At 34.5% G+C, this 72,089-nt stretch overlaps 2 protein-coding genes across 2 annotated transcripts; one reads left to right on the top strand and one right to left on the bottom strand.

Annotated features, from left to right (window-relative positions):
* Positions 1–50,831: 50,831 nt before the first annotated feature.
* On the bottom strand, positions 50,832–53,448 carry LOC129220787 (axonemal dynein light intermediate polypeptide 1-like). The gene is made up of 2 exons (XM_054855218.1): positions 53,347–53,448; positions 50,832–51,077 (listed from the first exon to the last, which is right to left on the bottom strand). Exons 1-2 carry the CDS (start codon positions 53,446–53,448, stop codon positions 50,832–50,834), a joined length of 348 nt encoding a protein of 115 aa, XP_054711193.1.
* Positions 53,449–70,223: 16,775 nt separating this feature from the next.
* On the top strand, positions 70,224–71,665 carry LOC129221248 (DNA oxidative demethylase ALKBH2-like). The gene has a single exon (XM_054855702.1). The coding sequence runs from the start codon at positions 70,304–70,306 to the stop codon at positions 71,120–71,122; it is 819 nt and encodes a 272-aa protein (XP_054711677.1). The 5' UTR covers positions 70,224–70,303; the 3' UTR covers positions 71,123–71,665.
* Positions 71,666–72,089: the final 424 nt, after the last annotated feature.

Below are 72,089 nucleotides of genomic sequence, written 5' to 3'. Positions count from 1 at the left end.
CCTAAAGCAAAAGGGGAAAAACTCCCCCCCCCCCCATTAGCATTAACAGAACGATCTACTCGTCATGATTTGTGTCCACATTTCAAGTATATTTATGCATAATATTTATGTTCTTAGTAGATTAATTGGCCTTTTGAGAAATTCTAAAAAACAAAAAGCATAGTTTTTTTCCCTTCTCTCTCTCTCTCTTTAAGAGAGAGAGAGAAAATAAATACTACCGCAAACTGAATAAATTTCAGTTATCTGAGTGTTCTGATTAAATGGATCTTTTTACCTAGAGGGAGAGTACAATTTTACTTACTTTATAAATACTGTTTAAAAAGTAAGGTAAGTCATAATCATCCAAATCTAATTGAGTCAGACCTTGTCATTATTGAAATCTAAATAATTGAGCCATCAAAAGTTTTGGAAAAATTTGCTGAAATTTTATAAAAGTCTATAAAAACCTAACAAAGATTGGTAAAATCGTAAAATCCTTTAACCGTAAAAACTGGCCAATTTTCGTAAAAATTACAAACAAATCAAGCAAAAATTTTCAGGTAAGAGTGAATTACAAACAGGGCCGAATTTGCCTATGAGGTAAACAAGCTATTGCTTAGGGCCCCTGCTTTGAAGTGGGTCCCTAACTTCCCCCAAAAAAATTCATGATTCGTTCCTTTAAAAAATGGAAATTGCTTGAAAAACTAATTTCATTTTTAAGTGCTTGAAAACCTTGAATATTTGGAAAAGTGTGGCTACAAATCTTAAATTTTAAAATTTCGAACAAATGGTAGAGGGGGAGGAATGCCAAAATATGTCAAATTCAGCTCTTTGCCACTTCCTGTATCAAAAATGTAAAAATCATGGTTCTCACGTTTGTAACATATTATCTGAAATAAATTTTTGTGACTCACATGTTTCATATTTTGATATTTATTCAATCAAAAATGCAAAATTTTGGAAATTCTTTTGGTGTTGCTTGCTTTTATCTTACTTCTGCATATTGTCAGTCTGTTTAGCCCAAAAATAAAATTACACTCTACTTCTATTCCTCTTTGTTTTCTGTCCCACTTGCAACTGAATAGAAGTTGTTGTAATGAGAAATCTATAGTTTTTTTTTCTTTTAGATTTAAAATAGCTATTTCTCACAAAATTAGAACAGGACTGTAAAACTTTACACTCAAGTATTAAAATATCAGACTGGAAAGTACAAATGAAGTGCGTTAAATAATTTTATTTATTCTAGAGTCCTTGAAAATAATTAGATAAGTCTTTGAAAATCCTAAGCAAAGTGGGCTTCAATTACTTCTACTGCATATTGTTAATATGTTCAGCCAGGAAAAAAAATATACACTACCTCTATTCCTTTTCGTTTTCTGCACTACTTATAATTTAAAACGAGCTGATGTGTGAATCACATGACTTCCTTTTACTCCAATTTAATGTCATTTCCCCATTACTGGCAATTTTAATGTGATTCAATAGTTTACCCTCTCTTTCACCAACAGTGGCCAAATAGAAAAATTAAAAAAAAAATCGCCAAGTTTTTTGGCGAAGAAGACAGGCGATATATCGCCAAATGTCCACCAAATTATAACACCGCATGAGTTTACACCGAAATTAGCAATGATTCCCCCCCCCCCAAAAGGGTCAAAAGATCCCTTTAGAAACACCCGAATGCTACCAAAAAGGGAGGTGCACAACTAGACTCCACTAGGAGTCTCCGTACCAAATTTCAACTTTCTAGGACATACCGTTCTTGAGTTATGCGACATAAATACGCACATACATACTAACGTACATACAGACGTCACGAGAAAACTCGTTTTAACTAAAATCTCAATATTCATTCAAGAGTGAGTAAAATGGAAATTAAGGTCGATTTTTGAGTAAAAATTTTGTCGCGAATACAATACTTCCTTTTTTGTAAAAGGAAGTAAAAAAAACGAAGTCATATTTTGGTATAATTCTCTACATAGTCTAATATTTTCGAGGGCCCCCGAAACTAGAGGGCCCTAAGGAGGGTTTTATAGGCCAAATAGCTAATCAGATCCGGATGTTCGCTCTTAGAAGAAAAAAAAATCGTCGCCAAGTTGGCGAAAAAACTTGGCGACCAAAAGCTTGGCGATACGTCACCAAGTGTTTACCAAATTATAACACCACTTAAGTTTGCATTGATATTAACAATGATTTCCCCCCAAAAAGGTGCAAAAGACTTCCTTAGGAACATCCGAAAGCAACCAAAAGGGGAGGTGCACAACTAGACCCCACTACGAGTCTATGTACCAAATTTCAACTTTCTAGGACATACCATTTTTGAGTTATGCGAGATACATACGCACATACACACATACATACAGACGTCACGAGAAAAGTCGTTGTAATTACCTCGGTGATGGTCAAAATGGATATTTCACGTGTCTATACATTCTTAGGCACTTTTCCGCATGTGGTCGAATCGAAAAAAAAACTCAACATTCATTTGGGGGTGAGCAAAATGGAAATTAAGGGCGATTTTTGAGTGAAAATTTTTTCGCGAATACAATACTTCCTTTTTTGTAAAAGGAAGTAAAAAAGTTGCTGTAATGAGAAATCTATAGTTTATTTTTTCTTTCAAACTAAAAATGGATGTTTCTTACAAAATTTGAACAATACTGTATAACTGTATAATCTGGTTATCAATTTCTATGTCTATACAATGAACCTTTATAAGGCTTCAAAATGCAGAATTATCTATCCATTTTACAAAATTTCCTCCGGGGGAGAACCCCCCCCCCCCCCCGCCCCCTAAAATTGGAGCCCTGCGTCACTCTCTTGATACCAGCTCCCTCTCTTTAGGTCAATTCAAAAAGGACAGCATGAAAACACGCATTAATGAAAACGACACACAAAAAAGTAAAGCATGGACTTATGCATCACAGGAAACAAACAAAAACATAAGAGTGGGGGGCAATAAAAATGTTGCTAAAAAAAAAAAATCCTGCCCCCCCAGGAACTCAGTCCTAAATCCGCCTATGTATTTCATGAGTAGAAAAACGACTGATGCCGAAAAGAAATATTCTAGTTATGAACTTGAGGCCCTAGCCGTCATCGAAGGGATAAAGAAGTTCCGTGTTTACCTTTTGGGTATTCATTTCAAAATTGTAACCGATTGCGCCGCGTTTGAGAAAACGTTGTCAAAACGAGACTTATGTACCCGTGTAGCTCGTTGGGCTTTGTTACTACAGGAATTTAATTATGACATTGAACATCGTCCTGGAAGCAAGATGCCACATGTTGACGCTCTCAGCCGCTCCCCTATTGACGTGTTTTGCATTTCAGTCGATAATTTGTTGCCACAGCTGAAATCAGCTCAAGATAAAGATACTGAAATTAAAACTATTAAGGAATTACTTAAAATTTCAGATTATGAAGATTATTGTGATAGAAATGGAATATTATATAAATTCGTTGAAGGTAAAGAATTAGTGGTTGTGCCAGAGAATATGCAAACAGAAATAATAAGAAATGCGCACGAGAAAAGTCACTCAGGTATCAAGTATACTGAAAAGGAAATAGAAGAATATTATTTTATCCCAAAACTAAGACAGAAAATAGAAAAAATAATAGGAAACTGTGTCCATTGTATACTTCTGAACCATAAAAAGGGAAAAAAAGAAGGTCTTTTGCATCCATTGCATAAAGAAGACGTCCCACTGAAAACGTATCATGTTGACCACATTGGACCCTTAGAGAGTACTAACAAAAATTACAAACACATTTTTGTTGTAGTTGACGCCTTTACTAAGTTTGTATGGATCTACCCAACAAAAACAACGACGTCTGCTGAAACCATAGCCAAATTAGAGCTTCAAAAGACTGTATTTGGAAACCCTTCTCAAATAATCTCGGATAAAGGACCAGCATTTACTTCTAGCGAATTTGCTGATTACTGCGCAAAAGAGGGCATTAATCATCATTTTATAACGACAGGATTACCAAGAGCAAATGGCCAAGTCGAACGAATTAATCAAACAATTATTGCAATTCTTTCTAAATTGTCCTTGGAAAACCCTACTCAGTGGTACAAGCACACGAATAAACTGCAACAAGCCATTAACTCAACATATCAAAGAAGCATTGATAAAACTCCATTTGAATTACTTTTTGGAACGAAGATGAAGATTGCAGGACTTGAAAAGCTGAAAGAAATGATTGAAGTTGAATTTCAAGCCAGTTTTGAAGCCCAAAGAGAAGATATGAGAAAACATGCGAAGGAACAAATTTTTAAAATTCAGGAAGAAAACAAGAAGACATACAATTTACGAAGGAAAAAACCGAAGCCTTACGAAGTTAACGATTTGGTCGCCATCAAAAGAACGCAATTTGGACCTCACCTAAAATTTAAACCGAAGTACCTAGGCCCGTACAGAATAACGAAGGTGAAAGGAGGAAATACGTTTGATGTCATCAAAGAAGGAACTCACGAAGGACCAAACTGCACATCAACATGCGCAGAATTCCTTAAACCATGGAACAACTTTTCGGAATGTTAATTAAAAAAAAAAAAAAGATTAAAAGAAGCAAAGAAGTGTAAAAAATAGAAGAAAAGAACACCGACTTTTTGTAACCAACTGTCCATACTTTCAATTTAAAGACGAAAAACGAATACCAAAAGAAGATGAAAAAGATGAGAGAAAACACAAATGACGAAAGAAAGACGAAGCAAATGATAAAAGACGAAACGCACGACGACGAAGATTTTTTTTAAAGACGAAGACGACATTTTTTTAAAGACGAAGACGACATTTTTTTAAAGACGAAGACGATATTTTCTTAAAGACGAAGACGATATTTTGGAAGACGAAGACGATATTTTTTAAGATGAAGACGAATTTTTTTCAAAGACGAGGACGAAGAAAAATTTTAAAGACGAAATATTTTTAAAGACGGACAGTTTTCATTTGCAGACGAACATTTTTGTGAAGACGAGAAATTTTAAGACGGGCAAATCAAAGACTGAACTTTTGAAGACGAAAAACTTTTGCAACCAATTTAATTTTAGTTTAATTGTTGTTTTGTTTTTGTTTTTTTGCTTACTATATTTTCAGGTTCGCCTGGAGGTCCAGTCGAGTGCAGGACGGCCGAACTTGTGGTGCCGACTCTGGTACACCCTGGTACACTTGCACAGCCCTTCATACATTTTAGCTTTCTTGTATGTAAAACTCGCCAAGAGATGACGACGTAGAGTCCGGCGACAAAACGAACAGCGCCAAGGGCGTTAAAACTTTTTGATTAGTGAATAACTTGGAGGAGACGAAAGACGTAAGACGTGGTTTAAGACGAGCAGCCAGACGGCTGCACTTCTGCATTGTAATCATTTTTGTAAATATTAGTTATGTGCAGTTTAGTTATCATTAAATGTTTAGTAGCTAAAATTATGTCATCAATGAGTGCTTTTATAAGTGAATACCAGCATTTTCATAGTTATTACCAGTAGCTCGGCCTCCCACATATATATCCTAACTTTTGAGATCGACAACGGGTAGAAAAGTTGCTTCATACAATTAAAAATTCATACCCGCCACAGAAAGCAATTAATCACGTGATTCGCTATTTACCAATCGCGTTTTCATTAAAGTAAGATAGATTAAGCCACAAAAAAGTTATATTAAAAAACAATCGTTTTTGTTCAATTAAAAGAACATAAAAAAGGGAAAAGCTTTGATGGAACAAAATCTTCAAAAACAAAGATTAAGTACAGTCTTTAATATTCATGTTCCTATTCCTGCCTGTAGTTCTAAAGTTAGAGTATAAATTACCATTCACCACTTTTTCTTTTGGAATAATCGATCAAAAAGTAAATTGCTGAAAATATTAGTAACTATATTTAGAACATGAACAAATTAATTCACATCAAGCAAGAAGAAACGGCTAAATAACGTATGTGGAAATCTTGGCTTAAAGTGTATGAACAAAAGCGTTTGAGAACAAAGTTATTTTTGCAACGAAAATGATATACCTTTTGTATTGTATTTGTATTGTACATAAGTCATGTCCTGACTTACGCGAGGGATGCGTTCCAAGACTTCTCGTGTAAGTCGAAATTTCGCGTTGTGGAAAAACATATGCTTTGAATTTTTTTTTTTAGAAGCACACCAAATTCTTTTAGACCCTTATAAACACCCCCAAACTGTTTTAAAGCATTTCTTAACTATACACTACAGTTTCCTACAAAAGAAATGAACTTTTACTGTATTTAAAAATAAAAACTGTTCAACATGAAAAACAAGGTGCATAAAATGAATGATCAATGGGAGAAAAAGACATAAAATAAAACAACACGGCACGCATAATATGAAGGGGAAAAAATTGCTGCACTATAATAGTGCTGTACAGTAAATACAGTAACAATATTTATGAGTTAAAAAATGAAGATAATGATGATTTGTGCTCCATGATAAGATCGTTATTCTTATCAAATACATTTTTAAATACGGTTGCTTTTATAACGTTTCAATTTGTGGCAACAGCCCCTCCTCCTGATCTATTTAATCCACAATACAAGAGCAGTTTCCATTTTAATATTTACTTTGTTAGACTGCTGTGCAAGCTTCAGTACTAAAACTAAGTTCTGAAATTTTAAGGATATCTTTTTGTTTTGACTTTTAATTGTACTTATGGAAGATTCACTCATACTTATTGCCGCGCTACCCCAACTGTCGGCTGTGTTTAATTTGTAGTTGTAGCATATCGAGAATCTTAGCCCTTTTTTTTGGTTTATCAGAAACTTTTTTTTTCTGCCCATATTCACTAACTTTAGATGAAGGTACCACTAATTGTGCCATTACATTTCAACCTTTAGACTGATTTGGTGTGGGAACTTTCGCTGTCACGCTGTCAGTGATGCTCAAAAGGATATGTAATAACATTCATGAAATCAATATTTAGTAGCCAATAACGAAGCCGATACTTCCTTCCAAAAAAAGTCGTGTTATGAACTAAAAATTCGCGTTGACTCTAAAATTCGTTACTTGTGAAAAATTCGCGTTATAGCCATTTCGCGTAAGTCGAAACGCGTTGTAGCGGGAGTCGACTGTACGTACTTTAAAATATGAAGAATGAGTTAAGGGGAAAGATTTTACTCAAACATTGGCAAATGGGCACTCTTGAAGATATTTTTTAATATTTTATTAAAATACTCAAGAGCTCCAAGCACAGTTCAAATGATCCATATGCCACAGGTTTCCAAACCCAGCTCTAGGGTAATTCGAAGCTTAATCTCGTGGATTTCCAACGGTTGAAAATCATTTATGCTTTTGAAATTGTCTGGGTAACGTCTCATTACACCATCACATGCCTGGCGTTAATGTTTTTACGAATGCGAGAATGTCAGAATATCGAACATTTGGCTCATTTTCTCGAAAATTATTTGGCTAGTAATCTTTAAGTCTAAGATTGAAAATCTCAAATTTTAGTAAACAGCACATGGTCATTTTCACGTAAACTGAGATGTTGTATAACTTTTTAGCTACAAGTGAGCTTTGAAATTCTATTAATCGATTGAGATACTAAAAAGAGAATTTGGAAAAGTAATCGATCCTGTCATACGAAGGAACAGTTTCTTCGCACAGCAGGAAAATATTTCACTCTCAATGTTTTGAGATGAAAGAAACCACTTACTGCAGCTGGCAGCTGGCCCTAAGAAGAATGGAAGCAAGGAAACTAACAAAATCCTTACAGTCTGCGAGGAAATTTGTTTTTCCGGCCCTCAACTTTGATGCAATGACTACACAAACCTTGACAACTTGCAAGAAATTGAAAAATATGAGCCACCTATTATGAAAAATAATGCAGATTCTGAAATTTTAAATGCAATATCGGAGCAGGAATGCAGACTTAATATTTCCAATCCTAACCTTCCATGTCATACGCAAGCAACACAGCGATGTGTTAAAATAGTAACAGAATCAGCAAGTAAAGTTTGTAGAGAGGAATAACGACATGGCTTCATTTTAGCCACGATTCAGTCACGAGAAAGTATGAATACTTTCTATATAAACTCAGAGTGCTCTATTTAATTTACCCAAAGATGTTCTGCTTCAGTCTGTATAAATCTCTCTCTTCCCTTTTTTTAATTCTTTTTACAAAAAAGGAAGTATTGTATTCGCAAAAACATTTTCACTCAAAAATCAGCCTTAATTTCCATTTTTCTCACCCCCGAATGAATGTTTATTTTTTTTTTTTTTTCTTTTTTTTTTCGACCCGACCAGACCTGGATAAGTACCTAAGAACCTACAGACACCCGAAATATCCATTTTGACGACCCCAGAGTAAATTACAACGAATTTTCTCGTGACGTCTGTATGTACGTATGTGTGTATGTATCTCGCATAACTCAAAAACGGTATGTCCTAGAAAAGTGAAATTTGCTACGTAGACTCCTAGTGGCGCCTAGTTGTGCACCTTCCCTTTTGGTTGCATTCGGATGTTCCTAAGGGGGTCTTTTGCCCCTTTTGGGGGGAAATCATCGTTAATTTCGATGTAAACTCAAGTGGTGTTATAATTTGTCGGACACTTGGCGATATATCGCCAGTCTTTTGGTCGCCAAGTTTTGTCACCAACTTGGCGACAAATTTGACGATTTTTTTTTTTAAATTTGGTTTCAATTTGGCCACTGTTGGTGATATTTAAAGAGTAAACTATTGAATCACATTAAACTGCCAATAATGAGAAAATGACATTAAATTGGAAGTAAAAGGAAGTCATGTGATGCACACATCAGCTCGTTTCGTTCAATACGTGAATTTCGACTGCCAAGTGATGCATAAAGATTTCATCGGACTGTGATGTTATTTTACATCATAGTATTTCACCCCATTTGGTACCTGTTTTCATCCTGACTAACTTGAAAAACTATGAAAAATAAACGTTTTCGTAAAGAAGAAAAAATGCACTTTTAGGCTCAATTTACGATCTTTGATCGCCTTGCGGTGCATGAAGATATTATCTGACCAACTTCAAATTTCAATCCTGACCAACTTGAGTCCTTGTAAACAACTTTTCTCTCCCTGACCGATTTGAAATCCCGAAAACAATTTTTTTTTATTCACCCTATTGGGCATCCGCAGTTCCAAGGTTCAGCCGGGGGATTTTCGAGACACAGAAAACCGTGAAGGTCCTTGTCAAATGATTGCAGCACATTACAGATCCCTTTGAGTGCCTGTTTAGCACAGGCACTCTGAGACTAAAAGCACGATTTAATTCCCCCCCCCCCCCCCCACACACACACAAAAAAAATTATTGGTTTTCAAGAACGTGTACTAAAAAACCATTGGAAATGTACACTATAAATTTAGTTAACTTTCACTTTTATTCGGAACACATTTATTCTGCTGTTTCCAAGATACCACAAAAATAGACTTCCCCCTTCCCACCTTTAATTCCCCCTCCCTCTAGGGTCAGGAACTTTCATTATGTATAACTTGATACTTCTAACATTTCTTACTGAGGAAGTGCTAACTTTCTGCACTTCCTCGGTCCACTTTCGTAACCTTCTGCCGATGGTCGATGTTTCTCTAGTATTCAATATGTCTCGTTCAAAACGCAGAGCGTCATACGAACGGGCGAGTTCGAATAGGGCCGTATGATCGGCATCAGTGAATGTGGACTTACGCATAGAGAAATCAGTGCCCGCACTGAGCGTAATGCCTCAACTGTGATGCGTATTTGTAAAAGATGGACAGAGGGCGACGAATTAGCCGAAGGAATCACACCAGCCCACGCAACTGATCAACGACACAGGATTATCAACACCCCACCCGCTTTGCTGTGATAAATCGTATAGCCTCCTCAAGTACGCTAGCACACCCAGGTCAAAATTCATGCTATTACTAGCAACAGAAATATGCTAGCTTTTGCTATTTTTTGCTTTGTCTGCTAGTTATTCATGCTATGATATGCTTTTTTATGCTAGCAAGCATCACATGCTATTCAGCTAGCATACTCAGTAATAGCATGGCAAGCTATCTACAAGCATCATATGCTTATTTGCTGTTCAAGCTTGTTCAAAAGCATGTAGTGCTACGTAGCTTAATAAGCTATTTTAAGCTTTTTTATGCTAGCAAGTATCACATGCTATTCAGCTAGCATACGCAGTAATAGCATAGCAAGCTATCTACAAGCATCATATGCTTATTTGCTGTTCAAGCTTGTTCAAAAGCATGTAGTGCTACGCAGCTTAATAAGCTATTTTAAGCTTTTTTATGCTAGCAAGCATCACATGCTATTCAGCTAGCATACACAGTAATAGCATGGCAAGCTATCTACAAGCATCATATGCTTATTTGCTGTTCAAGCTTGTTCAAAAGCATGTAGTGCTATGTAGCTTAATAAGCTATTTTAAGCTTTTTTATGCTAGCAAGCATCACATACTATTCAGCTAGCATACACAGAAATAGCATAGCAAGCTGTCTACAGGCATCATATGCTTATTTGTTGTTCGAGCTTGTTCAAAAGCATTTAGTGCTACGTAGCTTAATAAGCTTTTATGCTACACATACACACACTTATGCCTGCACACAGACACAAACACATATGCCTACATACACACACGCGCGCGTACACACACAGCACTGCATACGCAACACGCACACATTTGCATACACACACACACGCACCCACACACATGCGCCTACACAAACGCACACGCGCATTCATACACACACACGCTGGTGATTGCGAAAAACATAATTTGAATTCAAGATGCCAAAAATTCAATTTTTTTTCCCCCCCCCTTCCTGAGGGATTTTTTTTTTTTTTTTTTTTTTTTTTTTTGCGCTCTATTATATGCCTTCATGTATGCGCCTTCATTTTTTTATGCGCCCTCAAACCTGTGTGCCTTCTGTATTAAGGTTGGCGGGGGACCCAAATAGTGTTACTTTTAAATAAATTCATAAGGCCTCGCTGATTGCCTGCTCAAACAGTAGACTTGTCATTCAGGGGTCAACTGCCCCACACTCCTTGACTACGGGAAATTAATGTATCTACATATAATTTAGCGTATTTTTTGCTATTTCTGGTGTAATTTCCATCAAGTACCATACTTTTTGCACCCACCACCCTGAAAAATTCGAAATGACCTCCTATAAGGCAGATGCTTATCCCCAGTTTCTTTCTCGACCCCGATGTAATACTATTGCATAGTTTATGAAGGCAATGGACAGTTCCCAGTCCTCTGATATTTGTTAAGCATTAAAACTTTAATAATGAACATAATTGCATAGAAAAACAAAAATGCATTTAAATGAGCGTCCCAATTGTAGGGACTCTAGTGCTAATAATTTTGACGAGAAAAATTTAAAAAAAATGAATATAACTCATGGAAAGTGAACTGTCAAAGTGTTTTTTTTCATTGGTTTGTTATTTTCACACATTTATAGAACAGCGTTTCAACGTATACAAGCAGAGATTTTTTTAATGAAATTACGCAAGCGCAAAGTGCAAAAAATGTGTACCTTTCATGGCGGGAAATTTGGAAAAGCAAACTGTGATTGGCAACGGCAACATTCCGAGCCGCACCACACCAACCAGCATGTTTATTTTGTGCACAGGAGGAAATTTGCGCTGAGATAAGTATTCTTTTAAACCTGTTTTTGAAATTTAACTTAATATTGTAATACTTGTTTGTGCTTGTAATTGTTTTTTATGCAAACTCAAGTATCTTATCAAACTATTTTACGTTGTAAGCAAAGCATTGTAGCAAAAATGTTTGTTTCCTTGAGTTCGGACAATCTAACGAGTTGTTTTGTTTCATCTTGTAGTACGGCGCTATTTACTGAAAAGTGTCACTATTTTACTGAAAAGTGTCGATGCTATTTTTTTTTAAATCATATTTTGGATCAGAAAGTTATTGTAATCCATAACGTAGTTATGTAAGCTGCCTTTACTTAATATAGGCATTAGAGTCCAAATTGGATATTCAATCACGTTGCTAGAAATTTCTTCTTTAGTTTTCCGTTTTTAAATTCATTAAAAATCTTGATTTTATTTTATGATTAAAACAAATTAAAGCAAGATTAAGATGCATCAGTTCATCAGCAGCATCAGTACAACTTTATAACAAGTATAAGGTTAGACTCTTAAAAGTTTTAGATTAGCTTTAGTTAGAAACTTCTATATATGTTTACTTCATGTATAATAATTTACCAGTAATTTTGAAATTTAACTTCTGAACATATTTTTGCTTCGTCGTAGACCAAAAATCAACAGCTTAAAATTGAAATTTATCCAGGACAGAATTAACTTTTGTCAAGACGCTTCTTAGTTAGGATTCACTGAATAGTTGGTTAATCTTTCAATATACTGCATATTTGGCAGACAAACCGAATATTTGGTTTGATTGAATACTTTAATAATTCAGTGACGCAATGCGTAGAAAATTTATTTTCAACACTTAGTAAACATATTTTTTCATATAATGAATGAAAGTTTTAACGTAGTTAAAAATTAGTTTGAGTTGTTGCCGTCTAATACTGTCAAACCTGGTTTATAAGAAAGCACTTAAAATTAATTTCTGCTTGGACAAACTGCATTTGAGATCCCTAATCCCGGTCCTACTGTTGATGATTTTCCAAATAAGATGATCTGCTTTAAACAATATGGTTTTAAAGGTCCCTCTGATATTGTTTTAACGAGTTTCAAATGTGCTATCATATTCAAAACAATTTTAACGTAAGAGAAAACACTCAGGTGGTAATTTCAAATTTTATTATTTTCAATTTTTCGTAATTTTTATGACATGTCTATATCTGAGAGTCAGAACAAGGTAACTCACAATATCGTGAGGAGACAGCTAAAATGGTTGTCAAAGATGGAATGCACCTGGTAAGTAATTACAAAGTTTTTTTTAGAATTATATTCACATGACTCGATACAGAATAAGATTCTACATGACAACACTAATAAACTGAAAATCACAGTTTTTGGACTTATGTCAGTATTATAGCTCTGAGCTACAGATATTTTAATTAATCTTACTTTTTCAAATTCAATTAACTATGAAACAGTAAGCAGAAAAGAAAAAAAAACTTGGATAATATGGAATATACATAATTATGTACAGTCGGCTAGCAACTTTGTTTTGTATTTGTATGTAAGGTAATTGCAAGATCCTTTATTTATAATGTAACATACTACCATGATTATATTAGCTACATCAAATATTATTCGAAAAGAAATAAACCATTAGTCCTTTACTAGAACAGTTTTTTTTTTAAATTTATAATTGCACTAAATATAGATGCATTTAGGATGTTAAATGAAAATTAATTTTTATTTCATAAAAAAGGAAAAATAGATTAACCTTCCTTACATTAAATTGGTATAAAATACAAATGTTGAAATCACAAAATAAATAATATTAGATATTGGGTAAAATATGTTATTCGGTGCACCTATGCTTTTTAGTACGGACAAACTGAGATTTGGCACTTGCACATTATAGTGAATCATAAGGAAAGGGGTAAGGAAAATAAAAATTTGTATTGTTGATATTTAGATATGCAGTAACCATTTAAAATATGTAAGTACTGTACACAAGTAAAATACTGTATTAAAATTGAAAATTTAGTTCTTTCAGTCAACCAGTTTTCTGCCAAAATGGAATGTTTCAATGACTTAATGGTTTGAGTTTTATAATTTACGAAACATGTTAAGATTTTTTTTCTTAGTAACTACTTAATTTAAAGATTAATCATTTTGACTTTTAAAGGGTAGCTATTTCCTAAATTTTCCTTAGCAATTCTTGACAGTTTTCGTGCGTAATTTTTTAAAAAGACTAGCAAGGCTTTGTGTTGAATTTTTAAATATAATGAATATACTAAAATAACACACAAGTTATTAAAAAATATATTTAGTAAGATCTTTTAATTTAGGAAATAAAACTTTCAAACAAATATAATTACACGGAATTAGTATTAATGCTCTACTCAAGCTATACATTGTATTATTTATCTTTTAAATAGTAATGAACAAAGTTTTAATGAACAAAATCATCGGGTTACTGCATACACGTGTTTTGGAGTTACAGGAACTCTTTTTCAATGTAAAGTGGTGAGCTTTTGTATGTAAAGACCCAAAACACGGGTATGCAGTTGTCTGCTATTTTTGTGCATTAAAACGTTGTTCATTACTATTTACTTCCCTGCACAAAGGTATTTATTTCTTATTTATCTTTTAGTTTAAAGCAACTTTTTTTTGCAGCCTTTAAGAACAAAATAAGATGCCTTCTTTGCACTAAGATTTTCAAGTAGGAGAGTGGAATTGCAAGTCCTTTCTCATCACAGGTAAGTGATATTAGTTTTGAAAATATCAGTAGGGGAATGTGGGGCAAAGTAAAATTGTGAAATATTTACCCTGTTTTTAGTACAATATATCTAGTAATATTTTAAAATACATTTAGGCTTCTCGAGTCAGAAAAAGTTATCTCTGAAGGTCAAAGCGTAAGCTAATAAATACAAGCAGTTTTGAGAAATTGGTACTCATTTGGTAATATTTTGTTGTACAGTCAACCTTCGTTTATCGTGGTCAATTCGCTCCAGACTTTACTGCAATAACTGAATTTCCGCGAAGTAGGATTTATTTATAAACCAAATGTTTTTTTTTCCTAATTAGAGTGCATAAAACCAACTTACGACAATTTAAATAGGTTTTAACATAGTTAGAGCCCCCTAAATATTAAACAGCTCTCTTAATCCCCATCACATTTTCATTACTTTGTTAAAACTAAGCTACACGCAGAATATGCAGTTCTTAAACATTACTACTAATCTGTGAAAACAGCTCAACTTGTTCGATGATGAATATGTGCCCCCGTTCTTCCTCTTTACTTATCCTCATTAAAGGTATTATATATACAACTTAAAAAGCTTGTACATTGTGAACACTATATAGAAATGTATGTATTTAACCCCTAACAATACAATGATTTATACTTTCCAGTTAGTGTTGAACGGTTAAAATGAGATAGCGATTCCCTACACTTTCTTCGCCAATTTTGTACCTTCACTCCCTTAACTAGTCCAACTATAGCCCCTCAGAAGAGCTTATGTTACTAAAAGGACATACTTTGTTATTCTTTAGTGGGAAAAAATTTACAGGGCATAAAAAAGGATTATTACTATATTTGAAAAAAAAAAAAACCCAGAAAAAATCGCAATGTAGTGAAGCCCCGAAAGTCGAAGCGCAAAGTAGCAAGGGATGACTGTAACTCAAAAATTATTTTTGTAATTTTAAAATGAAATAGTTTTTATTATTAACATTTTTAGTACTACTTGAGGCCTATCAGTGCAGTTTTTACTCAATTATTACTAAGCTTAGTTTTATTTTACATGTTTTTTCCAATTAATCATGTGCATGCGAGGTAAAGTAGAATAGCTTATTCCATGTACTTATTCATTTCTTTTATCACTTGTATATTAATTTACAAATAAATTCATATGCATTCCTTTGCATAAAAATTCACTACTTTAATCATTCATTTACATATTGACTTATTAAAGCATTATTTTATTTGCTCGTTTATTGTTTCGCATGTATTAATCAATCAACTTATTTATACAACTTATACTTTAACCCCGCCTCCCTCTGCCGCACCACCGTCGACCAGCCGCCTCACGGTGCTGCTCCTCTAGCGAAAACCGTCTCCAGGTTGCGTCCATATCTTACACAAACACGCCTACACACACTCATGCCTGCACACTGACACAAACACATATGCCTATATACACACACACACACACACACACGAACGCCTACACACACACATGCGGGTACACACACAACACGCGCACACACATGCATGCATACATACACACCCACCCACACACATGAGTCCACACAAACACACGCATACACTCTCGTGATTGCAAAAAAACATAATTTGAATTCAAGATGCCAAAAATTCAAATTACTATAATTTTTTTGTTTATTCTTTCACTATCTCTTTATTAATTTATTAATTATTTTAGTTAATCATTTATTTAACCCAAAATGGTGTTGATAATCAGGTAGAAAATATTTCAGACAAAAAATATTTTATTTTTCACTTTGCCCCTTGATAAAAAAAAAGGGGGGGGGGATTCTTTATGTGCTGTAATTTTTGAAACAAATTTCCAATTTGCAACAAGTAAGTTATTTTAACTCTTACACTTTGCCCCACATTCCTGTACTTCAAACTTAAGACACCACTTATTGTATGATGGTTTGCTAAAAAAATTTGTCAAGTGTGACTAGATAGCCTTAATATTCCAAAGCAAACAAATGAAATTGTTTGCTTACCGAACATACATACTACAAAATTAATTGCTTCCAGTTCATCAACCACATCTCTGTTGTCAAGCTTAAGCTGCAGTGAATTAGTTATTGTTTTATGGCATTTGTATTGTAACAAGTTGGTGTTGTTCGAATTCTCGTAAATTCCCCTTTTTTCTAAAAAGAAAAAGCTATGTTTTGATACAATTTTCTAGGGATTTACCAAACACCTCAGTGTGCTGAATACTGATAATAATATAATACAGCCGGACCTCCATATATCCAAGTATGAACTTACGAAGAAAAGATTCCATTTATAGAAATTTAGAAGCTTAATTTTATTAGAATTACTACTAAAACATTAAAGTTCAATCTAATTTTTCTGGAAAAACTACATTACTCATTTATTTGTGAATTATATTACATAAAAGTTAATGATTTAAAAAAGAAAAACAATAAGAAACTTTCTTTTTTTATTGTTTTTAAATAAACAGTATTCCAGACATTGGATAAAATCATCATAGCTGTATTCCTTAAAAAGAAAAGAAAAAATTTATGAATAGCCAATTTTACCAACAGTTCACCAAAGAAATGTTTGCATTTATTGAATCCTCTACTTCATTAGAAATATTTTTCGAAAAATTGAAGTCCAGAACCTGTAGTCAGAGACACCTCCAACATTTCATTTTTGATTAAATTCAAAAAATTGCATTTTTATCCCTCCCCCTTCTGTTTTGCAAGGAGTTACGGCTTTTTCAAATACTTAACTATTTCTGTGTCCATTAAGAGGTTTTTTTCTGCAAAATTTTAATATCTCTTAAGCAAATTTGAATCTTTCCAGTGTGTTCAAGTTAAACTTGAGATTTCCTACTGTAAAATTAAATAGTTTTTTCATTTGAATCAATGCATCAAGTTGTAAAGTAAAATGCAGTTGTACTTTACTAATCAAAATCATATATTTTTTTAAAGTTAAAATTTTTAAAATGTTTTTTTGGTTTAAGTGGGTTTTTTTTTTCATTCCCTTTCAAAAATTGCATTCATATTTTTTTTTTAAATTAGAGGGAAGGAGAGAATCCCATCCAATCAAATCAACTCTAACTAAACCCCCCCCCCCTCTCTGTTCCCTTTATATACATGCGTGCGTGTGTGTGTGTGGAAAAACTAACCCAACTGTCATGAGTATTTCCTGTTTCATTCATTGACAAAAAATGTTTCATTCAAATGTTTAGAGTGGTATTAGTTTTGCAAAATGTATTTTAAAAACTAGCAAATTTGCCACTAAATATAAGTTTTTTTTTTCTTTCCAGGAATCAGGACTTCTAATCAGAAAAATAGCTCTTTTAGTCCTTTTTTTAATTTTAACTTTCTCCTTTTATTTCGAACTAGCAGTACCCGCACCGCGATGCCCGTGCTAAAAATTTAATGGAAATCCAATGAATAAAAAAAAATTTACGCCTGCTCTCCCTCTGATGTAAAATGATAATTTTTCTTTGTATAAAATGCGTACACACCATTTCAAAGAAAAAAAAACCTATTAAAGTTTCTTTGGAACTTAAAACTTTTTGTCAATCAAATCATTAAATTATATTTACAGATACTTTAAAACTCTATTTAGCAAGTGAAGCGGTTTTTTTGCAATTTAAAATATTTCGCAAAATAAACAAAATAAGACATCAAATAATATCTTTCAAATGTAAAAACTACCAAAATATCACGAAACAGGCAATGACTTCGTTCAAATGTTGACGAGTAGAAGCAATCTTCACCTCTATCATACCTTAACGGGCAACTTTCTAGCTTAGATATAAAAATTGATACAATTAAAGCTAAAAAAAAATGCAGAAGTTGGCGCCTGCAACTTTCTGATATTTAGTCAGAGCCTGAACTCATTCTTTGGGCTTCTTACCCTTGGAAAGGATAAGATTTGAAAACTTTCTGTTGGTTGGTGTCAACATGTGCACGGTGTACACGTGATGTGTGAAGGGTTAAACCCCACGTAGATATTTTGCGAAACTGATTGATCGTCACTGCATTTTATTTAAGTATTAACAAGTGCTGTGATACTTAGTAGTATTGTATTTTCTTTAAAATTTTTTCAATTATACTTCAAGAATATAATATTTGCCATTATACTTTTTTAAAATTTACTTCAAGATATCATGTTAGGTATTCAACTTCTCTTAATAGCCAACTTAATGTAATAATATATTTTAATACTAGTTGAAATTTGTATGTTTCCCACCAGTACAGTTTTAGTTCAATAACTTTTGTGGCATTTTTCTTCATTTGTATAATATTTTTCCAACTTGCATGTCTGTCTGGAGGGGCACATTTAAATGGTAGTTTATGTACAGGTAAGGACTTATGACCAAACCCAATCCTCCACGTTAATTCTGCCTCCTTTGGTGCATACTAGGTGAGTCAACTCTCTTGGGCAAAACTTTAAGGCAGGTCAGATGGGAGGGTAAAGAGTAAGAATCTTATTCAACATATGGTCACAAGTGCAATGCTGACGCGCTACATGCACACAGAGCTAGAAACTGATGGATGCAAAAGGAGTCTCAAGTTTATTACACAAAGAAAATTTTACGTAAGAGTTTTGATTTTAAAAAAAGGTTTAGAGCCAGGCCGTGATCTATAAATTTTGAGGCCCCCTGCAAAAAATCAGCAGGACCCCTAACCGCCTACTGGTTTTCTGTGCCATTAGGGGCTGCTGGCACTTTTAGTGCCCCTCCACCCTTGTGGGATCTGTAAGTAGTTAGAAGTTATGACCTGTAGTATCTAATATGTGCTGTCCCAACAAAAGAGCAGCAATAATAAAAGTTTATTAAAAATGGCTTGTTAGTGCGATATTAAGTGCTTTGTTATTGCCACACATGTATTACAGCTATAGGCTATAAATTTCAGCCAACTACTTTAAACCTTTCTTGAAAGCTAAAGTGTTGTGTAAAATCTTCTTTATGTAATGTGTGTGTGTGTGAATTTTACCGGTTTTGCTTCCATCAGTTTTTCCAGCTTTGTGTGGATACAGCTCATCAGCCTTGTGCGACCATAGCTTCCTACGTGATTCATGCTTTTTATCCTCCCCTCTGTACCCCTTAAAGTTTTGCTCGAGAGTTTCGACTCACCCTGCATGTATAAATTTTTGGGTGTATTTGGAAGTTTAAACTCAAATAAGGTGTGGGTTTATTTAATAACCTTGCAGTCAGTGTGATAACCATATTATGATAATGTCCTCATGAAATTTGTTCATTTTATAGCATCTCTGTAATATTATATTGGGTTTAGTATTTACTTTGTGTGAAATTTCAAAGATATTTTACATCCACATTCAAAGCATATTAATACATATATTTTTGTACCTAAAAGTAGATAAAAGGCTTAAGTGATCCTAAAAGAAACCTTTAAATTCAAGTCATGAAATTTTTGGTGTGAAACATTGTATGCAGGGTCTATACACTATTCAATTTTCGGGCCCCTTCCAAAATTTAATTCTGTATCTGCCCCCTAATGACATATCCAGGGCATGTAAAATTTTCGGTGTGGCATGAATCTTTGTAGTTTTTGATCAAAAATTTCTTCTAAAACTTGATTATTTCATATTTTATTGAAAAGTTACTGTAGCTCAAAATCGATTGCAAATGGTACCGCTAAAATCATATTTGGACAAATAAAAATCATTAGTCATCATATAAAGCTGTTAAATTATTTTTTTTGTCTGATTAATGCTATACGACACATTCAAATGTTTTTATTCATATACAAAAGAAAAAACTGGGTATGTACAAATTTCATTCCAGCATGTATAAACATGCCTGGCTGGGCATGTAAAATTGTAAATGCTTTTCTAGCCCTGCATTTCAAGTTCTTGGTGTTCTGAGAAAATACGCCAGTTGTCTTAGAGTGATTTTTTACCATTTTAGGCTATTTTGTGTGTACACTTTTGTTCAAAGGTAGTGAAAAGCACTTATTTTTGCAGGTTGTAGATTTCACAAAAGGAAGATATTGTGATTTTGCCAATTTCATTTGAACAGAACCAAAAGTTGATCATATACAAACAGTTGAAATACGTCCAAAACTTAAATCTTTGGATTATGACTGGCTAGCAAAAATTAATGCCTTGCAGAAAATTCTAAGTTCTCGATAAGATGTGAAGTTAATGCTCATTTTGTTTATGGGCTATAAATATTGTAACTTCTTTTAAGTTGCACTATATATGATGTGGGTTCAAAATATGTCTCACTGCAGTGTAATGTTCTGCATTAGTTTGAGGCGTTTCAAAGTGCTACGTTAGAAATCCTTTATTGCTTTATTTTATTTGTTTTGTTATTTGTTCATTCTTTTTTTTTTTTTTTTTTTAGAGCAAAATGAGAAAATATCTACTGAAAAGAGGGAAGGACTCCTCTGGAATTGAGACCGAGATGAAGAGAAGGAACAAATATTTATCCGATAAAATTCAGAATCTGCGTTACAATAAAGTTTAATTGAATAAATTTGATTTAAAGTGTTCTTTGTACTTTTATTTTCCTATTTATTGCATGCCATTTTTATTTAGCACTGGAGAGGTTAGTAATTTATTATATAAGTCTGAAATGAATTTTATAATAACCTCGGTGAAAGACACTTGTTTAATGCTATAAAAGTGAAAAATTAAACCAACAGTGGGTGGTAAGAAGGTAGCTGGAGTAGCAGAAATTAAAGCAAGACAAAAGGTAGAAATCAAGCTAGAAAAGCAACAGATGGTAGAAACAATGGTAGACTAGCAACAAATAAAAGCAGTGTGTGCTAGAAATCTTGCTATAAAAGCAAAAAATAAAAGCAGCATGTGCTAGAAATCTTGCTTTGCAAGCAGGAGAAAAAAGCAACGTATGCTAGAAATCTTGCTACAAAAGTCAAAAAATAAAAGCAACGTATGCTAGAAATCTTGCTAGAAAAGCAAAAATAAAAAGCAACAGATGCTAGAAATCTTGCTAGTCTAGCTTAAAAATAAAGCAACAGATGCTAGAAACCTTGCTATAAAAGCAAAAAATAAAAAGCAACAGATGCTAGAAATCTTGCTATAAAAGCAAAAAATAAAAAGCAACAGATGCTAGAAATCTTGCTACAAAAGCAAAAATAAAAAGCAACAGATGCTAGAAATCTTGCTATAAAAGCAAAAAATAAAAAGCAACAGATGCTAGAAATCTTGCTAGACTAGCTTATAAATAAAGCACCCTGTGGTAGAAATCTTGCTAGAAAAGCAAACAATAAAAGCAACACAAGCTAGAATTGGTATGCTTTAAAGCATGAAAAGTGTTCCAAAACACTGCATGGCATGCTAGTAAGTTTGCTAGAAAAAGCAAAGATTTTTGCTAGTTTATGCTAGTTTTTCTTGCTAGAAATTAGCATGTGATGCTATAAAGCAAACAATTTCTAGCATGAATTTTGACCTGGGCATCGTTGGAGTATGGCTATAGTTGTCACATTTGCTGCGGCCACAGTTCGTCGACGTCTGCTGTGCCAGGGAGTGTATGCAAGCATTCCCCTATAGAGGATTTCCTTCACTCTCAACCATCGTTGCTTCCGGCTTCAATGGGCCCACCAACAAGCCCAATGGCGTGCGGACTAGCAACAGACCGTCTTCTCGGATGAATCTAGATTCAATCTGCACTATAACGATAGACGTGTACACGTCAGACGTTGCACATGAAAACGTCACCTCCCAGAATGTGTAAACCGACGTTATACCGGCATAACACAAGACTTTATAGTCTGGAACGCTATTGAATATCAATGACAATCCCATCTACTCCGCATTACGGGTAGCCTCAATAGCGAGCGTTACTTTCGGGACGCTGTGACGGCGGAGGTACTACCCTATCTTCAGAGCATTCCTGGTGCAGTGTTTCAGCAGGACAATGCACGTCCATATGTCGCACGTAACGTACAAGTGTTCTTCCGTGCACGACAGGTTACGCTACTTCCTTCGCCTGCCCGTTCTGCGGATATGACGCCCATTTAGCATGACTCGGATTGCATTAGTTGGAGACTCGCCCATGTGTCTCGTCCGGCAGTTGGTACGAATGAACTTTGGCTTCAGAGTGAAACCATGTGGGATGCTATTTCCAATCGTGACATTCAGCACATCTATGATTCGATACCAAAACGTGTACAGGCTCTCACACCTGAGCGGGGTAGCTACATTCGACTCATTGATCTGTAATTTTGATCGTTTTTTTTTGTAGCACTATGAGTAATATTTGTATTACATTTTATACCTTTCCTATGAGTCCTTCATGTTGTTGCAATTTTCAAACATGAGTGTACGTAATTCTGCAAATATTCGTCCGATTTCTTATTAAGGACAAGGGGCTGTCCATAAATGATGTTACACTTTTTTTCAACATTTTTGACCTCTTCCCCCTTTGTCTCAAAGCACTTTTTATAAGCTACTTTCCACAAACGTATTCGTGTTAAAAAATGCTTGATGTCCCTTGTCCCACTTCCTTACTCTTTCCTTCCCCCTTGTCACAATTTCGCAAACCCCCCTCCCCCTCAAAGCGTCATATCATTTGTGCTGTAGTAATCCACAAATACTTTTTCATTGTCAATCAGGATTGTCGAATTCATTAGGGAAAGAGGAAATGCGCGATCTTTTCGAGTCAGTTTGATGTTTGTGAATGGCAAGTGTTCCATTTTTGCCATGACTGTGCGTGTCTGAAATTCTATAACTTTTGATTGGTTGAATGAAATATAAAAAAGTAGCATAACAAATTGAAGGAAATTTAAAGCTCTACAACTTTGTAATTGACAATTTTTATGAATATCGACCCTGGTAGGCACTAGAAGCAAATGTTTGACAAAAAAAAAAAGAGAATTTTCCCGATAATTATCGATTTTTCATAACATATACCCAGAAAATTTTAGGAAATTCGACAAATATGTGCAGAAACAGTTTTATAGGAACTTGATTTAGCTTGAACTTTTATTTTGAACGCGTTTTTTACTCCACTTCCGACATGCATTAAAAAACCCCAAAACTTGTTTCCACCCTCCCTCTGAACTTTAGCTCATCCCCAGGAGCGGCGGAGCGGGGAATTTTAGTATGTTTACTTTACTACTAACTACCCCTAACAATATTCTAAAGTCCTTAATTATCGCCTCGAATTAGAGTTCTTTGAATTATTGCCTATTCCATGCACGTTACACCCCTCTTTTGAGCTCTCTTGGACTGGACTATATTCAGAAAACGCCGAAATCCAAAGGACCGAACCACGTGGTACACGGCGGTGAAATTACTTGATCTTCTCTACGAATAATAAAATTTGTCGCCTTCATTCCTGCTTCATCGCCTGCAATAGCGACTGACTCTTAATAGTCTATGTGTATCATAAAGTGTCACACTTCCCCTTATCCTCTCCCCTTCCCTTGCCACAAAGTCATGCTGTTTTTGTTTTTCATAAGCATATTTTTATTTAAGAAAAAGTGTGATGTCACACTCCTTGTTACCCCTCCATCCCCTTTCTCACAAATTGTCACAATTTTCTGAACCCGCTTCCCCTCTCAAAGCGTGACATCATTTGTAGACGGCCCATTAATTACGCAGAATGAACTTTTTTCTCCATTTTGGTGATGCATTGTGCCGTTAAGTAAAAAGTAACTTACTTCAAAATTGTTTCAAAGGTATACTAACTTTAAAAATGTTCTTCGACTTAACTATTTGGAAGAGAATATAGAGCAAAGATCTTTAGTATAAACCTCCTGCCCAGGATACTCCCTCTAGCTCCTGCCCCACTGGTAAAATTATAGCTACCATATTAGTGAGAAAAATTCGGCACTATTATCCAGACGACATTATTACCCTACGGTAGCGACTATTATCCAGAAAATTGGGGACACTGTTATTCATTAGGTTTTAAAAATAAATAAATAAATAAAAACTTCGTTTGTTTATCCTGAATGATTCAAAATTCCTTTCTTTCCTTCTATCTCCTGAAATCTGCGAGTTTTTTTTTTTTTTTCTTTAAATTCGACTGACACCTATTTTGTTTGCCAAATAAGCAATAACACTGCAAATTAAATCCTCAAGTTCTAAAGCCGTTTTCCCCCCATCATCCCTATTTCAACCATTTCAAAACAAATATGGAATCGTTTAATCGGTCGGGCAGCGGAGCTAAACTTGCCAGGTGGACAGTACTTCTAGCGCCCTTAGGAAAACTACATCCTACTTTCTACCTCCTCAACTGGCTTCATAGAAGTTCACTAGCAGCAGGAATACAAAATACAATAATATCTAAAATTTAATAGTATTAATAGGCAGACAATTAACATTTTTTTTTTAATGTTAAGTACAATAATAACTTACAGCTTCGAAAAGATAAACCAGGGGTGCCCCGCTAAGAGCAAAAGGCACACCCTTCCTAAATTTCGCGAAGACCCCCCCCCCCTCCCCAAAAGCAAGACCCTCCCCCTAAAAAGAAGGAAAATACCCCTCACCCCCCCCCCTGGAAATTTCAATGACGCAGTCTGCACCATGATCCCCCCTCCCTCTCCCCTCAGGTGGGCACCCCTGGACAAACTAACTGGTCTGCTAGAAACAGTTCATTTGTACGTTGAATTGACGTAACGTATGCTTCTTGAAAAATTTGCTACCTATTTTTTAGCCTACTTTCCCAGTAAAAGTCAGAAAAAGAAGAAAAAAGCATGAAAGAAGGCTTAATGCATCTTAAAAATGTCGCGAAAAACAAAAAAAATCAAAAATAAATAAAATAATTAAATAAATATCGAAAAATTAAAAATTGGAAAGTAGGGTATTGAGATGGGGGAAAATGTCTGTCGGTCTGTCTGTCTGCCCCCCCCCCCCTAATAACTTTTGAATGAATAGTCCGACAAACTTTTTTTTGTTCGAAAGATCTCGGCGAGGACACCTCATTCCCATATTTCACTTTTTGATTGGAACTATTTTTAACCGACTTCAAAAAGGAGTCGGTTATCAATTCATACCGTATGTATGTTTTTTTTTTTTTTTTTTTGTCCACTCATAGCGTCTCACCTAGTGAACCGATTTTGATGATTCTTTTTTTAATGGATAGGGGATGGCTCAACTTAGGTCCCATTATTTTGTTTGACCATATTAATTCTTTAGAAAAAAAGTTATGGGCAAAAAACAATAAATTTTATGCACTTTCCCTATTAAATGATTAAAATGATATTGTAGCGAAGTTCGCACTTTTCATCCGTGGATAACGGTGGCTCAGTGGTAGAATTCTCGCCTCCCACACGAGCGACCCGGGTTCAAATCCCGATTAGAACAAAGTGAATTTTACTAAAATTTCGTTTCTACTGTTTCCCGTATTTTCTCGAATCTTCTATTAATTTCTGTATCTTTCCAAGTCTGGAAAGTTCCAGCACTTTCTCAAGTTGTACATAAGGAGATGTAACGTTCATTCGTGGCTCTGAATAAAGATCTCGAGTTGAGACTAACGAGTATTCGCTTCATTTGGCTTTCACATTGTATTCGCTATCTTCATCTATGCGACAATGTGAAACTCATTGTTATAAAAGTTTGGTGCCATATAACGGTAACATTAATAGTAATTGTAATGATAATTTTGAATGAAGGCTTCTCTGAAGCAAGCATCAAATTTCTTCAAGGGATATTTCGATAATGGGGAATCTGGCGCTGTCGTCTCATTTTTGACGTAAATAATTTATTTTAGTAACCCTGCTGATTTATAGTAACCTTATGTGAATTATCAAAATCTTCCTTTCTTCAGTGCTATTGCTCCATAGTAGGGGTAAACCTAACCTGGAAGCGAGGTGATGCAGTGATTAGGATCTGCTTAGCCTTCACAATGCTACCATTAGGTTTGACTCAACTACTCTGTAGTATTTTTATCGTTATCATCTAATCCGATAACAGATGATCGGGGCTAAATAAGAAAATACAGGATTGCATCATGATCAACTTAGATGCTGTGCAATGTAAATTAGTTAGGAAAAACGTAATACTTAAATGGTTATAATTAAATTAAGTACGCATGATTTCCAGAGAGGAACAAAGATAAGTTTTTAGTGCCAATCGCTTAAAGTTTGACGCGTGTCAATAGTTTTTTTTTTAGTATGGAGCATTTTTAAGAAAAAAATGTGAAGTTTCGTCATGGTGACTTCTTATTATTTCTGAAATACCTACATTTACACTAAAAAGAATGAAATAAAACAATTTTGAAAAAAAAAAAAATAGAACCGACTTCAAAATTGCTCTAAAAAGTGAAAAATAATTTTATTCTTTAAACACCATCGATAATGCTTTTAAACATAATTTTTGAAGTTGGCGCAAAAACAAAACGTAAAATCCAGTGTACCATGTTTCGTTCATATTTTTTTCAGAAAAGCATCCAAAATTACGAACGAAACATTTATCACGTTATTCAAATATGCTGTCATCAATGCATAATGTATGTGATAGTGAAGAAACTGGTCCTGGTTAAATTTATAGTTGTATTTGAATTATGGCTGTGAATGATTTTATCTATCGTTTTTGCGCCAACTTCAAAAATTATGTTTAAAAGCATTATCGATGGTGTTTAAAGAATAAAATTATTTTTCACTTTTTAGAGCAATTTTGAAGTCGGTTCTATTTTTTTTTTTTTTCAAAATTGTTTTTTTGTTCAATTTTGAACATTTAAAAAAAACTTAACATTAGGCGCCTACGGGGAAACTGAAAGTCAATGTAGATTCCGTACTTGAAGGCGGATTTATTTCAAGCAAATTTTGTTGGAAATAGCTCTTGACGCCTAACCCCAGACTCCGACTCCGAGAATTTAGAGGCACCTGACTCCGACTCCCGTGCCCGACAATTAATCGGACTCCGACTCCCCGACTTCGACTCTGACTTCGTAGCTTTGGCAAAAATGTATACACGGAGGACAAATGACTGACTCCGATTCCTTGATATTCGTTTCCGACTCCTTTATCCCAAAATGAGATTGACTCCGACTCCGCAGCAATGGTTTTTACTGTGAAATAATTATTGTTGATATGATTTGTTTTTATTTTAACGCTAAAGTTTTAATTTAGGTATTCAGTTTTCGGCGAATAAACTCGAAGTCATTTATGTTCCTGCATAACGATATGCGCTGACGATTTTTTTCTTTTCTTTTTTTTTTTTTTTGACAATGAAAAGTATTTCTTTAAATTGACATTTTATTGTTTTTATTTATTTTGGTAAGTGCATTAATTCATTTAAAAAAATATTTTTGGCAAGAGGGGAAAAAGAAACGATTTTCTTTTTTTGATACGATGTATTTATTTTAATAAGCTTATTAATATTAATTATTATTTTTTTCGTTTTGAAAGCTGTTAAAGAATTTTTTTTAAGGGAAAAAAATGTATTAGCTGCTTTGTTTTAAAGGTGATGCCTTTTTTTTACGCATCTAATTTTTTTAGATGTGTGACGTGTGAGGAATACTTTATTCCTAGAAATTAGCAAAAATATGTTTCAAACGATTCGCGATTTTAGCTATTTTTGAGAATATTTCTCAGGTACTAGAAAGTAGTATGGGTATACGGGAAAGTAGGCTCGTATTGTTCTAGACGGAACTTCTTGTTACTCTTTACGAATTAGCTTTACGTTACGTAGTGTAACTTCTTCAATGAAATATAGATGGCAGCATTAGCGCATCTCTCTGGGGAAAGAGAAAACATACAGCGGTCAATTTATGACCGCATGGTTGTTGTTTACTTTCTGCATAACCTTTTTCGAACATGCATTAAGCATGTTAAAAGGGCGAAAGTTCCATCCAATGCGAGTGAAACTGTTCACAGTTGTGTTCTCAATTCCGTAATCATGTTAGAAGCCAAAATGCAGTCCATTTTTCACGCCGACGAAGCTTGCATTAACCCCTTTGACATCTGCGTTCTGTTGTTTACCTTTTTACTGACAGAACTGAATAAATTGCTATTTAAAATTCTCACTCGCCTTCGCGAATATGTTCTGGAATTATTTGTAAAAGGTTTGCTATTAGTGTCGTATACAATGCTAAGTTTGTTCGTTCTGCTTATTTCGTCAACGAAATTTACAATCGGCAAATGGCTACTGAAATTAGGCATTGTTTCTTTTGAGATACAGCAAAAGAAGGATGAAGAGACAGACTCAAGTGTGGCAGAGATGCACGCCTTGTTACGAGGTGAGGACTGTTTCCCACATCATTTGGATCAGCGGCAAGAGTTACCAATGGTGATGAATTTTAATCCATACAACGAAGTATGTTTGGTTTCATATTTTTTCCATGCTCGGCAAGAAATCTTTGTCCTGTACGAAGCAATGCAAAACAGGGGAGGAGTGTCTTTCTACATATTGGACAAAATTATTCGTAATATTGACCCTGTGTTCTTTCTAGATATGAAATCTTATTCAGTCACCAACGTTCGAAGTTGAAAACGTCATTTTCCAGCATATACATTTTCCATTAGTAGAGACATGAATGTTTCGGTCACCTTCACTCAAACTCGATTTCATTGAGTACTTCTAAGGTTTTGAACGTTCAGTAAACATTATTTGAAAAAGTTTTTACAAAATTTTATTAGTAGGTTCTTAGTACAGTAGAGCTTCAACTATCTTAATCAATTGGGACCAGACCCCATTCGGATATAATCAACAATTTAAATCTGAATTTTCTCTTAAGAAGTATTTTATTTAATTACTGAATGTATGTTTAAAGTGGAATAATACTTAAATAAATTTTAATAAGTGTTGCATATTTAAAACCGCTGCCATATGAGGCAGTGACTAATCATCATGATAATGTTCTGTGCTATAAAATGCTTTAAGGGACAATAGCGTGTGTTGACAGAGTCATTATTTTGCAAATCACAGTAAAAAATTCTTAGTTTATTCCCAAACTGAGATTCTAAAAGTAGTTAGGATAATCAGCAATTCGGATAGTGGGAGTTTGGATAATTAGCTGTTATTTTAGCATTTTGCAATTTACTGAATGATATTGCACTTAAATATTATTTAATTACTAGCATTTCACTGCTACAAATCTTCACTGTTTTTTTTTTTATGAAATCAGACTTTACTTACACATAATATCTTTCATTATATATGTTTAAAATGCTAATTAGTTTAACATGCTTCAGATCAGGCACAAGACCTGACTAACTAAAAGTGAGGCTCTAGGCCCACAGTAATTTGGGGGCCCCCTGAAGGCTCCATAGCGGAATGCAGAGGTTGATTTACAGGTTTGGCGGCATGTGGGAATGCACTTTTGGAAAACCCTTTGCCTATCACAGAGTTATGTAATCGTTTATCATGTGCATTTATGAATCTCCTTTGAGGCCGCTCTTAGTTATGGCATGGTAAATTTGCTGCTGGCAGAGTGTTAAAAAATTCTCACTGACGAAAGTTTTATTCCAATTAACAAGTCATTATTTTGAAAATTTCTTGTATAGTTGTAAAGCTATGCATCATTTGTTAAGTAACCTGGGGCCCCTTAGGAAGAGAGGGCCCCTGGCCCAAGCCTAGTTGGCCTGTATGGTAATCAGGCAAGGATTCATAGGCACCCACAGGGCCGATCCTAGGGTGTCGGCCGCCCGTGTGCAAAGACCTAATGTGCCGCCCCTCAAGAGCAATTCGCATATTTTCACTAATCTTTAACGTCTATATAAATCTTTCTTTAAATTTCTATGCCAAGTTCGAATTTAAACAAGGGGGGGGGGACAGAAGAATGATCTTATAAAAAGGAAGAAATTTTTATAGTAAGAAACTCCTTAGGTACAATTTATATCTTTGAAGAAAGTAATAGATACCAAAATTTACTAGTCGTAAAAACGCATTTTATAGTAAGATAAATAAATACCTTTGTGCTGTTGTAAAGAAACGAAAAGTAACAACGTATAAAAAGCACAAATTTGGCAGATTACCATCTGCGAATTTGTGCTTTTTATACGTTGTTACTTTTCGCATTTTATAGTCTTTCTTCGGTGACATCAGAAAAGGGACGGAGGAAGGGGGAAGCGTGGGGGGAGGTGTCAGGGGTTCAGGGGAGGAGGATTGCTCCAAGAAAATTATCGAAATCGGCGTATGAAAAATATTTTTAGTTAATCTTTAGTTGTGTTTGGTTGCAAGGACAAAAGAGTCAAGTATATTCAAGGTGCGTGGAGAAATTTTCGAAATTGACGTCAAATATAGCAATTTTAGGAACTTTTCCGAGACTTTAGGTGAAAGTAATGTTGCAGTTCTTTCCTAAAATTCTTTCAAAATTGAAATCAATTTGAAACTATTTTTTTAAGACCGTAGCTTAGGAAGGATCGGCGTTCTTCCCGAAAAATCTCCGCAACTGAAATTTTAAACCCGCAATTTTGGGTTACCTTTGTTGACGTTGCAAGAGGGAGGGAGATTCAATCGTCTTCCATCGAAGATTCCGAAATATAAGTTTAAAACGCAAATTTATGCCGTCTTTGATGACGGTACGGGATCTGGCGGCTATCCTCCGGTAATTTCTCGGCACTATTTTTTCAAAAACCCGTTTTTGGCTAGAGTTGAAAACAATAGGGGAAACGTAAAAATATTCCGAATCAAAATATTTTTCGAAACTGAAATCCATTATAGGCTATTTTTGGGAAGAAAGGATTTTGGAGCTCTTAAGCGGATATTTCTAAAATCGCAATTTTATATTATCTTTGGTGACGTTAACAAAATTGGGAAGCTTCTACGGATCTTTCGGATGCTTTTCAACATTAATATCTGAAAAATATAACTATAGACTTTTGTCCACCTCACCTCGACGATTAATAGATATGCCCTAGCGCCGTAAAAAGTTACATAAACCTGGCAGTTCTCCTCCGGAATTCTTTAGAAATATAAGTCCCAAAATCGTATTTTAAGCATTGTTTGATAACGATGGGACTAAGAGCGGGCGGGGGTTCAGTGTGCCCTCACGAACTGCGTTTTTGAAACTGAAGTCAATTTCAGGCTAGTTTTGGCAGGAAGCTGTGGCTCCACGAAACCGTCTAAAAATGAAATTTTCTGGTATAATGATTGCGTTAGAGAAAAGGGGGATCCGGGGTCTTTCCCCAAAAGTTCTTGAAACTGATTTTGAAAAACGCAATTTTAGTTTGTTTTTCAATACGTTAAGTGAGAGGGGGTGGAATTAGGGGCTTCTCTAAAGACGCTAATTGAGACTGTCTTTTGTAGTAATGTCCGTGAATGGATTTCGGGGTCCTCCACTACAAAGATTTCGAAAAATGCCAAAGCAATTTTATATGACGTTTGATGGTAGGAAGGGCTGTCGTCTGGAAACACGTTTTGGATTTTGGAGCCAATCTTTTTAGGCTACATTTGATTAAGTTATTGTGGAAGAGGTGAATCAGAGACTTAATTGGGTCCTTAAGATCGATGGTTCAACCAGCGAAGTTTTCCGAAAGTAAAGTCCTAGAAACGCAATTTCAAGCCTTCTTTAGTTTCGTCAAGGAGGTCATGGCATCCTTTTGGATCTTCGTTTTGGAGCTACATTTAAATTTGCTTCCCGGGGCAAGGGTCCTGTCCTTCTACCTGATCTGAAACCGGGAAGTTTATTCAAGATTTTAATCAGAAAAACTGTCGTAAAGGGGGAAAAGTACAACTTTTAGTTCGTCATTCATATATGTTACTCAAGGGAGTCGCAATTTTCCACTTTCTCTCCACGCATCCACGATTGTTAAACAGAGTTTATTACATAGTTTGTTGTTTGAAAGGCTTTTGCGAGAGTATCTAATCAGTATAGCTTTTTTTTAAATAAATAAAATATGTCTTCATTGTTTAGGTCTATAAAAGCTTGGGGGGGGGGGGGTAAACATTAGTGGCCGCCCTCGGTGCTCCTTTTAGACGCCACCATTTCATGCTTCAGAAGGGGCCTTTCCCCTCCCCTGTATCCGTGCCTGATTACCGGTTCTGTCACAAACTTTGCAACCAAACGAAGCATGTGTGTTAAGAGTAGATATTAATGGACAATGAACTAACACAATGTTCCCTAACATTCTATTTTTCTTAAACTATGCTATGCTGTCGGGAAATCGACATATATTTTGACAATTGAACATTTAAAAATCAACATATTTATTCTACTTATTATAAGTTATCTTGTGAGAATATCTTGAGGAATTTTGCTTGATTATAAGAACTATATGATGCGGCCTGCGGCCGCCCCTTGCTTTGGCCGCCCTTGTGCGGCGCACACTCTGCACACCTGCTAGGATCGGCCCTGGGCACCCATATGCAAAATTTCAGAGGGGTGGGCTCAGATATTTTCCCCATAATTAAGAAGGACATTCCCCATGGAAACCGATTTCAGTACAGATTGTTATTAAAATTTGACATTTTTAGTAATTTATTCATTGATGGCTGGAATAGAAATGTTTTTACATTTTTGCAAAGAAAAAAGCACTAAAAGCAAGGAAATTCTAATTTCTAAGGGGGCTTGAGCCCCCATTTGCCCTCCATATGGGCGACCATGGCCGGATCTACGTACCATCAGACCCTGCATTGTGCCACTAAGAGGCCCCAGGCTCCTAGTGGTATAGCAATCCAGTATACAGTGGGGAGGGGGGGGGGGGGTTGCTAATATTTTGCAAGGAGGCCCAAAATTTATAGATCTGGGCCTGCTTCAAATCTTCACATTTCTCTCTTTTCTGGTAATTTTACTGTTTTATTGTGGTTATGTACCATGTTGATTGACTTTTACAAAAAAAAAAAAGTTTGTTTCTGATAAATGAAACTGAAGATCATCGTAAATATCATGGCTGGAAGAAAAACTTGAGCTTCATCACTGATTTTAAAGGGCACTTATTGTTATAACTATTGTTATGATACTATTTATATGAGGTAGTGAGAAGCAAAGGAATTAATTACCCAAATTAAAATTTTGGAAGTAATGAAATGATAAGAGAACCTTTTCTATGTTTTGGTGCAAGAGATGGTCACAAGTGTCCTGGTAGGCGCTTCTATTTGGCAGAACAGGCTTTTTGATTTTAGAAAACAATTTCAATGAAAGCCTACACCTAATTTCTGAACTTTAAATAGGTTTTACTTAAAACTTGAAAACATCCATTTACATCCCTTTACTTCTGCTGACAGTCTCATAATGAAATAGTAAAAAATTAAAAATGGTGAATCATATCAACAATTGAGGCAGTGAGAAGCAAAGGGATGTAAGTGGATATTTTCAACTTTTGAGTAAAACCCGTTTTAAGACAAAGTTCTATGTAAGCTTTCATCGAAAAGTTTTTCTAAATCATGCAGTGTAACTACCTACCAAAGCTACTAGTACTATCTCTTGACCCAAGACAGAGGAGAAGTTCACCTACCATTTGTACTGGTTATCTCCACATTTTAAACTTCAACACTTACACCCTTTGCTTCTCACTGCCTCAATTGTCCTATGTCCACGTATATGAATCTTGATGTTAAAAGGCGCAATGTATGGAAGTTCATTTTTTCTTTTAATTTTATTAAACTACTAAGGCGTTGTCTACAAATTATGTTAGGAGGGTGGAGGAAAGCAAGAAGTGTGATATCGCACATTTTGTTTGAATAAGGACATGTTTATGAAAAATGGTGTGACATGTGACACAGAAGGGAGAGGGGGTAAGGTAAAGTGTGGTACATTGTGACAAAAAGGAGAGGGGGCCAATAATGTTGGAGAAAAGTGTGACATCATTTATGGACAGCCCCTACAGTTTAATTTTAATTTGGAGCAAAACTGCAGAGTCAGAGAGAAAATGACCAACTCCAACTTTGGGAATTTTAGAGCCTTGAACTCTTTAACTCCTTTATCCCAAAATCAGTCTGACACCATGACTCTGACTCCTCAGCCCAAGCAGAGTTGTGGACCCGGAGAGGAAAAGACCGACCCCGACTCTTGGACTTTTAAATCTTTTGACTCAAAAAATCACCCAAAAGTTTATGGTACAATGTAGAGAGGTTTTCCCTGTATTCTTCAACTTTTTATATTCTTCCTGTATTTTATTTCAATTTAATACTTGTACAGAATTTTGCTTTTATTCTTGTAATTTTTTTGCTCATGATCTGCTTTTTTGTTGTTTCCTATTATTCATTTCAACCAGACTTTAAAAATTTTGTTTTGGATTCATTTACATTGACCAAATGCAAGGTCATACATTCCTCCAATGTGTCTCTACTTTTTCCCCAATAATGTATGAAAATACAGACAGAAAGTGAGTTTCTTTTTGCAGCTGGCAGAAAGTTTCAACTTTAAGAAGATCGAACAGAAATTAGTTCCAAAATAAGAAACTGACCTTTTGTGAGCCGGCTATTCCATGCCTACATTAACAAACCTTTTAATGTATAATATTTTTTAGTATTTAGATGGAAATGTTTTTGTACCAAAATTATCAAAAACTAATCTAGTGTCTAGTGTTCCATTTAAGGCTGCCAACATCAGTTTTATTAGAAGAGTTAGTAATCCAACGTTGTAAAGCACAAAATTTGCAATAATTTTGCAATTTTTGTGCTTCACAACGTTGGATTACTAACTCTTCTAATTTTCAGCACAAAAATATTTATTCATTAATCAATTTTATTGTTGGAAATTTTCACTTGCTCTGTAATTTTTTTTATCCTCAACTTTTCTTCTTTTTTGATGTTCTAGCTTATATAAACCATATCCTAATGAACTAAATATTTATCCCTAAAAGGGCGGTTTGGTTCCTCAAAGGGACAATAAATATTTAAAAGATAAAATAAAAATAAAAAGCCAGCAAATGTCGAAAGCAAACCCCTACACGAAACTGATGGTTCAGAGTTCAGACAAAGAATCAAACTTTAAAAGAAACTAAAGTTCAGGAGCTTCCTCCCCACACTTTAATTGAACCTTGAGGAAGTATTTTATCATTCATCGCCAAGTTTATGAATTTTCAAAGTGTCAATTTTTGTTTTTAATTTTAAGTGTCAATGGTTTTAATTCCTTCAGATTCCAACTTAAAAAAAAATAATATCATAAAAAAAGTACTTCTGTTTTTGAAAAGTTCGAGAATGATCTTGTAGTTAAATATTTCCTTTTAAATACCTATAAGTTCGTTCTGGAAAAAGAAAAGTATTTTTATTTATTAATTATTAGCAAAAATACCCGGCGTTGCCTGGGTCAGTAATAATTATGAGAAACAGTCGCTACTTTCATTCGTTTTCTGATTAAACTGACAGAACTCAAAACACACCGCTTTGAAGTGATTAGAAATTGAGCTTCTTCCTTACCCATACAACTAAAATGGCAATAAGTATAAATAAAATAGTAAAAGAACAAAATATGTAGTTTTAATTTAGAAACGAAAGCTCAGCATTTAAGGGCATATGACTTGAAGAACTTCCAAAATATGAAATTAAACTTCACTTGTTTAAAAAAATTTATCAGTTGATATATATATATATATATATATATATATATATATATTTATTTATTTTTTTGAACATAGTCTCAAACCATCTCTTGTGGCTATTGAAATACAAAAGTTTTAAAAAATGTAGCCGCACATAGTCCCCCTATACTTGTTGTTATTTTTGGAAATTTCAATTATTGTGGGTTCTTGGTGCGGTTTAAAATGTTACCAAATTTGTAGTAATCGTTTTAGAATACCTTGCGTAATGCTCCCCTACGTTGTAAAACTGTCTGTTACTAATGTTCGTCGAAGACATATTGTCGCCGAATAAGTGGAAGTTTTTGTGTTGTTTAATGGATTTTCTGTTAAGCAGTTATTGTATTGAACTCATAAGTTTTTCTCTGTCCCCCCCCCCCCCCCCCCCCCCCCCCCCCCCCCCCCCCAAGGTCTTAGATGAATATGTCTCGAAATTTTAGCACTTTAAGTTAATGATTTGTGTTGAAAAAATCAATCTGAGAAAACAAAGGTTAAAGAACACAAAACTATTAGAAAAAACAGTGCAGTTGAAGTATTTAAAAGTACCTTTACTACGTTAATAGTAATCAGATTGTTTCAAAACTTTGCTTAACTGTACTAAAGGTGTCAAACTGCATTTTAAGCAAAAAAAAAAACATCGACCCTGTCATTGATTTTAGGTATCAAGTCGTGCTTAAAACAGGGTTTGTCTCGAAACCCCGAAACATGTACTATGTGATATAATTTACTATTTTGTTCATCACTAAGTTGCAACATTGTTCTATGCATCAAGCAATCTGTGTATGAGATTGCTCTTTGCTCAAAAATTTGTTTTATGTACCATTGTCAGATTGTTGTTAAGAATGTAAGATGTTTTTGTGAATTTTTCGTCAGTTCTTTGCATTTATATTGTAAAACTATATATTGTTATTGTTCTTTTACAAACAATGCTTTTCATTTTGTAACTTGTTTGTGTGTTTTTTCATACTAAGAAATTCATGGGAATTTTTCTCATTTTTTTGCTTTATTGATTCAAAGTTTAGAAGTAATATTTTTTTCTTCTTTCTCTAACAGCTAAGAAAACGTTTGTAGAAAAAGCTATGTTGTGAAACTGAGAAAGTTTATTTCAATATGCTCTACAGCCAGTGGTCAACAACCTCTCTGGAGGAATTTAGAACCTCTCTTTTTCGGGTGTCTTTTTTTTTTTTTTTTTAGGTGCCAATTCTCCTGATTCGTTCGGGAAACTCCCGAAATATGAAGCCTTTTTCCGAACTCCCTAATAAAATGAATATCTCCCGAATTTTCGTCAAAACACTGAAACTCGCCCAAAAGGAATTTTCATTGGTTAGAATTTCTGGAAAAGTCCCTTTGATAAAAACGATTGCTATCAAAACCCGAAACCTTTTCATTCACGAGTACGAAAATTGTATATGTCTGTTAATTTTTGAAACATATTTATTTCATTTTTCTTCTTTTTAAAACTTTTATTTCAAAAAAAAAAAAAAGCGATAAGGGGCTATCCACAAATGATGTCACGCTTTGACATTCATTGGGAGTTCATGACATTGTGCGGAGGGAGGGGTTCAAAAATGTTTTTAAAAAGTGTGACATACTTTATGGGACAGCCCGTAAAACGCTCCCCGATTTTTCTCTGAACTTTCTAATTTTTACATGCTGCAATGTTTATTATCTCTAAATTTTTACATGCCACAATGTTTCTTATCTCTTGTAAGAGAAAAGAAACTCATGCCTCTTTTAGAACAAGTTTTTTTTTTTCTTTTTGAAACCTACAAGTTGTACTTTTTACAAAAAGTTTTCAACTTGAAATTAGTAAAAATAGTGAGCTCAATTTCCGAACTTCGGGTCCATCAAGATTTCCGAATGCCAAATTTTGATTCTACTGAAGTTCAATTTAAAAAATCCCTAGTTATATTTTAAAAATCTGTTTTTCTTGTGAAATTTATTTATGCAAAATCTTCCTAATTTTACGCATACGGCTCCCTGTTTTCATCTTTATATGTTGGCAGCTATGCATCATTGCTATTAGAAAAATATTTTAAAAATAGAACATACTTCAAAACTGCAGATGGAGTTTGTTCTAAAAAATAAAAAGTAATTTTATTCTTTAAACACCATCGAGATACTACTTTTAAACAAAATTTTTGAAATCGGCGCAAAAAACGATAGGTAAAATGATGTGTAACCGTTCTTCTTTTCCATTTTTCAGGAAAACCAATTAAAATTAAGAACGAAACATTTGTATCGTTATATACATAGAAATGTTGTTACTTGTTACCAATGTAATCTATTCGAAAGCTATTGAAGAATCTCGGTCGACAAAGTTCATATTTGTAATTTAACTAGGATTACGTGTGATTTTATCTATTTCTCTTTTGCACCAACTTCAAAGATTATGTTTGAAAGTAGTATCGATGGTGTTCAAAGAATATATTTAAAAAAAAAAAACCTTTTTAGAGCAATTTCTAGCCGCAGTTTTGAAGTCTGTTCTTTCTTTTTCTTTTTCTTTTTAAATGTTTTCGTTTCATTCTTTTCAGTGTACAGTCGAATCCCGACTTAAGCGAGGGATGCGTTCCAAGACTCCTCGCGTAAGTTGAAATTTCGCGTTGTGGAAAAATACGTATACAAATTTTTTAGAGGCATACCGAATTCTTTTAGACACTTATCAACACTCTCAAACTGCTTTAAAACACTACAGTTTCTTACATAAAGAACTGAACTTTTTTCTGTACTTAAAAAATAAAAACTTTTATTCAACATGAAATACTAAGATGCAAAAAATTAATGATCAATGGGAGGGAAAGACATAAAATAAAACAACACGGTACGCACAGTAAGTAGCAATAATAAAATCTGCAGTATATTAATACTGTGTAGTGTAGAGTAGATACAGTAACATTTTTATGAGTTAAAAAATGAAGAAAATGATGATTTATGCTCTATGATCAGATCGTTATTCTTAACTGATACATACATTTTTAAATACGGTTGCTTCGCCTTTTCTGTTTCAATTTGTAGGAACAGCCCCTCTTCCTGATCTCTTTAATCCACAATACAAGAGCAGCTTCCAGTTTCATAATATTTACTTTGCTAGACTGTTTTGGAAGCTTAAATATTGAAACTAAGTTCTGAACTTTTACGGATATCTTTTTGTTTTGACTTTTAACTGTACGCATGGAAACTTCACTCGTATTTATTGTCGCGCTACCGTCGACGTTTTGTAGTTGTTCAAGCATCTCGAGAATGTTAGCCTTTTTTTTCTTTTTAATCAAAAACTGTCTTTTTCTTCCCGTCTTCACAAAGTTTAGATGACCACTAAGGTACAATTATATTTCATCAACTTTAATATTTAGAATTAAAAAAATAAATAAGTGAAGGATGCTGAGTGGTTATTTGGTGCACTAACGACGCGATGGGTAGACTATTTTGATGTGGAAACTTTCTTCTAAAAAATTTGTGTTATGGACGAAAAGTTCGAGTTAGCTCTAAAATTCGTAACTCGTGAAAAATTCGCATTATAGCCATTTTGCGTAAGTCGAATCGCGTTGTAGCGGGAGTCGACTGTAAATGTATTTTTCAAAAGTAGCATGATGTTAGAAAAATTGACCTTAATTTTTCATGTAAATGCTCCATTAAAAAAAAAAGTTTAACATTTTAAGCGATTGGCACTACAAACTAATACTTGCTATTCTCGGGGATTTATTTGTGCTTACTTAACTGGAACCATTTAACTATTAACAGTTTCCCAAACTAATTTTTATTTCATAACAATGCGTGTCACGTTATTCGTGATAAAAATCCTATGTCTCTTAACTTGGCCAGCACCAATTATTGGTATCGATAAAAATTCAGAAGTTTCTCATTTTTATGCAGCTTTCGATTCTTTTGTCATTAAACGTACTTCTTAAATGGTATTTATAATGATCATAACTGAAAATAATTTCTGCACAGCAGTGTGGCCTCAGTTTGCCAACCCCTGTCTTAAGTGATTGCGGGGAAATGTTCTCTTTTATGTTTTAAGTATCTAACTCAACACAATCCATTAATTTTTTTGTGAATGAACAGCAAATGTAGTTCAGAGTTTAAAGCTGTAAACGAAATTTGAACTAGTATTAAAATTAAACAGCTTCTTCTTTATAACCACATTAAACATCCACGGCGCGCTGTTGACTCCGAAACGATGAGTATAATGTGGGGTCGTTTCCAAAATTTTAAAAGTATTTTTTTTTTTCTGAAAGAGCATGCTTAAAAACATCTGACCATTTTTTAAATAATTTGTTTAAGTTTAATATTTTTAAAAAATTACTTAAATCGGCGCGCTTTCAATGTTTATGCTTCTGTCCAATGACATCACAAATGATGAAATGCCATTCACAGAGCAAAATACTGTAAAACCTGTAAAGTTGACCACCTGTCTATGTTGACCGCTTTTGTCAGGAACGGAATTAGTCCTTTCTCATATAATGAAGGAAAACCTCTGTAACTTGACCACCTCTCTATCTTGACCACCTGTCTATCTTGACCACTAATGTTCGCTAAATTTGGTTTGAAGTATTGTAAAAAACCCTTTGTAAGTTGACCACTTGGTTTATTTTATTATATTATTTATTTTATTATTATTATTATTTTTTTTTTTTTTCATAGCTTCCTAAGAATGTTTTTAATGCTTTGATGACAGAACAGCAACATAAAGTTGCTCTTGATTCTCCAAACTTGTTTTTCATTTGTTGTTTTATTTGAGATAGCTTTTTGTACTCTGTTCAATGAAAATAGGTGTCAGTAGAAAAGTTCAAAGTATTTCCTTTCAGTTGCAATATGTTGTGGCAACTCAGGAATTGTGTAAAAAGAGCAGGGCGGATCTATACATTTTGATTCCCCTGCAACAAAATATGTAGGGCCCCTCCCTAGTGATCAGCAGTGTCTATTAGTAAAGTAAATAAGTCTTAGTGCTGTTTTTTTTTTTTTTTTTTTCCCCTTCAATTTCTAGGGCCGTTAGCTCCTTTAAGGACACGGGCCTCGCGCACTGCGGGTACGCAGATCTGGGCTTGCTAATGAGTAAAGTTACATGTTTCTGGTGCAAGGGATTAAGAGATAAGACATTTTGATTTTGCCTTTATGAACGAACTGGGAGAGCCGAGCTTGTTGCTCTTTGTGCTATAAGTTTTACATAAAAAGGCTTCAAAAAGAAAGTTATCTGAACTTGAGATTAATAAAAAGTATGAAATATTAAAATTAACTGAAAATGGAAAAAGCCAGAGAATATTAGCTGGCATATATGGAATTTCTAAAACTAAAGTGTCTAATATAGTTAAAAACAAAGGAAAACTAACAAAATTATTTAAATAGTATTTTTAATTATTGTTTCACTTTCAATAATATTAAACAATGACAGTGAGTTGAACAGAAAGAGTACGGGTGAATTCCTCAAAAAATGAATACATGGTGCAAGAAATGTCAAAAAATAAAATAAAAAATTATTACCGGCCTTTATAAGTTGACCACCTGTCTAAGTTGACCACCAACGTACTGCACCGCGAATGGTCAACGTACACAGGTTTCACTGTATTTAATTCGCATCTTTACTCACGTGTATTGGCAACGACATGGTTGATAGCAAGCGTAGAGCGCAATTTTAATTCGCTTCTTGATTATCATAACGTGGAAATGTGGTAGAAAGATGCGCCAAAAAGCATCATTTGTGACGTCATCAAAACCACGCCTTGTTTGAAAAATTGGAAAGTTAAAAAAATTAATTAAAAAATAACTGTTGGGAAAATGAAAGCATTTTCTGGGTCCATGTTATTTATTTGCTTATTCTATAAATTTCAGTGACAAAAAGTACTACTTTTGACTGAAGGAAACAACTCCTTTATGTGTGTGTGTGGTTTTTTTCTTCTTTTTTTTTTCCTTTTCTTTCTTTCTCTCTCTCTCTCTCTTTTTAAGAGCAAATAAGAAACTTATACTTTTGAATAAAAAAATTTTATTGAACGAAAGTCTAAACTTTTCAAAATTTCAATTCAGTCTTTACTTTTGTTTTGCGCTTTTCATATTTCTCTTTCTAAACGAATGCAGTCAAACCACTTTGCTGACTTTTCTCTTTGATCACCGAAAATGCAATCTTAAGTAACGTATGACAACTGCTCCTGAAAAGTTAAATTGATCAGATTAGTTTCGTGTTAAAATTTTTGATCCTAATTTAAAAAAGGCCTAATTTTAAACTTTTTAAGTGTTTACAAATTCGCATTTATTGATTTAGGGATGAGGTTCGGAAAGACGACTTTACAGTTGACGCTTTAAACTCATTCTTTTTTTTTAGGAATAATCGGAAGGATGAGCTATGAAACACAGAATTGAATTTCTCAACATTACTAAAACCATTTCAAATCCATCATCAAAACAAAAAATTTGATGTGGCCACCACGTGACTTCTTTATACTCCTAATTAAATACATAAATTTTAATTACTAAATTAAAAAAGTAATTGGGAGCAACTATAGCCAGCACTCACCAAATAGTGCGAAATAATCACTGAACTTGTTAACTTCGTAGCGAGAAGGATACGGCTTAAAACGTTTAATGATTTTGCAAAAAAAAAAAAAAAAATACTAGTAAAGAGCTCTTTTTAAAACATCCGATCACTACCAAAATGGGAGGTGGTCAAAGTTGGGAAAAACTTAACCTGCCCTCGTCGTAATGTTGTGATTAGGTCCTGCAGAACCTTCACAATGCTACCACGTTAGGTTTGCTTCAACTATAGACTCTACGCAAGATACTAAATTTCAACCTTCTAGGATTAACCAGTAGGGGAAAAAGGCCGGTTCACCGACAAAAACGGATCTGCGGATCAGATCCGCCTCCCAACTCCCTGCGCCTCTCACTCCGCCTGCCACTCTTCTTCCCGATTGCGTGCTGTGAAAGATTACAAGGGTATTTCGCGCGTTTTGGACTTCGTCGTTTTTTTCTCATAATCTTTTATGAGGATATTTTCGCGCGTTTTGTACTTTGTCGTTTTACCATGAAAGGTTACGATGGTTTTTCCCGCATTTTTTGATATTTTGGCGCGAATTTTATTTATTTACAAACAAACGTGCATTTTTGGACTTTGTCGTTATTGAAAAATTATTTTTTGTTTTAAGTTGATGGTCCCAACATCCTGCCCGGTGTATTAAAACAGTACACCACATCAACTTTTTTTTTTTTTTTTTTTATTGTCTTAGACTATTTTCGCTTCTTTTTGAACTTTGTTTATTTTCGTGATTTAGATTATTTCCAGGCTTTGTGGACTTTGAATATTTTTCGTGAATTTGATCATTTTCATGCATTTTAGAGTTCGATTATTTTTTATATTATGGCCTTCGACTAATTCAGCGTTTTCGAACTTTGAATATTTTTCGTGATTTATGTCATTTCCCCGCCTTATGATCTTTAAATATTTTTCGCGACTTTGATTATTTTCATTAATTTTAGAGTTCGATTATTTTTCTTTTTTACACCAAGGCCTAAGACTAATTCAGCGTTTTCGAACTTGGAATATTTTTCGCGATTTAGGTCATTTTCCCGCCTTATAATCTTTAAATATTTTTCGCGATTTTGATTATTTTCACGCCTTTTAGAATTTGATTATTTTTGACATTTTGGTCTTTGACCAATTCAGCGTCTTTTGATCTTTGATTATTTTCATGCATTTTCGGACTTAGTCGTTTTTTGAGCATATTGAACTTCGTCTTTTTCATAAAATTTTTTTTAACTTTACCCTTTTTTCCCGACTTAGATTATTTTTATGAATTTAGGTCTTACAGACTATTTTCGTTTCTTTTAAACTTTGATTATTTTCGAGCATATTACACTTAGTCGTTTTTTCATAAATTTCTTGAACTTGTCGTTTTTCCCGACTTAGATTATTGTTACACCTTTCGGACTTAGAAGTTATTATTATGGACTATTTTTCAGTTTCATTATTTTAAAACATATATTGGACTTTGATTATTTCTCCATATTTTTGAATATTTTTCGTAATTTTTAGTCTTAGATTATTTTCATAAATTTGTTTTGTTGTCTTAGTTGGTTTTTTTTTTTTAATTTTTTTTATTTTTTTTTTCCCATGCATTTTAGAGTTCTTTTTTTTTTTTTTGCATGTAGGCCTTAGACTATTTTAATGCTCTTTTGATTATTTTTCGCGATGTTTTAGACTTTTTTTTATGCATTTCAATTTTTAACTATTTTCGAAATATAAGATAAGATAAGATAAAATTTATTAACAAACAAAATACACATACATAACAGTAAGCAAAATTAAAAAAGTAAAGTTAAAAAACTTACAAATTATAAAACATAAATTACAAACTTCATAACAAAATATTGAGAAAATCTTGACTATAGTTCAACACGAGTTAGTATTAAATTCACACTAAAGAGCGCCAAAGGCACTGTCCGCAGTGTTTTTTAATTGGTTTAGTATGGAGTACAAACACAAATATGTATTAACAGAAATATTTACAAATTAATTTTACACAAGTAGTAAAAATTTTACACAGAACAATTATTGGACTGTTTGACTCCAGAAAAAAAAAAAAAAAAAAACACAATAACTCGCATTGAAACATTCAATAGTATAAAAATTACAATACAAAATCCCCCCCGGGTGGCAAGTCAGTATATTTTATCAGCTAAAAGTTAATTGTTGATAGAATGTCATTATTTTGTATATATTCATTGACCCCTTGTTTATATTTTTTAAAGTTCTTCTCATTCCTAACATCTTCCGTTAGTTCATTAAACAGCCGCGGTGCCAAGTAAAAGAATTGCTTTTTAATAATCGTTTTATTTGGTTTTATAACTTTATATTGTTTACCTGAAATTCGAGTATTATATTGTTTTTCATTAATTTCAAACCAGTTATTGTTGTTATGCAAAAAATACAATATTCTCTGTGCATATATTTCTCTGATATTATAGATTTATTCTCTGACTTTTGTAAAATAGTATCGTTTTTATTAAGGTCTTGTTTAGATCCATAAATTATTTTCAAAATTTTTGCATAAGTTCTATTTAAATTGGTAAGATTTGTTTCATAATCACCTCCCCATGCACAAATACCATACGTAATTATTGAATTTATCCAAGCATAAAATAAACATCTAAGAAACTTTTTCCCAACTATATTTCTCAATAGATAGAGCCAATGTATTCTACCTCTTAATTTCTTCACAAGTTTATCAGTATGGCATTTCCATTTTAAATTTTCACTAAAAGTTATACCTAAATAATTTATATTTTCGACTCTTTCTATGGTAGGGCAGTTACAGTTATTTGTGCAGTCACATGTTGGTTCGTGATAGTTTATGCCTAAATCAATTTTATTAATTCCATTCTTTTTTAAATCAAACTTTATGTATTTTGTTTTATTTATATTAAGAGATAACATATTGTCAGTTAACCATTTATTTATAGCAGTTAAATCAAGTTCCATTTGGTTTTTTATATCATTAATGCTCTTTGCAGAATATGTTGATGCTGTATCATCTGCATATAGAGTAATTGTACTGTATAATTTAATGTATGACATGTCATTAATATATATTAAAAAAAGTAATGGACTTAAAATTGATCCCTGAGGGACTCCCGTTTTTGTTGTTTTATATTTGCTTATACAGTTATTTAGTTTTGTTGCTTGTTTTCTGTCCGTGAGATAGGATAATATCCATTTGTAAGGTATTCCTCTTATTCCAACATTGTATAACTTTTTTATCAAAATCTTTATGCTTACATTGTCAAATGCTTTACGTAAATCCAAGAATACTGCTGAAGTTTCGTAGTTTTCGTTAATGTTCGCATAAATTTCACCTGCTAATTTTAATACAGCTTTTTCAGTATTTCTGTTTTGCCTAAATCCGTATTGTGCGTTATGGAAAAAATAATATTTTTCTAAGAAATTCATCAACTGAGAGCTATAACATTTTTCCAATAATTTTGAGAATATTGGTAGAACTGAGATAGGTCTGAAATTATTACAGTCATCTTTTGCACCTGATTTGTGTATCGGTGTAATTACTGCTTTTTTTAGATCTTCTATGAATTCCCCTCTTTGTAGACTAATATTGATGATTTTTGTCACAATTTCTATATGATAATTAGCAATTATCTTAAGTGCATTACTTGTAATTCCGTCATGTCCCGGTGTTTTGTCATATACTTGACTTTATCATGTTTCCAATCTTTATCCATTTTCATTCATTTATCGGGTTGAATGGTTTTTATGCATATTTACACTTGAAATATTTTTCGAACTTTGATTTATTCATGCATTTCGAACTTAATCATTTTTTACAACTTAGATTATTTGCACGTCTTTCGAACTTCATAGTTTTTCGTACTTAGTTTATTTTTAATTATTTCGAATGTTTCGAATTATTTTGAATATTCAAAATGTATGAAAGAATGATAAAGTTCAAAATAATTAAAAATAAACTAAGTTAAAAAAAAAATGAAGTTCGAAAGGCGCGCAAATAATCTAAGTTGTAAAAAATTATAAAGTTCGAAATGCATGAACAAATCAAAGTTCAAAAAATATTTCAAGTGTAAATATGCATAAAAACAATTGAACTCCATAAATGAATGAAAATAGATAAATACTAGCAAAAATACCCGGCGTTGCCTGGGTTAGCAATAATTATGAGAAACAATCGTTACTTGCATTGTTTTCTGTTTTAAGTGAAAACACACCTTTTTGACGTGATTTAAGATCTAGCTTCTTCCTTACTCATAAAACTAAAGTAGCAGTAAGTAAAAAGAGCAGAATAGTATTCATTTAGAAACGAAAACACAAAATTTAAGCGTATACAAATTTGAAGAATTTTCGAAATATGAAATTAAACTTCACATGCTTAAAAAGATTTATCAATTAATACTTAAGCCGTGCGCCCGTGATCCCCTTAAACTTGCTTTAGTTATTTTGGAAAATTTCAATTATTGTAGGTTGTTGGTGCGATTTAAAATGTTACCTAATTTGCGGGAATCGTTTTGGGATACCTTGGATAATGCTCTCCTTCCTTACTTTGTAAAACGGTATGTTACTAATTTTCGTTAAAGAGATATTGTCGCCATATGCTAAGATACTTTTGGTCACCATAAAATGGCGCTAAACAATTTCATCCGAAATGTTTCCAATATAAGTAGTAAAATTTGGCGATGGTTTGAATTTGTTCACAAAGTCTCAATAATGGAAGTTTTTGTGTTGTTTATGGATTTGCCTTATTTAGTTGCTGGATTATTTTACAATAAAAAAAAGTTTTTAAAGATTCTTGGATTGGCGATATTTTGTGTACATGGTGAAAGCTGACAAACATTATTACGTAGTCTTTGGCTTCAAAAACCACGACAGTTGAAAAAACTGCCAAATGCATCCGCTACTGAAATCTTTCTGCATAAATTTTGGCGAAGTTTCTGCTGTTAGATTAGATAATGATTAAGTGTCCAATCAGCACAAAAAATAAAAAAAAAAAACCATTAATTACACTAATGTTTCGTTTTAATGGAAAATAATCAGCCAAATCTAGTTATTATTGGCCAATCTTGGGGAAAAAACGTTACTTTAAGATTTGACTTGTGAAAAGCCTCAAACAGTCAGACGAAACACAAAAACATTCAACAATTCTAACTATGAACTGGGAGTTGAGATGATACACTAAATAATGAATTGGGTTGAGGAAAGCCTTCGAACATGGAACAAAAAAAGCTCATAACTCGTTTTTCATACAACTTAGAACTTTCTAACAGATGCCATCTTCAGCAGAAAAATAAGCGCTTTCGCGGACACATAATTTTAATATGTGCATTTATTTTTTCACCGTCATATTGAGGCATTTATGCGAAAATTAGGACTAAAATTGGAATAAAAAGGGAACTATCAATCGGATTTTTTTCGAACTGGTCTATAAACCTTCCCAGTACCAAACTGAACAAACGGTGAAAGTTTCAGCCAATTCTGCCGGGTAGTTTCTGAGATCTTAGGGAACAAATTTACCAAACTCCATTTTTATATATATAGATTGGAAAAATGATAAAGTCAAATATACTTTTATATAAATAAAGAATGCAAAAATAGTTAAAAATCGAAATACATTAAAAAAAAAGTCTAAAAATTAATTGCGAAAAATAATCAAAAGAGCAGTAAAATAGTCTAAAGCCTAAATACAAAAAAAAAAAAAAAAAAAAATCGAACTCTAAAGTGCATGGGGGGGGGGGGGGGTTACGACTAAGACAAAAAAAAAAAAAAAAAACATGAAAATAATCTAAGAATAAAAATCACGAAAAATATTCTAAGTTCAAAAATACGGGGAAATAATAAAAGTACGATACGTTCTAAAATAATCAAAACTGAAAAAATGTCCAGAATAATAACTTCTAAGTCCGAAAGGTGTAAAAATAATCTAAGTCGGGAAAAACAACAAGTTCAAAAAATTTATGAAAAAACGACTAAGTCTAATATGCTCGAAAATAATCAAAGTTTAAAAGAAACGAAAATAGTCTGTAAGACCTAAATTCATAAAAATAATCTAAGTCGGGGAAAAAAATAATCTAAGTCGGGGAAAAAAGGGTAAAGTTTAAAAAAATCGATGAAAAGCGACAAAGTTCAATATGCTCGAAAAACGACTAAGTCCGAAAACACATGAAAATAATCAAAGATCAAAAGACGCTGAATTGGTCAAAGACCAAAATGGCAAAAACAATCGAATTATAAAATGCATGAAAATAATCAAAATCACGAAAAATATTTAAAGATTATAGGGCGGGAAAATGACCTAAATCGCGAAAAATATTCAAAGTTCGAAAACGTTGAATTAGTCTCAGGCCTTAATGTAAATAATCGAACTATAAAATGCATGAAAATAATCAACTTTACGAAAAAGATTCAAAGTCCACAAAGCCTGGAAATAATCTAAATCACGAAAATAAAATAAGTTCAAAAAGAAGCGAAAATAGTCTGAGGCCTAAATGAAAAAAAAAAAAAAAAATGATGTGGTGTATTGTTTTAATATACCGGGCTGGATGTTGGGACCATCAACTTAAAACAAGAAATTATTTTTAAAAAACGACTAAGTTCAAAAATGCACGAAAAATGACAAAGTCAAGTATGTGTGTAAATAAATAAAATTCGCGCCAAAATATCAAAAAATGCGGGGAAAACCTTTGTAACCTTTCATGGTAAAACAACAAAGTACAAAACGATCCAAAATTTTCAAAACGCGCAAAAATATCCTCGTAAAAGATTATGAGAAAAAGACGACAAATTCAAAAACGCGTGAAAATATTCAAAAACGCTCGAAATACCCTCGTAATCTTTCACAGCACGCAATTGGGAGGCGGCTATTGGGAGGAAGAGTGGCAGGTGGAGTGAGAGGCACAACTGGGAGGCGGATCTGATCCGCATCTTGTCGGTGAACCGGCCTTCCCCCCCCCCCTACTCTAACCGTTTTTTAGTTATACGAATTTAATACTGGTGAATACAATATTGCTTTTGCTTCGCCTTAGGGAGTAATAACACAACTGTCGTCCATGAAGATAGCGAGAGGTTAAAAAATACACTGATTGCTGCTTAGTCTTGAACTAATGTGTTTTCTTTACTGCTTTCTCAAAATCAGTGTAGTTTGAAGTACATTTCTGTCGCTTTCCAGTACTAGAAGGGCCCAAAAGTGATGTCATTTTTTCAAACCCGTAATTTTAAACTAATTTTTCTTTTTAATCAATCGTGCAATTACCATCTTTACCAACTACCTTTTCTCATCTATGTCAATCCCCGATCAGTAAAAATCAGTAGGTTTTGGGTCAAGAGATCTGAACATATTTTGGATACCATCCAAATTTTCAAGTCTTTTGTCATATCGTGACCGGAATGAAGGGAAATCAGATGGTTCAATGTCGGGATCGGGAGAGTTTATTCCAGCGAGTGTCAACTGAAAAGACGTGGTTGTCAAGCGTAGTTACACAAAACGAGACTGCGGCAAAACGAAACCTAAATTCCCCTTTATTCCTAACGCTATGTGACATAAAACTTGAAAAATTGGCTGTTGTCCGAAATGCCATCTCCAGACATTTTAGTCCAAATTCAACTGATTTTTATCGGTCCAGAATTAAAAATTTATATATATTAGATGCCAAAGAGTTGTAACAACGAAGGTATTTATATCGTCAATTAAAGTAAAACTTCTTAACAATTTATTTTCTAAAAACAACTTTCCTTTTCCTGTCCCTTTAACCTTCACTTTACTTTATAAATTAAACTGAGGGGTGGTCCTAAAAGTAAGGTCTCCATAGGTGTTGAAGACTTCGAGAAAATTAAAATTCGCTCAGCTTTTGGGAATGTTGTATTTATTTCTTCTACCATCTAAATAAGCTTGTAAGTAAACTGGGGTGAATTTGCACACTTTTCAAATGTTAATTCTGTATCATTTCTGAAGCTTCACAGTATGCGTAAGGGTTAAACCTTTCATTCAGAGCTGTTCTTCTTCTGTCTAAATATCTAAAAAAAAAGGTTCTCAAGCATCAGAAATGGTACAAACTAACATTGGAAAATTGGGCAACTTCACCCCGTTGACGGTATGTCATCGAGATTTGAAGTAGTGTCCTGGTCGATAGGGCGTCGGACTTGTAACCGAAGGGTCCAGGGTTTGACCCCAGCCGGTCGAAGTCATCCTCCGCCTTTGTTAATGGTGATTGGGACACGTTAAATAAGTCGTGGCCACAAATTCCTCCAAGTGAACCAATACCTCTGGGGGTGCTGTACCAGGTATTGCCCTGCTTCTGGTCTGGATCAAAACATTAGAACCGTCTTTAGGGTCCCATCCAACCTTTAACCATAATTAGTGGGAGGTACGGTGCACCCTGTGGAGTGTGAAGTATGTCATTGGGACTGACGATTAATGCGGAGGAGATTTTTTTATGCTGTCCCAGAGCAAATTCTGACTACAGTCGTCCTTTAATAGTTAGCACTTTTCTAATGATAAGTTTGTGACCAATCGGCGGTGTAGGAAACTCGATTCGCTTCAAGTTTGACCACGGAAAGATGGCGGATGACCTTGAAACGGAAGCATTTGTATCATCTGTAATAGGTTGTGTGTTATTGCTTTGTAATGGATAAGATCAGTGAGAACGTGACCCTTAATACTCAGCGCTTTCTGTTAGATTCTACCAACTGCAAATAATATAAATGATGTTTCCTCTTCAAGGTCATCCGCCATCTCTCGGTGGCCAAGCTTTACCTTGAGTTGCTTGTTGAGCTTCTTGAGGAACTCCATCTTCTGCTGGTGCTTCTTTTCCTTCATGTCGATGCGCTGTTTGGAAGATTCCTCTTCAGCAGCGATCTCGGCCTCCAGCTGCCCAATTTTCCTCTCGGCTCTAGCCACTTCCGCCTTCAGCTGCTCGTGCTGAAATGTTGGAAAACATCCCGTCAATACGAAGAATGATTCCTATTTTGTCGTTATCACGTATGGTTATATTTGACTGGCAACTTACTGTCTGACCACGGATTGTATGGAAAGACAAACATCCATTTTACAGCCGGAAATGGACGACTCTATTATTTTTTACCGATGTCAGCTTTTGCAGAAGCAGAGTCTCATTCAAATGAGCGGAATAGACGCATCAAATTTTTACTTTTCCCCCTTATTCACATAGATTCGTCTTATCTGGCCGTTTGAAAATTCCATGCAATCCGTGGTTGGACAGTAACTTTCGTATTTCGAAACGCAATAAAAACCATAAATTACGAATTGAACTGTTTTTAGTTATGTGGATACATATCTAAAATTGAGTTTTCTGCGGTTTTGAATCGATCAGTGTATCACAGCTTAGAGTAATAAATACAGAGAACATTACAGTGCATTCAAAAGGGAGAGGTATCTTCTATTTCTGCTTGTATCACATGATAAGAGGTAAAATTTTCTTTATTTGTGGAAAAGGAGGGAAATTTTTCAGTATTTAGCGAGTTTTCTTGGAATTGTTGTGGCGATAATTTCTTCGCTAAATTTTACTCCAGCCAAAAGAGAGACGAGTAGTCACCTGACTTAAAACATATTTTGAGTTGGGGGTGTCGGTTCCTTCGTTGGAGAAGGTGCGTTCTCTCTAACCTACTCTAGTGCATTCAGGGAGAATTGATAGCGGAAGAAACGAAGAGGTTGTGTTTTGCCCCAAAATTTGCAACTTTCATGAATTACTCGTCGGATTTTCGGTTCTTCTCAGGAACATTTCGCTCATCTGATTGGCGTTTTTTTCGCCATCCCATTGCCAACCAGACTACGGTGTCGGTTATTGAGAGTAGATAAAATGGAGGGAGTGAAAACTTTCATTCATGAAACCAAGACCCCAAGTCACGTGATAAATTTTAAAGCAAAGCATTGAAAGAATTCAGGTTTATTTCGCTTGTTTCACTCAAAACGTGCCAACCATCAGTTGTTGTTGAGCTACGTGACTTGGGTGTCTTTGTGTCAGCTTTTGCTAAGCTAATGGATAGCTCCTTTCATTTTAATTCCTGCTCTAAAGTGTCGACAAGTATCAGGTTGCTTTGTTCACTTCCAGTATTACTTCTCGCTAGGCTTGCCAGATTTCTGAAATGTTCAACCGGGACATCGGAATCCCCCCCCCCCTCTCCTTCCGTCGCGAGCATTCAAAAGGAAACCAGGGATAAGAGTGGACTCAAGTAAAATTTTCCGAAGACAATGAAATTTTCTGAAACTATGAGGAAGCTCTACACCCCCCCCCCCTCCATAAAAACTTTTAAATATGCTAACAAAACTGTTGAAAATAAACATTTTAGAAGTTTTTTTTTTTTAATACTTTTTCATCTTTAGAATGTGTTGTCAACCCAAAAGTTTTGGAAACTTCGGATCACATACACCCTTGAAGGGAACACACCCCTGGCTGGTTTTTAGCGTGTTTTAGAGGGTAGTTCATTCTCAACGCTATGAATAAATACTAATTATGAGTCTAAATCAGGGTTAATAATAAATGACACAAGCAGATAAATTTAAACATTTATTTCTTACATGTCAATATTTTTTAGTTACTTTGTTAGTTACGTAAGAAGAAATACTTTGAATGAGGAATAAAAACTTGAACAATATTTAAATGTAATTATTTTTTCATTCGCTAGGACTTTTTTTAGAAACTCATTTTTGGTTTTAATGTCGTAAAAATGCTCACAAGCTGATTCGATATTAATTTTACAAGTCTATGTTTCAAATGACTAATTAATTATCCAAAATAATCCTTCACAGAATTTTTTTTTTTAGACTTCTTTGGTTATCTAATCATATTTATCTTTTTCCGGGACCTGAAGCAAACCGGCCGGGACACCGGGAGTTTGTCTGAAATCCGGGACTGTCCCGGTCAAACCGGGACGTCTGGCTAGCCAACTTCTCGCTGAATTTACGATGGACTTTTTATGTATCAAGCATACGTTTCACAACGACATCGGGTGTACGTACTGTCTGTTCTCGAACTCCGCGACTAGCAGCTGAGAACGGTTCCAATTGAAAAAGGGGTGATGGTTTAAGGAAGCACACTTTCCCGATGCATTCGGTTTTTGCTTGCTCATTACTTCCTTCTTGCTATCACCCCCTGTTTTGATAAAATTAGAAGAGACTTGGCGCATGCGCAAATTCGAGTACGATTTCGCGTTAAAATGTCGGACAGTACCTGAATGCGTATACTGTTTGTCTCGAGCTCCGCCAGCAATCCTTTCCTGCTTCCGTACTCCACTCCACATTCTCTCAGCCTCTCGTGGGCGGATATAGTCATGCGGAACTCGTCCCGCACCCTCAGCAGCAGAACTCCCCTCTCCGGGCAGGCGATGCTCACCTGCCGAATTAGCTCATCTGCAAGGAGAGAGAGAACTGTCAGGGGTTCACGGGCTCCTGGGAACAAGTGCTGATGTGTTATTGCAGGCCATTCACTCCGAGATGGTAGCGCAATCGAACGTTTTCCTCTTGAAGCTTAACAACCGTATTTCGAGCAGTAAGTGCGAGAATCCGGACAAAAATTATGACATAAGTGGATCTAAATGGGAACGGGCGCTGATTAAGTTTTGACTCCGATCGCTCCAAGTTACTGTCCGATCCACGTTTGCCGTGGAAAATTTTGCACGCTGCTGTACTGCGTTGTGTAAATCGTCTGTCACATGTCTGGCTTAGACCAGAGCAAAATTGATGTCAAGCAGACGACGAAGGCGAATACTATTGGTGAACTTTTTTTTTATTCCAGAGAAAACTCCCAAACGTGGCATAGTGGCAAACCTTCTGGCAAGGTGTTTGTTTTTTTCGATCGATCAATGAGCCGTGAACGCAGTATATTAAGAAAGATTTTCTATCTGAAAGAGTCTAGGAGGGGAAAAAGAAAAATTTAATGATCGTGTTTCGCTTCATTTTACCACTTAAAATTCAGCAAAATGACATCCCCAGCAAACTAATAAAAGCTTCCGTTTCCGTCTGCCGATCGGCTGTTAGCCTTTGCATGTGATTGATGGTCAAACAGTAGTGTCGTCCTTTGATATTTTTAAAAGACAGTGTGTTCATCAAAAGATATCGATGAAACTTTCATGATGTCCGCAAAAAAATGTTCTTAACCTCTTCTGTATCGGAAGTACAGAAGAAAGTATTCGATTCGTGAAAATTTTCGAATGATGTCGGATTTTTTCACGTTTTAAGGACTGAACCCATTTCAAGCATTTTTATAAGCTTTTCTCTCTGTCTTCGAGTGTATGAATGGATTTTATGAGGACAATGTAACTCAAAATTCATTATGCATGGGATTGAACGAAATTAGATACATACATACATACGTACCCCCCTTGCGAACAGTTAGGCTTTGACGCTCCTCCCCCCCCCCCCCTCGTACCCTTCGAGGATTTTTTTTTCTTACCAAAAAGTAAATCAAAGAGCTCTCTTCGAACGGGACAGAATCCCTTCATGCGTATGTGTCTCTCTTTCAGGTAGCGTTCGAAAGTCCTGCTCAGTTCAGTTAAGTCAGCTCGGCTAGCTGCTTCACGGGAAAGCCTTTGCAGGTACTGCCTTCCATTTCGTTCAATGTGCCTGTTCGGAGGAAAGAAAAGAAGCCTGATCTAAGGGTACACAGATTATCCTGCAAGTGTTCCTGTAAAAGGGTGATAAATCCAACAATAATACTCGGTAGTTCAAGTCTTTCAGTATGCTGTCCAACGGAAAGACACAATTCCTAATAAAACTAAACCTTAGACTAGAGGTCTTCAACCTTTTACCGCCAAGGGCCACAGAGGTGCCCACCCCCTAAGAGCAAGAGCGCATCTCTCCTAAATAGCGTGAAGACCCCCCCCCCCCAATTGCAAGAGCCCCCTCCTGAAAAAAGTAGAAAAATACACTTCAAAACAACCCCCCCCCCCTAAAAATGTCTATGGCGCAGTCTGCACAATGACTCCCCCCCCCCCCCTTCCTTAGGTAGGCACCCCTAGAGGGGCCGTATCAAAAACTCATAAAGGTGGCCACACATCTATCAAATAAGTAGGAAAAAATTTGAAATGTGAAGAGGGATGTTGATGTTACCGAATACAACATTTTAACTACTTTCAAAGGGTTGATGTAGGGTTTTTAAATTGTTCAATGTTTAGTACTCAAAAAATTAAATCTAGTGGAATTCAAGTCGATATAACTTTGTTGATTTTTTTATAAGAATATTGAAAAATATTTTCAATCACAAATCAAGATAAAAGATTCAAAATAAAATGCTAAAGTATGGTTGTGGTGACTATAAATTATTTCACGAGTCTATCTCGTATGACTGCTACTAATAGCTAAAATTCATCATTTGTATTGTTAACCTTTTAATTTAATCCTTGAAAATTGGTTTCAATATTGAAATTTTTTAGCTATTCATGGTAATTGCATTGAAAATATTTAATTCGTCTTTATCGCGGACTTAACCAGGCCTGGATTTACGTACAAGCTAAGCAAGCTACTGCTTAGGGCCCCCGCCTTGCCAGGGGCCCCCAACTACCGGAAATTAGCATGATTCATTTAAAAAAAAAAAGAAAAGAAAAGTACTTGAAAAAATTAATTTTATTTTTTCGTGCTTGAAAACCTTGAAAAATTTTTAAAGTGTGGCTACAAACCAGAAATGGGAGGGGGTAGGGAGAAGGAATCCCAATACATATACATATGTCAAATTCAGCTCCTTGCTACATCCTGCACCAAAAATGTAAAAATCATGGTTCTCACGTTGCTGAAACATATTACAAATTTTTGTGACTCACATGTTTCATCTCTTGCTATTTATATCATTCCGAATGCAGTATTTCGAAAATTCTTTTGTTATTGCTTGCTTTTAGCTTACTTCTGCATATTTTCAATTTGTTCAGCACGGGGGAAAAAAAAAAAAAAACACTACTCCTATACCTTTCCGTTTTCTGCCCCACTTGCAACTGAAGCAAAGTTGTTGCCATGAGAAATCTATAGTTTTTTTTCCTTTTAAATTAAAAAAAATTTGTTCTGTTCTTACAAAGTTAGAACAGGACTGTAAAAATTTACAATCAAGTACTAAACTATTAGAGACTTGAAAGTACAAATGAAGTGCGTGAAATAATTTTAATTGTTCTAGAGTCCTTGAAAATAATTAGATAAGTCTTTGAAAATCCTAAGCAAAGTGGACTCGAATTTTATTCTTACTAGCCGCCTTCGGCGACCAGCTGGTCCGCCTTTTTACGACATTCGCCATTTTGCGCCAGGGTTGCCGCCTTCGGCGGCTGCTTAGACATTTTAGCGACGGTATTAATGTTTTTCTTTATGTATCGATATTATCATTCGCCTTTTTACGCCAATATTGCCGCCTTCGGCGGCTGCTTAGATAAATTTCGTGGCGCTATCAATCAATCTATATCTGTCTATATCATTGGTAGTTTGAATAAAATATTTTCTAGACCTATCTCCAGTTCCGTCGTTTGGAATACTTTTAAAGGAGGGGAGGGGAGACACAAACGGCGTACTCTTCATGCAAATTTTGTCGAAAAATAACAAAAAGCACTCCCACTTTTATGTGAAAGCATTGTTTTTTTCAAAGTCATGGTGTGTGGGCGAGGGGGCATTGACACCCCGTTGAAGTTTTTTAAATGACGGGCATGTCTCTTTCTTGCTGTCCATCTCTATATTGACCTCTATATTTGTCTATCTATCTATCTATACGATTTATGCATATCTACCTCTGACAGTAATTAACTATCTTTTTTTCTTTATATAAGTATTAGTTCGAAAAAAAAAAAAGCATTTTTTGTCCACTCAATCTCTATCTCTGTATCTACCTAACATAACCGCCAATCCGTAACAAAAACACAGATCATGTAAAAAATCGCGGACTTTATTTATTTAATCAAAATAGCCCGCAAAAAAAAAAAAAAAAAAAAGGCTCTATGTTTCCCGTAGTGTGGCAAAAAGTAGCGCTTGCAAAAAAATTTAAAAAAAAAAGATGAAGAAAAGGCAAACTATTTCAGTTGGATCACCTGATGAAGTAAATTCGGAACTCAGCCGGCAAGCGAACAGCTCGCGTTGCGTTCTGCATTTAAAAAATTGTAAAAAAAAAAAAAAAACTATTGCGTATTTTTAAAAACTTTTTTCTTCTGAAGGGGGCAGAGTGTTTTTATTATTACCAAATAAAATTTTAGAATTGAGGGTTCAATACTATTCGCAGGATGGGTTTCGAAAAAAAACTAAACCCAGAAAAAAATGCAAATTAAAGGTTTTTTCAAAAATCTATAAAAAATACAAAACTTGCTCTGCCTTCAAAATTTTTTCATTTATCATATTTAAAATTAAATTTCCTACACTATAGTACAAAAAATATTCGTCTGGCGTGGTTTTTTCGGGGTTAAAAGTGCTAAAAAGTGCTAAAAATCACATAAAACATTAAATAACTTTTTTTCTAATTAAAATATCAAAAACCGAAGCCCGAGGTGCACATCTTCAGCAAAAACTGCACCTGTATACCAAATTTCATCTTTCTAGGCCTTACCGTTTTCCCAAGATGCGCGCCACACACACACACACGAACATCTTATTTTATTATATGTATAGATCAAGTGCATAAATTATGAATTGTTCAAATGAGCAGTATGTTACTCTCTTGTTACCGATTTTGTAAAACTGTACAACATTTCTTTTAAAGCATTTTTTACTATTGATCATTTCATATTTAATTCATTGTTGTATATTTGTCGATGGAGGGGTGATTAAACACTAATTGTACCAAAACCCAATGTGAGCAAGTACATTGTCTGTTCTCTTCCAGCACTCTTTCTCTCTGGCAATTGCTGACATTGATTTTTCGAATCAAAAACAATTTTTACTGTGTATTATCTTAATTTTCGAAAGAGTATATAACTTTAAAAAAGTTTATTTTGGCTATTGCTATCCTGATATTTTCGTAGTTCCAACTACATCGTATAAGGCATCAAAATGCGGAAATTTGTATCTATTTTTCAAAATTTCCTCCGAGGGAGAAACCCTCGGGCCCCCTACAATGGGGAATATTCTATACCAGCGCCGTGTCCAAGGGGAGGGTTTTAGTGGTTAAACCCCTCCCTTGGGGGAAAAAATAAGCAAAATGAAGAAAACGTATATTTGACTTAAATTTACTTTAATGAGAAAGTTTGCGTTCAGCGTTTTTATTTTATTTTAAATTTCTCTCTGAAGTTTTTTGCAATTTACAACTGCTAAAGCCTTACAAACTGATGTAATATTTCGGAAAAAGTATGGCGGACGAACCGCTGAATGATCTACGAATGCAAAGAAAGAATATTGCTTATTGTAAGGAGCTTATGGTGAATTTGGAATATGTTACATCTATGAAGATGCATTAGTGATTGTGCTTGGCTATGTAATTTGCATCTGCGAAGAGCTCTTTCTTGTTTAATTTATTAAGCATTATTTCAGAACATAACAACCTGATATACATTCTACATTATAAAAGAATTTGTGAAGAGTTTTTAATACTCATTGCAATATACTACATAGTAAACAGATTTAATTAAAAAGAAGCAAGCAAAGTTTGATTAAAGCGAATCTGTGAAACGAAGGAATACTTTGGTAACTTGTACAGCTAGAGGTATCCTTCAAGAATACAGCAGTCCTTACATGTGAATAAACGCCATACTGGGATCGGCAATTTGTCGTAAAACTAAAAGCTGTAAGGGGGTTGAATTCTCCCCCCCCCTACTGGTAAGATTAAAACCCCTCCCTTTGTGAAAATCTGGACACGGGCCTGTTCTATACTCCACCTAAATGGGAGTCTTGAATCACTCTCTTGATACCATTCCCCCTCTTAAGGTCAATCCAAACAGGACATGAAGGAAAACACATTAAAAACACGATCAACAACGTGAGGAAAGAGACAAACATGGTAAAAGGAAAATAATAAAAAATCGCCTCTTAAACCACCCAGAGAAATGTTGTTCAAACTATAAAAGGGGCTTCATACCTGAAATAGCTAGCTTAGGGCCCCGTTAAGTCTAAATCCGGCCCTGGACTTAACCCTTAAAAAGGAAACAAAGTGACACTCATGAGAAAAACAGCTATTCAAATATTATAAAATTTCTTAAATAAATAAATATTTATACCGTTTTGACTTATCACTGAGTAATGAAGATAGTTTCATCAGGATTTACTATATTACTTATTTTTAGAAAATAAATTACAGAATGTTTTGTAAAGGTAAAACTCATGAGAAAAACGGTGACTTTCAATGACGTTTTTTGAAATTTCAAAAGTCTAATCAGATTAACTCACAAATAATCGTCTGGTTAGAAAACTATAAATTGTAAGGAATTTATACCTAAGAAATTTTTAATGTTTATAAAAACAAAATTTTTAAAATTTTTTTAACCGTGTCAATGCATTTGAAAATCACCCATTAAAAATAACAAAACGGAAAGTGCAAAAGGGGGCAAAAATGAAAGTTCCTCGGTGTGAGGACAACGCTTTAAAAACTTATAATTTCTGGCACAGGCATAAGCTTTATAAAGGAGGAGGGGGGATTTACAAGTTAGAAGTGTCGATAACAATGAGAATCAACAAATGCTCTTCGCTGCTCTTCGTTAGGCAAGCATTCTTTTTATATTTCAATTAATTTGATTTATTTTTTGTCTTCTCTTCTTTGTTTTAAAACCCGAGTTAAATCTAAAGGGTGTCCCAAAATAAACGCAAGATTTGAATTTGCCATAATTTTTGCTGTAAATTTTTGGCAGCCACGGAAAAAGAACAATTTGACAGCTGGGAGTTTAGGGTTAGTAAAAATGAAGTGTTATGCTATTATACAGCCAGCGAAACAATTCAATCACTGCATAAGGAATTTCCTGTTCGTGTACTCTCTCGTTTCGGTGATACAAATTGTACCCTAGATCGTGTGATTTAACATCATTAGACTTCTTCCTATGGGGTTATTTGAAGTCAAACGTCTATGTCAACAATCCCACAACCACCCGCGCATTATCTAATTGCGATATCGAGCGCCAATAAAAGTAACCTGCTTGATCCGCCCAAACTTTCATTATTTTTCAAATAATTGTTCGTTAATGAAAACGCATTATAGAATCGAAAACGCTCCATTTGTAATAACCCTAGACCCTCAGCTGCCAAATTGTTCTTTTTTCAAGATTGCCCACAATTTATTGCAAAAATGGCGGCAAATTCAAATCTTGCGTTAATTTTGGGACACCCTTTATAACGCATTGGCCTCTTGTAGTGCTGACATAAAGAAAGAATACCTGGGTATAAAGAGGCTGTCTAATATGTTGGCTACGGTCGCTGCTCTCAAGGATTCTGCTTTTGTCTCGTTGCTTGACGTGCCTGGTCTTCCCGCAGATGATCCCTCATCTGCATCCTCTTCTTCCTCCGAGCTAGAGATCTCCTCTTCTTCAGAACTCTAGCATGCAGAAAATACCATGATATATTTTTGTTTCAAATTCTTTATAAACTTTTATTTGTTTCATAAACAGGCTTTTATTACTACTCCTACTGCAATACAGGGGTGCAGCCAGCAGGTTTGAGGAGTCAACTTCGCACAATTCTTGGTTTCAACACACATATTGCCATTTCTAATATGATATTTTATATACATGTAAAGACTGTTATGAACCCTTCCTCCCTTACAAAATAAATTTTCACTGCGTTAGCTCTATAATGTCATGTAATTCAATTAATTTGCGCTTTGGTTCAAAGGTTTTGGCTAATTTGAGAATAAAATTAGCGGTCGAGCAGAAATACCGATTATTGAATGTCCCGGACGAACGTCATAACGTGGAACACTTGGCGCGTTTTCGGAGCTTTTCGCCGAGCTAGTTAACACAAAGCGCTTTATCTGCTTGTGTGTGTGAGTGTCAAACGTTGACAAAATTAATACGGTGGACGCCGGTTAATTGAATTAGTGGCTAATTAACCGCTTAAATGAATCAAATTGTCAAAAACAAAACAAAATCCAGCTTTATTGAATTAGCCGCTTTATGGAATCGAAGCTGCTTTAAACAAACGTGATTCATATACTATGCGGCGTCTACTGTATTGGTGGAATTTAAAACTTAATGTTTGGTTTTTAAACAAAACAAATCTCTGACAAGATCAAAAGCTGCATTAAAATGTTAAATTAAATTATTAGGGATAAAATTGGCAGCAGCAATTTCACTGATCGGAAATTTTATTGCCAATTTCTTTTTCTCCACTTTATGAGATCCCCCAAATGTCCCGTTTTTGCGAGACATTTTATGGGGATATATACACAGGTTTCACTGTATTTCGATATATTTGCAAATTTCGCGTCAGCGCCGTTTTTTGGGAAATAACTTTTTTTTCCCTAGCAATATCAGGGCTCCCAACACATTTTAGCTTCAGAAAAAGGTAAAAGAGGACCATTTTCAATCAAAAAAGGGACTAAAGAGGACCAGTTAGGATCAAAAAGAGGACCTTGGGAGGACCACTCATAGTTAAACCTAGGGAAGCACCAAAGGGCTAATTAGTTGCCAGCTGGGTTAAATTCGTGAAGATAATTCGTTAATTAACTATAATAATGATACAATTCCTTTATCACCTGTGAAACTGATCTTTTTATCCATTGAATAATATTATTTACACAACTATTTGGATGGGGGGGGGGGCACTTAGTTCAGCACTTAAGGCAACCTCTTTAGAACTAATTAGGCATAATGATACATTTCGACTTGAACCAGGGATGCTGGTAGTCTCACTGAAGGATAGATGAAGTTGCGCTTCATCTTCATTTAGTTTAAAATTATTTTTATGTTTTTCTGTCCTGTAATGCTTCTTAATAGCGTTATCATACACCAAACAAAAAAAAAAACCGTTATTCTCTTGTTGTTTTCTCCAGTCTCTAATTTTGTTCCCATCTTCACCAGTTTCATCTGACTATTTGTTGAGAAATTTCCACTTTCCCATGACTCAAACTGAAACCTAAAAAATATTGTTTTGATTTTTAACAAAGCTACAACTGAGTTTATAATAAAATTATTTTATATTTGGATTTTAAATTTAATCTCTTATCACAGGGTTCATATCCTTTAGGGAGAAAAAAATTTAAGCACTTTCAAGAGCAAAAAAATATTTTTCAAGGTACTACCCTAAATTCGCACTGTAAATATTGCATGCAGATTTCATTTAATGCTTACATATAAATAACAGGAAGTAATATAAAAAGTATAAGAAAACAAACTGCTTTTTCTACAACAGACACTTAGATAAAAGATCCACTTTACTGTATTGAAAGTTTTCCTAAAAATGTCTGAAATGCTTAATGACAAAGAGAAGCAGATCACATGAAACTTAGTTTTGCAATTTTCATATTTCAAAGTATATTTTTAAGAATCATAAAGTTTAGATTAAAAAAAAATAATCCATGATTGCAAGGCCATGAGTGCTTTAAACTTTTATGGGGGGGGGGGACTAATTCCCCTCTTTAGCAGCATCATGACAAGGAAATGATGTACATAAATTCAACTTTATAAAATTTTATAATTCAAAATTTGTTTCAAATACAAACAGTTAAAATATTACGCACTCAATTGTTTACATTTAATATCCCCCCCCCTATTAAAAAAACAGTAATAACCGAAAATAAGCTATTAGTAATTAAAATTAAGTTTGCAAAACTAGAAATTTGAATTAAAAACAAAAAATTATTAATTTTTTAGTTATTTAAATAAAAATTGAAACGAGTTAATCTAATGTAGCATGACAAAACAACTTCAAATCGCCAAAAATATAAAAATATTTATTCGCAACTCCAACGAACTATAGGGGGCACTGCAGTCACTGTCTAATGGCGGACGAAAAAACTAAAACAAACGCATGTGGTAACGAAGAAAATGCTAATAAGTCTAGTAAACTTTGTTCGTATGCATGATTTTTTCGCTTCATTCTTTTTCGGAAAATATATTTTTCTAACTATAACTCCTGTGATGCTTTTGGAAAATTTAAAATTTGCTGAAAACTTCAGGAAACTTTTTTATTCCATTGATTGAATTAAGAGTATAGCTCCGCACTCCCAGATTAAGCATCTGTTAAATATTAAATTTGAACTTTTTATTTTCAAACACTTTTCCTCTTGTTTATCTAAAGGAAAAAGTGATTTTTATTCTTTGGCGCGGGGCCCCTGCTAGTGCGGGGCCCGATTGGACCTTTTTGCTCTAATCGGCCTAAGGCCGGCTCTGGCACCCTGCTCCACGATTCGACGTCAAAACTCCTCCCCAAACCTCTTTTTAATGGATTTCCATGCTGCAGCGGTTGAAAGGAGGAGTAATGACGTCAATCTGAAGTGAAATAATACGGGAAAGTCAGGTTAAGGCACCGCGGCCGCGTGTTTGGGTGTACAGTACCTTTTAACGTAATGGAAAACTGTTAAAATCTGATTTTTTAGTAAAAACAATATAAAAGCGGACTAATCGGACCAAAATGCTAAAAAGCGGCCTAAAGCGGACTTAACCCAAAAAAACGAACTTTGGCGGGAAAAGCGAACCATTTGGGAGCCCTGCAATATCAGCAAGAGCGAAATTGAGGATATTTCGGTACTTGGGAATCTGGCGCTGTCGTCTCATTTTTGGCGTAAATAATTTTATTTTGGTAACCCTGCTGGGTGCGAGTCTGGAATCACCCCCTGCTTGGCGCAATTTCAACCAATCACACGCCTTAGTCGTCAGAATCCAAAATAACTCGATTTCAACCAATCACTAGATTTGGTTGAAATCGCCATTTGGTGAATAAGTGGGCGTTTCCAGGAGCTACCCCCCCCCCCCCTGCTGATTTATAGTAACGCTATGTGAATAGATGTTTCCTGTCTCTTTGTTTAGATTTGCAAAGAAAAATACCTCTCGCGCGGGCGCTGGAGCCGAAAATTGACGCCAATGAATAAAGGTCGCTAAATTCCCAATTATCGAAATCTCCCCGCGAAATGCATTTACTTTTAAACTTTTGCGGCAAAAAAAAAAAAAAAAAGTGGCGACAGTTTGCCACTACAATTTTGAAACAGTTTATCAAAACATAGTTTCCGGTTTTTCTCAAATTCCGCGCTGCTTACTTCTGCTATGTCTTTGTCCTTCGCAGATTCCCGTGGTAATGGAATCTCCTCGTATTTAACAATAAGTGGTTCTTCGCCTTCAATCATTTCGAAGTTTAAATCTAGTGCGTTTAAAACCTATTGCTCTTATGTTTTTACATTCCAACTCACACTGACACCAACAAAGTTACAGTTATAATAGTATTTATAATAAGGGTTATACCAAGACTTCACTCGTAACGCGTATCGAGCCTTGGTTTAAAAATAAGGTCAATTATTATTATTTTTTCATTTTCAACACCGTCTTTGAGCGGCAACACTCAATTGCTTACGAGTTAATACGTCACCGTCGCAACAGAGACGGCAAAGGTTAATAATAATAACACCCCGTTTGCACCGTTTGCACTGGCGGAATTAAGCCGCTTAGTTTTCAGCTAACCTACTGCGCATTCACTTAGCGCATCTCAAAGCCGCTTCAGTTGAGCGACACTGGGAAGCCGCTCAACAAGACCAGGGAGTAAAAGGAAGGAGACGAATCTCCATGTTAGCAGTTTGGCAACGAAATTCCACTTCCGCCAAAGGCCGCTAGAGTATCATCTCTCGCACTACTTATATCTTTTCGCTCGTAGCGAAGCATTGTAAACAAGTGTGTTTTAAAAACTATCACCTGTATATTTGGAAGTATTAAACTACTTTCGCCATGAAAGCTGTTCAAAGAAGCATAGAATACTTTACTCCACCCTAGGTTTTTGGCATATTTTGCATTCGATGTGTTTAATTTGTATTTCTGCTACGACTTTAGCGAGCATTCATTCTTGTTATGTGTTGTGCAATTTTGTGTTCTATTTTGTATATTGTTTTTGATATGGCTGTTCTGCTCATTTGCCATGAAACTAAAAATGATTTTAGCTGGCTTTTAAAAACATTTTCTCCCAATAAAACCCGTAAATTACGATCCGGTTTTCATAATTTTTCTGAGTACTATGCATTTAATTTTAAGAGTAAGCGAGAAGACTTGATTTTAAAGTTATTCATTTAAAAAAATAGAAAGAGAGTAGCAATGAACAACTAAAGTTTTGGAACTTAAATCACTAATTTTGTTTCCTTCTAGTTATATTTCCATGTCCTTTTTCTTCTTATTTATTAAATTTCACATATGCTTAACTTGAATAATAGAAACTCCACTGTAGTAGAAAAACTCAATAACGCACTCATGTAGAGAATTCAATTGAAATTAAGATTGAACTGTTTAACTTATAATTTTCATCAAAATATTTATGTTTTGCTTTTTTTTTTCTTCAAATTTCACTTAAATCCAGAGCAGAGCAACAATTTCAAACTAAACGTAATACATAAAGTTTTATGTAAGCTTATATCACATGAAATTTATGTATGGGAGGAGGAGAAAGAAAGTAACTATGGTAAGTGAAAACGAAACTTAGCTTGATAAATATAAGCAATAAACTAGATTAACGCTTGAATTAAATAGCACTTTCTTGTAAGATTCTTTTTTAATTGTTCACAATTAACTAACGAAAAAGCAGTTTTTTTCAATGTTCAAAGTATTAATTATTTTTTTTCTTATCGTTTTTAAAGATTAATCCACCAGAAAAAAAGGGGGGAAAAACGGCTTTTTCAGCAGAAGTAAACAAAAAAAGAAACTAAATATTATTGCACATATTACTGTGAAATATTTAATTTTAAATGAGCTTATATCATGCAAAATTTATGGGGGAGCTGGGGAGAGGGTTGATCGAAGTTACTGCATAAATTAATTGGAGTAAAAGAACTAAGGAGAAAGAAGATCGAGGACACACAGAATTAATGTCTAAATTCTAGAACAAATATAAGAAAGAAAGTAATTTTAGGTCCATCGTGCTGACCGCGCGATATTATTGAGTTCCAACAAATTTTTCGTATCAATGGCCCCAAACTAGCTAACTGCCGGCATCCACCCAGTCGAATACTCGGGGTCGGTTAAATCAGGCGAGCGAACTGCGAGAGATGGACCACTAGCGCCACCATTGGCGATGGAATAATCCGGTCACTTTTTCGCCCCGCTGCCAAAGGAGATGAGGCTCCTTCTTTTAGCCTCCCTGAGTTTGCAGTTAAACTTTAAGTGCGTTCTCTAGTGCAAACGACTTTTAAAGTAAGTGCGCTTAGCTCGTAAGTGCATTGATGGGTTGAGCGCGCTTAGCTCGCAGTGCAAACGGGGTGTAAGGCCCCTTATATATACGAGCCGACGCATCAGCTTAAATTCAGCCATTTTGGATCGGAGCATGTGTTTGAGTGGTTGTCTTTTCTGGCAAGTTATCGCGTTTGGTGATTAAACATTTTTTAAACTATTTTTCAGTGCTGCATTATATAATATTTTTATACTCTGTAATTGGGTATGTATTGGTATAACATTACAATTTTCTTTTTCTTTGAAACAAACATGGCTAATAAAAGGCAAAACATATGACTATTGTAATATACTTAATCAAAAAACGATATAAAGTCCTTAATGCCAGTAAACTGCAAAAATAAAAAATCACTCTGAAATTAACTAAAAACAAACATTTCCACTGTAAAATTTCAAAATTTTCTGAAGGAAGACCCCCTACCCCCGCAGGGCTACTGAGTTATTCCGCTACGAAAGATAGTTGTGCCTTTAATGTACAAAATACCTGATACGGAAAACAGTCTCCCATTTCTTTAAAAATTGCATTTTTATCTTATTAATGCCATCAAGTGTGATAGACTTACGTGGGGCAAATTTTCTCTAAGCAACCTTTAAAAGGAAAACTTTAAAAAACATTTACCAAACTTTAGCACAACCCTGAAAAATCACTTGAGAAACCAGTACCGACACATTCTAGAATAATTAATTTCTCATTGTCTAACTGTTAGTTAAAAACAACAGTTACTGTATAAAAAGAGCTCGAAGCACCGCATTCGTGATATTTCCGATCGAAAGAAAATTAGCTCTTGTTTTTAAAAAATGAATATAAGTACAAATACAAGAAATTAAAAACCAAAAAACAGTAAAAAAAAAAAAGTAGTAGTGAAAACAAACTTTTTTCAGAAATCGTGTTTGCAAAAACAAATCCTTTACAAACTAGTATGTTGTGGCCATCACGAAACTTTCTTCTATATTTTTCCTTTTTCTGATCCCTCCCCATGCTTGACGAGGAAGCAATATTCCTAACATAAACAAAATTACACATGCAAAAACTTGACGACCATCCCAATGTCTGAATTATTGTAAAAACAAAACAAAGAGCGAAAATTGAAAGTTACTTTAAAAGCCTTACTTGAATTAATTACAAATATTTTATTTATTAACAAACATTAGTGGCAACAGTTAAAAATTTTAAATCATTGAGATAATATTTCCGATCATTTCCATACAATTAAAATCACGAGAAATACGCAGACGACAATCTATTACGATTTATCTTTCTTATTGTTGCATTAATAAAACTATTTTTATTCGCAAAAAACAAAAAAAAATCAACACCTCTTGGAGCGATTGGAGTCAAAATTGAACCAAAGCCTGTTTACGTATGGATTCACATATATTCCAAATTTCAACCAGAACGTAGCATTACTTCTTGAGATAGGGCACTCACAATGGAAAAAAAGAACGGGCGATTGCGCTACCCCCCTTTTTAGCTGTTGACACCAAAATAAAATCAGCTCTTATACCCACTAAGGGCTACTTGTCAAAAAATTTTTGTTTGATTCCGTTCGTTATTTCTTGAGATACAGCAGTCACAATTGACGACAAAAAACGTTCTATAGCTCAACCCCCCTTTGAGTTATTGACACCAAAATTGAATCAGCACCTGCTCCTGTTAATGGCAACATATGGACCAAATTTTGTTTGATTCCGCCAGTTACTTCCTGAGGAATAGCAAGCACGCGTAACTCAAAAAACGTCCCATTGCTCCACCCCCCTTGGAGGAATTCGCGCCAAAAACTAATGGGCACAAGTTCACATACGGGCACATATGTGTACCAAATTTCGTTCGATTTCATGCGGTAGTTTTTGCTGTAGAGCGGCCACAAAAAACTGGTCACACACAGACGTGACACACATACATACACACACACATACACACACACACACAGACAGACAGACATTTTCCAAAAATAGTCGAAATGAACTCAGCACACCTCAAAACGTTCGAATCCGTCAAAATTCGAAATTCGAAAATTTGCACGAATCCAATACTTTCTTCTATATATTAGATATAGAAGAAAGTAAAAATGCACTCACAAAAACGATACCTTTACAAAAATCGAGATCGGGGGTAAAAACGAAACTTTTTTTATGCAAAAATATAAACATTACATTTCATTTTCCCGCTTAATAAAACAATTGTTTTCAAAACTTAAACGCGGTAAAAAATTCCCCCCTCCCCCCGGTAACTAGGGGGTAAACTAAAAAGCGATTTTCTATTTTTTTCTCCTAGGAGAAAAAAGAGAAAAAAAAACTACCTTTTTTTACCTATTTTAGCTACATTTATTAAAATAGTCGACGTTTTTACTTTCTTCTATATCTAATATATAGAAGAAAGTATTGGATTCGTGCAAATTTTCGAATTTCGAATTTTGACGGATTCAAACGTTTTGAGGTGTGCTGAGTCCATTTCGACCATTTTTGGAAAATGTCTGTCTGTCTGTGTGTATGTATGTGTGTGTGTGTGTGTGTGTGTGTGTGTATGTATGTGTGTCACGTCTGTGTGTGACCAGTTTTTTGTGGCCGCTCTACAACAAAAACTACCGCATGAAATCGAACGAAATTTGGTACACATATGTGCCCCTATGTGAACTTGTGCCCATTAGTTTTTGGCGCGAATTCCTCCAAGGGGGGTGGAGCAATGGGACGTTTTTCGAGTTACGCGTGCTTGCTATTCCTCAGGAAGTTACTGGCGGAATCAAACAAAATTTGGTCCATATGTTGGTACTAACAGGAACAGGTGCTGATTCAATTTTGGTGCCAATAACTCAAACGGGGGTTGAGCTATAGAACGTTTTTTGTCGTCAATTGTGACTGCTGTATCTCAAGAAATAATGAACGGAATGAAAGAAAAATTTATCGGCAAGTAGCCCTTAGTGGGTATAAAAACTGATTTTATTTTTGTGTCAACAGCTAAAAAGGGGGGGTAGCGCAATCACCCGTTCTTTTTTTCCATTTTGAGTGCCCTATCTCAAGAAGTAATGCTACGTTCTGGTTGAAATTTGGAATATATGTGAATCCATATGTAAACAGGCTTTGGTTCTATTTTGACGCCAATCGCTCCAAGAGGTGTTGATTTTTTTTTTTTTTTTTTTTTTTTTTTTTTTTTTTTTTTTGCGAATAAAAATATTTTTATTAATGCAACAATAAGAAAGATAAATCGTAATAGATTGTCGTCTGCGTATTTCTCGTGATTTTAATTGTATGGAAATGATAGGAAATATTATCTCAATGATTTAAAATTTTTAACTGTTGCCATCTTATGTTTGTTAACAAATAAAATATTTGTAATTAATTCAAGCAAGGCTTTTAAAATAACTTTCAATTTTCGCTCTTTGCTTTGCTTTTACAACAATTCAGACATTGGGATGGTGGTCAAGTTTTTGCATGTGTAATTTTGTTTTTGTTGGGAATATTGCTTCCTCGTCAAGCATGGGGAGGGATCAGAAAAAAAAAGAAAAATATAGAAGAAAGTTTCGTGATGGCCACAACATACTAGTTTTCAATAGTTCCTTTTTCCCATATTTTGACTTAAATAATCGATTTTACTTTCAAAATAGTAGCTAGTCGCCATTGGCAGCGCTGTATCCCCTCCCCCCCTCGATTCTTTGATTGTTGCTTGCACCTCCAGTCACCAGTTATCAACGGTCGACCAGTTGAGGTACGCGAACGCAACCAAAATAAATATTTGCATTTGATACTGGTAGGTGGCATCACTCTTACTAGCACATGTAAAATGTTTTTGTTTATTTCACTTGTCACGTTGTTATCGTAAACGATAAAAGTTCTCTGAACATTTTACCACCTTCTATATTATTGTCACAGATTTCCTGTTAGATTTATATTGCATTCAATATGAAACGTAGTGTTAGACCTCAGCTAATTTCTCCTCGCAAGAAAATAAAGTCGGAGCTCGAAGAAGAATGTGAAAATTCGAATATGAAACTTAATGTTAGTCATGAGCTCATTTCTCTGCCGAAGAGAGTAAAATCTGAGCTCGAAGAGGACTGTAAAAATTTAAATGTGACACATGGTGTTAGTCCTGAGCACATTTATCCGCCTAAGAGAGTAAAATCTGAGATCGAAGTGTATTGTGAAAATGATTTATCTTTCGAATTGAATCAGCTGTATTCTGACGCCAAAGCTTACTCTATTTTCCGTAAATTAGAAAATGAAATCAAATACTTAGATCGAGATAAGGCAAAAATAAAAATTTTTGGCAAGGAATACAGAATGCCTCGTAGCGTTGCTGCATATGGTGATGACAATTTGAGCTACACATATTCTAATTTTAAAATGTATGCTGAGCCTTGGACTGAGACTCTCAAAGAAGTCAAAAAGGATGTAGAGAATGCAACCGGCTCAGAATATAATTTTGTTTTAATTAACAGATATGAAAACGGTAAGGATCATATGGGTGCCCACAAAGACAACGAAAAAGATTTGGTGAAAGATTATTCAATAGCTTCTGTTTCTCTGGGGCAAACCCGAGATTTTACTTTTTCAAGGAAGAACTTTCCCTCAGTTAAGATTACCTTAGAAAATGGGAGTCTGTTGGAAATGAAAGCTCCTACAAATAGATATTGGTACCATTGTTTGCCACGAAGTAAAGTTGAAAATCCAAGAATTAATTTAACATTCAGAAGAATGAATCCTCATAAAGCGGGTGAATAGTTTGCTCTGACGAGCTAAAGTTTCACTATCCTCCAAGTTGTCTCTTTTTCATTATATTGGAGCATCAAAATTTCTTTTAAGTATTTTTTTAAATGTTCAAACACAACTGAGCAGTTCTTCGTGAGACATGTGTCATCAATGAAGAAAATTTGTTTTAAACTTTGAAATTTTTATCTGTTATTCATACTATTAATAGTTTTTATGTTCCAAACATAATTGGGCAATTTGCTCATCTCAGTGAAACGTGTTTCACTGATAAAGAAATTTGTTTTAAGCACAGAAACATTTATGTTACTTCTACTTATTAGTAGTTTTTATGTTCCAACACACCTGAGCAGTGTTCTCATCTCAGTGAGACATATTTTACTGATGATGAAATTTGTTTTAAACTTTGAAATATTTATTTTATTTTTGCATTTCATTTAAACAAGAAAATAAACATCCAGGAGCCTTCTACATGTAGGGCACTGAATATGTTCCTGTTCTATTCAGCAATTGATCTGAGTATAGAGTTTTCCTTTATTTCTTTGTTTCAAAATAAAAATTTTCTTGGAAATGTCTTTTAAAGTAAAAGAAAATCTTCTTCAGGATGTAAAAATGAATAAGTTTGTTTTAATGTCAATGTCAAAAGATGTGTTTATATTTAAATTTTCTAACAGTAGGTACTCTTTCATTCATTTTCAGGGAAACTTAAAATGAAAGGTAAATTTCTAATATAATGACTCTGGGGTCAGTTAAGGTTTTTATTTTTTAGGTCCATATTGAGTGAAAAAAGAATTATTTATGAACTTTTTTGTTTTCGTGATAAAAATAACTATTTTTTTAGCAATATTTCTTTTATTTATTTTTTGCAAAAATAAATCCTGTCATACCGTATCAGAGCATGTTTAGCCATCAAAAATCTAATCTGAAATCCTTTTGGCCTAAAAGACTTCACTCAACCGATTTGAAAGCTGGAGTTTACTGA

This window comes from Uloborus diversus, chromosome 4 (assembly GCF_026930045.1).
Source record: "Uloborus diversus isolate 005 chromosome 4, Udiv.v.3.1, whole genome shotgun sequence".
NCBI lineage: Eukaryota > Metazoa > Arthropoda > Arachnida > Araneae > Uloboridae > Uloborus > Uloborus diversus.
Note: the sequence above shows the minus strand (reverse complement) of the source record. Positions and strands in the feature narration are given on the sequence as shown.

What these genes read in the sequence shown, in the direction of transcription:
- LOC129220787 (XM_054855218.1), bottom strand. Translation starts at nt 53,448, where the DNA reads ATGACTATATCCGCCCACGAGAGGCTGAGAGAATGTGGAGTGGAGTAC. An exon ending in CAAACAGTATACGCATTCAG is followed by an intron (nt 51,078 to 53,346) that starts GTACTGTCCGAC and finishes CCAACATTTCAG; the next exon opens with CACGAGCAGCTGAAGGCGGA.
- LOC129221248 (XM_054855702.1), top strand. Translation starts at nt 70,304, where the DNA reads ATGAAACGTAGTGTTAGACCTCAGCTAATTTCTCCTCGCAAGAAAATA.